Below are 72,089 nucleotides of genomic sequence, written 5' to 3'. Positions count from 1 at the left end.
CAACAGGGCAGACATACTTCCGCTTTAGTAGCTAAACAAGTCAAATCACTAAAACATCAGATTATTCTGACTATTTTAGTTTAGTTTAGTTTAGTTTAGTTCAGTTTACTTTACTTCAGTATAGTTAAGGTTATAATGAAAATAACGCAAAGAATGTATACAGACACATACATGTAGTCATTATAGCGTGCGTTTAGCGTGTCGGGCGATGCGTTGCACTAATGTCTGAGTGCTTACTTTGCGGTATTTTCGTGATAATTATTACTATACATCTCCTTTTTTATCAAGAATGTATGCACCCGTCATTTCCGATGCATTATTCCAGACACTTTAGAGGAATATATTCTGCATCGTGGCTTTCTTAACTGCGAGCGGGTTAAGGGTAAGCGCCATCTTTGTTTACACCGCGCGCTCATCCAACATTCGATGTACGAGCCGAGCAGCGATGTCGTGCCATATTGTACAGTGCCGTCTTGGTGAACACCTTCGTTATTACCTCATAATATTTTTCACCTTCAAACAGTCGTTATACATTTACCTCCGTTTCTTTTACCAGGAGTTATTTTCAAAGTACAGTATGGAGTTTCGCTCACAACATGGAGGTGCCTGCTGGTGACAGACGTCGCGCTAGGGGTTTCCTCCATGTTAGCCATTCAATGACGCAATGTTTATCATCAAATATGAAAGTAAAGGGGTTATCGCATGCCCGTTACGTGCCCGTTTTTACGGAAGCTCGATTCTATTGTTTGCGAAGGCAGATGTATAATAATTTATTTTATGTTATTATATTTTATTTTATCTGAGTATCTACCTGTTGATTGCTGGTTGTCTGCAATACATCAGAAACAACGTCGTTATCATCTATTTAATAAATCAACTGAGTGTGTATACCAATGATTCTCTCAAATATATGATAATAAACCAGTCGAAATCTAGTGGTTACCTGCCTCAGATGATCAGTTAATAAAAATATTGATTGACAGCTATCTAAAACTAAGTCTTTCTAATTTGAAATGGAAGTCAGGGAGCGATCAATTTTTGTACTTAGTTAACGAGTAAACCCACACTTTGTAATACCATTCCAAAGTCAATAAAATATCTGTTAATGCTTTAAAACTGGGGAAAGTTTTTAAAATTATTACAAAATGCGTTGACTGTTATTACAAAGTGCGAATTATTACAAAATGCTGATACCCTTGTTACATTTTGCGTAGACAATTTTTTATTACAAAATGCTGATATCCTTGTTACAAAACGCGTAGACTGGTTTATTACAAAATACTGCAGATGTTATTACAAAATGCGTCAGTTATTACAAAATGCTGACACCCCCTATTACATTTTGCGTAAGTTATTACAAAACACGTCAGTATTACAAAATGCCGCAGCACAGAGAGAGAGAGAGAGAGAGAGAGAGAGAGAGAGAGAGAGAGAGAGAGAGAGAGAGAGAGAGAGAGAGAGATATGCCTTGGCTTCATGTCATAGTTTTCCCAACTAAAACATTAAGTCTTCGATAAGCCAAACAAGTCACGAAAGAGACACGTTTCATGGTTTGCAGTAATTGGACTTGACATTGTCATTAACGTTCCTAGAAGATCGAGATACAAATTGCGTTGTTGGGCTGTGAATGTTGACAAGCTATCAATTTAAATGATTAGTGGAGTGGGCGGGAAAAAAACACAGAGGTTTGAGTTGGCTAGTCGTCATTTTGCTAAATTAGTAAAATTGAAACAGGACAGAATGAATGTAGGCGGTACATGGAGTTTTGAAATCCACCCCTTCCTCCCCTCCCATCTCCCCGAGCAAATGAAATATCTAAACCAAGCTCCAGTTCTGGGGCAACACCCAGAAGTTTGCGCATCGCTCAATCAGTGACATTACTGGTTTCTTACAATGCATGTATCGTCAACCGACGATACAGAATTGAAAAAAAATTCCCTCTTCGATTATCATAACCAAATCGAAAACCAAATTGATCACCTGACAGTTCGTTCAATGCATCTTTGCTAGTTTCACCCAACACTTGCTGTAGATGAGGGAATACAATTTAACGATAACATTTCCGAGATGTGCTGACGTAGGGTTAGTTGGCCAGGTTTCAAGCTGTCATCCACTTTATGACAAATCATGAGAAAATAAGGTAACTGCCCGTAATAATTCAAAGACTATACCTGTTGCGTCTAAATAAGGGCTTGTGGAATTTTACTCGAGTGTCATTGCCAGTCCATTCTGTAAAAAAAGTCTTTCAAGATCGCAGAAATGTGCATTTTCATAACTATCGCAAACAACACGTACAGTCATGACGCCATTAATCATTTAAATGAGTCATGTGCTATTGCAAAGCTTATATAGTAAAGAATATCGTTCTTGTTGGTCGCCATATTGTTTTACATTCTAGCTCCTGCGCATGCCTTCCTTCGGCTACAATTTCAAAATTTCTCCCGATGGAGTCGTCTCCTGCTGTTTTTTCCACTTTGGGTCGCCTTGAAACTGTCCAAAGGGCACTCGGAGGGGTTTTGCTTTTATGTGCAGACGACAATGCTCTTTGCGTACGATATAGAAGCAGCGACACTACACTGCTGACAGAAACGCCCACGCGAAAAACTCAGAATTAAACGCGATTTTATGTGGTAATCGCCGTCCATCATTTTCTGTCGGGTGTCTGGTGTGCAGGTGTCTGAAATGCAGCTACAAGTGAGAGGCATATTTATCGAAGACATACAGACATACAGGAGACATACTTGTAATTTGAATGTCCGTTCCTTCATCCTCAGGGTAGCCCATTCGATTGAGGAAAAGGTATCGAATTGGCTTAGATACGCTAAATATGCCGTTGCCACGTCAATGTTTTGTGAGTGACGCGTCTCTAGGTTAACCCCAACAACAAAAACCTCCCTCCCCATGTCCATGTGTCCTCGTATCTACGCATGTAACTGAGAAAAAAGTTGTGCACAGGATGTAATGGTGATAGTTTAAGACAAGATGCTTTCTAGGATATCGGCGAATTTTCACGTGAAGTGTGACATGTTTTCCGTAATACTAACATTCAGAAATGATCTGTAATCTTTCCTTACGCGCGTAGACTACTAGCATTTGAACACCAGCTCTGGTACAGACATGCGCGAGATAACGGCGATTTGAGCGGGAAAATAACACGCAGACGGCGAACTCCTGCCTATTAAGTGACACATGATGGCGCCATACCTGATTCCATATTCATTGATCTGAATCAAAAAAAGAAGGCAAGGTGAATTTTCAAACCAGCCTTCGACAAATCGCGCCAGCGCGTTGAATTTGTAAAGATCGTGATCGAAATAACTGAAGTACACATGAAGGGAAGAAATTACAATTAAAACAGTTAAATCTTCACCATACAATGTTATTATTGTGACCTTTATCATGATGTCAGAGCAATGTGTCAAATTTCAAGGTGATGCAATACAAGTTCCAAGGGGGAGTTCAGTTATTATGACCGGGATGGGTTGACAATTCGCAAATTCTTCTCGTCCCTCTGCCGAAATGAGTAAACTTTGCGGCCACTCAAAGAACTTCTTGACTTCTCTTAGAAGCTGTCAGAAATTAATGTCCCCCGCGCCATTTTAAGAGTGAATTTTTTTATGACTTGGACGGCGTTCTCTGTTTTCTGTGCTAATTATAGTCACGTTCTCGATGGGGCGTTCCTATCGTTCAACCATTTCTACAGTCACTCGGTCAGTCACCCGCCACTATTTCCAGGCGGTCTTTTTATTATTCCCTTCTTTTATATCTTCAAGATATAATGGCGCCATGGCAACATGGGTACTCGCCGGCAGAACATATGTTTAATTTGTTCTTTTTATCATTCACAGATATGGTTTCATTTCCCGACCTGTCAAGCGGAAATACGACTGGTGCGGTCTCACTGGAAAGCCAATATTCATTGAACAATATGTCCAACGCAACTGAGGCGATGAGCACTGTTACCATGGCAACCACGCTGCCTTCCATCTCTCTGATGATGGCCGTGGAAAAAGAGACCACGGAGATGTCCGTCAATTACAAACTCATTGTTGTGGCTTCCATCGTTGGGGGCGGGCTACTCATTATTCTCATCGCCTTCGTGGTGACAGAGATGAGGCGTGTGTACCGGCGAAAGAAAGGTCTCATACAGACATCATTTCCGAGGACGAAAAATAGCAAAGGTTAGCAATATGCTAGCTAGATATTGGATATTTATTTTTGCTTTATTGCTACGTATCTCTTCAATTTTTGTCGAAACTCAACGAACCTTGTAGGAGGAGGATGTGTATCTTACTTGACACTGAACATCTTCAGTTGTCGGCCTTGTACTAAGGTTTCAGCCGGTTTCTTGATACCGTGTACACTCCGTGAAGCAGGTCGAAACGAAGGACACACACACCACTTCCAGATAAAAATGGGGGTTTCTTCTGTTGTAAGTTACAATATGTCAGAAGTGAGATGAAATTCAGCAAAATATGTGGAAACATATGCTATAGAACGTCCAATTTAACCCTTTGAGTGCTATATTTTTCCCACCGAACTGTAAGTGCAACATTTTACCAATTTTTATGAACTTTTCCTTAATTTTTCTGATAATTTTGGACCACATGAGCACAATATTTCATCAGCCATAGTTTTTTATCAAAATTTTGGCAAAAACCTGACAAAAATTGGCTGATGTATATTTTGTAGGGGTAACAAAAATTGATTTGGTTTCCATGAACTCAATACACAGTACTACTAAGGGGCAACATCAAAAGTTCAATATAATAAATCTAACTTAATTGCTTAAGTTTGGCCTCAGACCCCCCCCCCCCCCCCTTCTAAATTGAAAAACATTGCGGACTCATACCCTGTACTAATTCTTTCAAACGATGTACCAATGTACCATTGAATTAAATAAAAATTGAAAACCATTATAAAGTAACAAAAATACGGGTGACTGGATCGGTTTTAGCGTCCAAAAGACAGCCTTGAAATCGTAAAAATTGCCAAAAAGACGTTAAATCGTTTTTGACTGCACAGAAATTAATTTGGCCAACCCCCCACCCCCACCCCCAAACTTAAGCAATTAAGTTTTTTCAAACATCGATCTTTTGACGTCGCCCCTAAGGTACACAGACGTGACGGAGAGTTGAAACGTGTGCGCCCTAAAAATAGCTATCTTCCACGTCACGTCCTGAAGTGACTCATGTTTATGTCTGGCATGCAGTGCGATTCGACATTTTGAAGGCGCGTTATCGCAGCCTGAGTCGATGATGAGCGCGAAAACGAAGCCAGAATTTTAATGAGTTGTTCTCGGCGTTGTATCGTTCTACATAACCCTCAAAATGTCACTTTATTTCTCTTTTGTTACGTCACCTCGGAGATAACCCGTCTATTGTACTATTACTGAATTTGATTGACAGTGCTAGCGAATTCCGAAAATACATTCGAACATATGGTAAAATAATATGAGAACGCGATTTTTAAATGTCATCAGAGCGCCTGCGTATTTAACGCTTAAAATGAGCTAAATGTTGCTTAGCAACTTCCTTGGATATGAAAAGATGTGAACAATATCCTGCCCTCTGTTGTCAACTCAGATATCTATGATGTATCCTTTCATTGTTTCAGGGATGGGAGTGAATTTTGCGGACAAACGCCGAACGGCAAAAGAGCGGGCGAAAACGCAACAAGCGGAAAATGAAACCGAAGACGCCAACGAGAGCACTCCCATGCTGGGAGACAATGTCGATGGCCGGGACATCAGCGTCATCATATGGGAACCAATCAAACAGAACAAGGAGCTGGAAGCGATGAGGCTGGAAGAGCTGACGACGTCAAACAAAGAAGAGCGAGTGACCTGTGTGTAGCCAAACTGCCTCGGAAGCGCGCCCTCTTGAGGCAGACATTCACATCAGGTGCTCTCAGAGATGAGAAGTGGAGAAAGAGTGATAAATACTCGATACGAACAGACTCTCGATTTTATGGACAAGTCACCATCGCCCAAGTACTTTTACTGAACTGTCATTAATATTTACCAGTCATCTGTCGAGGTGATGCGAATTCCTATCACAGAGAACGGATTTATGTATTTTTTCGGTAACCATGCCGATATATAATCACCAAGGAGATACAACTTTGTGAGTTTCTGATATTCAAGGGAAGATATTGCAAACATTTGTAAAAAAGACAGATTTCTGGACCTTTACGGAACGAATTGCCGGCCGATAATGATATTATTTTTACTGTACGGATGATGAGCGCAAGACGAAAAAGTGTTGCCTGACATCAGTTTCATACTCTACCTACGTGTGGATTTTGTATTCGCCATGGATTAAAGGCCTTCACCCGTGTTGCCTGGGAATATAATGTTTACGAAAGACAGGCGTATAGATCTGCATTGTCAACTCAACCAAAATTATTCCCACCTTTGAATACGGCTGAACGTGTCTAAGCAGCCTGGAATAATATGCTGTTCGTTTCCAGAGCGACTACACGAATGATATAGTGCGCAGCAAGGCGACGCAACGCCAAGGTGTTGGGTCTGTAACTCAGATTTTGCAATGTATATATAGACAAAACATTTCAGCTCGTAAGACGGGCCAATCTACGGGGACCCAAGGATTAGGTTTTTGTCAATTTATGTGCAGGGTAAAAAATGAAAACGTTAGAAATATAGGAAACTGACCACTAAACGATTGGCGGGAAGAACTTGATATTTAGTAGCTTCCAGAGTAGGGGGATGATTTAGATGAGTATTCACTTTGTGAACAGTTTAAATGATGATTCGAAGCCGGCTGTGGTTATTTTTCAATTCAGATAAACAATGCATCATAATAATTTCTATGCAATAATCGGAAATAAATATTTTTATACAAAACCGTAGGCTCTTGTTTCTACGGACGCGACGAGACCCGTGCCAAAGCGGTATTGTTGCGCCCTGTATGTTTAATGTTTGCTCATGGATTCGTACATTGTATGAGAGAGAGAGAGAGAGAGAGAGAGAGAGAGAGAGAGAGAGAGAGAGAGAGAGAGAGAGTGTGTGGAGGGTGTTCGTGACCGACACACGTTTATTCAAGAAAATGAGATTACCAAGGCCTCAGTCCAAATCAGGTGAGATGCTGTTGGGCACTTTTGAACAATCAAATTTTTAGAATGCTTTTCGAAGTGTAAGAATAATTTTGAAGAAATCTCCCCCTAAACTTTAAAAAGGATTCAGCGGTCATTTTGAATCTAGAACGTCAGTAAATTTTGGACAATTTGCTGCTTTACACGGTGACCCCTGATATTTTTATTTTAATCATGAAAGACAGTGAAATGGCTTACAGATTATATGATGAAAGTTTCTGAAAAAATCGTAATCGTTTTGTATCTACGCAATTTTCTACGTCCAAATTTCTTTCTCAACGTGAACGAAAACCTCAAATATGGAACTGTTATCAGTTTATCGTGCATGAGATGTGTTGTTCGATAAGTGTGCAAAAATAGCCGTCAGCTCAATTGTGTAATAAGTGGAGAGGATATGAAACTCTTATGTTTAAAGTTCGTTGTCAACTACAAACTCAGCAAGTTTCAATATTCTGACTACATCTAAAGTCATACAGAACTGTCATGCGCAAAGACAGCGATGTTGTCTCTTTAACCCGAGCCACTTTTGAGCACAGTGACTTTCTGGATCTGAACTTTTGACGGCGCTATTTCACCGTGACAGAGGCGCAATACAATTTATCGAAGACAATTTACATCTTTGCCCTGTTGCCTGTTAATGTGTAAGAAATTAATGCTGTAGAGGGGTAGCTTCGATAGCCGGACAAGGAGTGGGAGATAGATGTAGGTTGCTTAGTTACCTGTGGATGCAGGTTGCTTAGTTACCTGTGGATGCAGGTTGCTTAGTTACCTGTGGATGCAGGTTGCTCAGTGAACTCTTGCAGCGAAAGTGAAAGACTTAAACGTTTGCTCAAACTTTCCTCAATGAAAATTTCAACCATTCTCTTAACCAAATCAAGAATAAAAATCTGGGGTCACCGTGAAAAATATGGTACATGAAAAATTAATGAACATTTGCCGATATTTGAAATGGCCGCCACCCCTGTGTAAACTCTGTTGGGACAATAAGATTTGCGGTTTTTTTAGATTTAAGACGGTAAAAATCTTTCTTATTCCAAGAGCTTGAAAATGAGCCCCCAAAAGTGGTAGATCAGAAAAGAATTGTTAAAAAATTGAAAGTCCGAATATCTGTCCCTTACGCACATTACGCGCTGTATATTTACCCTTAAGAGTGAAACAAAATCATTTTTCATGGGAAAATATTATAAAATTCTAAATTTTCGTAAAACTAAGACAGTGATAATTTGTCTCACCCTGGCTTTATAGTGCGCCCCACAGGTGGTAGATCAGAAATGAATTGTAAAACTGTGTGAGAGTCCGAATATCTGTCCCTAGGGCGCAGTCTTTCTTAAAGCCCCACTACCTTTAACTCTCGAAATTTGTTGATACCAAAATATCTTCCCATTCTCTCCTGGTTTTCTCTGAATTCTACCCTCTGAAGGGATATGGGCTTTTACTGCATTAGGAAACCATTCCTTTGTGAAACATTTGACAAGTAAATTCAAATTTTCACAGTCATTTTGATTTCCCGCCATTTTCAAAAGTTGGTAATATTACAAAGGAAACGGAACATACAATGTCACAGTTAAAAACATTCACCCCTATGCCTTACGCTGGACTACTCTATGCAGTTTAAGTGAAAATTTCAGTGCAGATATGCACAGTATCCACGGTTTTTTGCTTTTACGCATGGGGCTGCGATTTAATGTTTGGGCAAACATTTAATCGCAGTGTAATCTTTGTGTCTTGTTCAAAACTGCACATACAGTCCCAGCGGGTAGTTAATAATAAGTGTGTACACACATCTAAATAAGTACAGACACACACAAACTTATTTTAGTTTGAAACTAAAATCATAAAAATAATGCTAAAAGTACATGAGGGGTTTTAAATACGTGCCTGGACGTTCGTCGCATAGTGAGTGTTGACAACAAAGTCCGGTTAGCGTCGAATCACCAAGGTAACGATCATGGCAACTGCGCCCTCTGGAGGACTACTAGTGCACCTGCGATGAGAAATCTCACTGACCAGTAAAACAGTAAATTTTCCGGAGTTTGTGTACAATAAATGTACAAGTGCTCTTTACGGTTAGTTTGTGTACAATAAATGTACAAGTGCTCTTTACGGTTAGTTTCAAAATTGCCAGATACATATTACAATGGAGAAATGGCGTTTTCAATCATTCATCAGCGGTATTCAGCATACTGAACGTCAAGAGGGGAGCGGTCGAATGTAAAATTTGATCTCATATTTCTTTCGGTTGTCATATTGGAGCTTGTATGAGTCGTCTGTCGACAAGAGTTCGTCTTCAGCAGTCACTCGTTATCGATCAGCATTTAAGTGTTTATCATATATTTCACTGAGACAAATTCGAGTGTGTACCGTTAAGCTATCCGGGAATAACAAGACAACGCAAAAAGCAAGAAATACTTTTTGATTATAATGGCATGAGTAGCGGCGACAAGTAATTGCTACAGCTAAACATAGTTTACACTTAAATTTTTTTCTCGGTTACATTCGGGAAATCTTCGGCGTCTTCTTAGGAACAGAAAATGCGTCAATCAGACTTATTTCCCTAGGAAACGTCAACGACTCCAGCTCTCCTGGTCGGGTTCACAATAGGTTAGAGGGTTTTCTGTCTCAGTACTTCAAACGACTGTAAGAGGTGAAATGATGTTTTCTCCTCCAACTTATTTTGTTTTTATATTATTCACTACACACCGACTTATTCACTTACTCATATCTGAAAGCAAGTAGCTGTAACTTTGATGATTATTTTCACCGTTTCTTTAATGTCAACAACAGTTTCTTGTTATACTCCAAACGGCATGTTGAGATACATAGTATTCAGTTTGTCAACTCATAAGTAAAATGCAGGTTGCTTAGTTACCTGTGGATGCGCTGAGCGTCAACTCGGACTAAAATTCAAAACCACCTGTAGGCGCTGTGCTGACAAAATAAAATTCGATGTTTCAACGTGCTCTTGAAAGTAAAACGAACTGGCAGTTGTCATTCAAAACAAAATAGTGAAAAAATCATCATAAGTTACAGCAACTGGTCCTTTAATTGTTTATCTATTTGTTTGTTTGTTTATTTGTTTATTCGGGAGAGACATCGAGAAAATGTCATATCCGAGAAGAGCATCTGTTTTACATTTAAGGCAAAGACCGAGCAGTTTCTGCAAGAAATCGGGATTTAGACCCTGAGACGCTATAGTATGTTTTTCACCGATGGGGGCGCTCGGCATTCTCCAAACCTAAAGACATCACAGGTCTCTCGGCCATTTAGACATGTGTCGTGAAATCGAATGAATTAATGGAATATTGAGTTGCTAGGTGACTGATTGCTATGCAAATGATTGTTTGCTTTCATGGTTTTATCGATACCTGTTACCGCAGGGCATCTTGTAATTGTAGACGGCTTGAGTTAAATTCATCATAAACACACGTTTTCATGACTTAATAATGGACGAATTACCGAATCGAAAACTAGATCAGTAGTTTTCCGGGGGGGGGGGGTGGGTGGAGAAATAGGAAAGTTTGAAATTTTAAAGTATATCAGAACTAGTAATTTTGCATAATATATTAAGATGGTTGGAAAGTGCAAAAAGTGTGATTTTTTGCATAAAACGTGCATGCTCTGCCCATCCCTCAAAGAGATAAACATGCATATCCTTAATTGGACCAATTCTTTCAAGATATTGATGTTCGTCCTTCACATTTAAAAGTCAGACTATGCAAATTGGATAATAGAGTTGACTGCCTATACTTGTGTCAAACAGTATAAAAGTTGAAAACTTATTTTTAATACTTTGCTGACGAAAACTATTTGTTCCATTCAAAGAAATTTACATGACCACCTTACCTCAAAGTTCCTTACATTTGATGTTCAAAATGGCTACCATTCCGTCGGTAAACCGATTTGAAAAACTGAAATTTTCGATTTTCACATGCAGGAGAAAGGGAATACCCGCTGTTCTTTACAAGTTTCATGAACAAGTCCACGAAAGATGTTGACCAGGTCAGAAGTGCGTGAACTTCTCGAAGGACGTCACTCTACCTAAGGTTGAACACATTGAATGATAATTTAAAGGTCAACATTTGTGACGTGATTGTTGACAGAAAGTGTAGCACCGATGTGTGCATGTGTACGCCAAATTTATAACTCAGGCAATTTGAGGTCTATTACGTCAAAAGGCCAGTGAATAGTTAATGTATTTTAATCAGTGCACAATACAGGTCATAGAGGCAATTTTAAGGCCGCCAAAAATTGTCAAAACTAGCCAAGAGCAGATTAATCAGTTCATCAGTATCAGATAATACTAGGGTGAATTAGTAGTACGGTTCACAGGACAAATGTACATGGCATTATGGCGCACAGTCCCTCCACCTGGGTGGAGGGACTGTGGATGGCGGTAGCCACTTAGTAGCACGGTGTATTCATTCGTCATTTAGCAATCCAGCGTGTCTTACGCAATTTTAGACGAGGCGATATTGATATGATGATAGATAAATATCTGCCATCTTTCATGAAAACTTACTGATCTATATCCAAAGCAAACAAACAAAACATGATAGAGCATGCTGGTTTTATGGTCTTGAACTTGAAAAATGCTCAGCAAAGGGCAATTAATAATAGTAGATAATAATATGCAGTTGATTCTCTGTAATCCAAGTTTTTCGCGTCAATCAAATATTATAGCAAAGAATTTATCATCATAAACAATATATGAACGAGAGAGGGTACAGAGAGGAGGAAGGGGAGAGCGGAGGAGGGAGAGAGGCAGACAAACAGACTGACAGACAAACAGGCAGACAGACAGACAGACAAAGAATATTAAGTAACACACTACCCTTGTAACAAAAAACGATTTTAAAAAACAAAGAAATCAGGTCATTCCCTACGGCACCACTTTTGTCAGCCCCAAATTTAAAACAAAGAAACCTTATAAGCATTGATTTTGGATGGATTGCGGCAAACATAGATATTTGCTGTGATACGAATACGAGGAAGAGTGACGGAAGTGTATCTATGGCTGTGATTTCTAAAGCTACTCTCTGGAACCAGTGAACAATTTGTATGATGACATGTTTAAAATCTGTAATTGATAAGTATCTTGGCGCTGAAAACTTGGAGGAAAATAAAAGACTGACCCCAATACATTTGCTCATTTCTGTGGCATGTTTTTCTTTCCTATTAAGACAGGGTGCGCCGCGAAAATGAAAGATTTTTACGCTCTGGGGACAGATATTCGGACCCTCAAACTTTAACAATTCTTTTCTGATTCTAGTGGGGGTCAATTTTTTTATTTTTTTCCCATAGAGTTAACACATGGGTGGCGGCCATTTTGAATTTCAACTATCGATAAATCTAAGGTAATTTTTTTATCTCTAGTACCAAAATTTGCACGGTGACCCACCGATTTTTACTCTTAACTTTGAAAGAAAATGATTTAAATAATCTTTGAGAAAATTTTTAGCAAAAGTATAAATCTTTTACTGTCGAGGCGCATATTAAGTAATGATAACAAAGCTTTCGTGAAAAGATGGCGACGTCTCCTTTTTGAAATCTACACATAATCGAACCGTATAATGGTGCTGAGGTCGGAAACATTGTGTGGGATGGTTAATCTGTACGTCATCCGAGCAAGATGGCAATATATTCCCGATTGGAATAGTTCACTTGTGTATTTCCTCTTGCAAATCAAACAAAATGTTATTAAAGCTGCAACTAAATTACATTTTTGCTAAAGAGAATTCTCGGTCACGTGCGTTCACTGTAGCAAATCAGTAAGCTCAATCAGAAACCACACGAAGGGGTTTACCGCATGAGAATAGACAAACAGTATGGCGCAACTGCTGCCAAATTGCTGTAAATACTGCCGACATGCAAAACTTGCCATATTTTAATATGCAATTTTTTAAATTTAGGTCGCTGGAAATTAAAGCTATTTTAAAGCGGAAGACGTGCGTTTCCTTCCTTGCGCTAAATGATTGAAACAGTGAACTTGAACTTGGACGACGTCTGCCTTACTGTCGCACAGTTATTCCGTTGACATGCCATGACCGTAGAAATTTTGTAATTTCGTACAGTTAGGATTAAAATTCAGGATCATAGTAATTAATTTGAATCTATTTACATAATCACATATTGGGATGCGCTTTAAAATATACGGTTTGGTACTAGCGTGTGCGAACTCATGAGCTTTAATTTAATCTCATCTTCCGTCAGCTGCATATCGGGCACGCGTCTGGGACCAAAAACACATTATCACTTGGGTCTATCTTAAACACAGATCTGATCAAAGCAGAGACCACCCGCGCGCTTCAAAATCTGGGTCACAGTTCTTCCCTGACGGTAAGAGCCCAGTTCATATCATAGATAGTTTATAATAACATTAATTTTCGATTTGAAATATTGTAAATGCTTTCTAAATCAAGCATTTCGGTCAGTTTTAATTATTTCCTACCGCCCACTCATAACTTGTCTTGCTTCACCATTTTGGACAGTGACTCTAAATCAGACAATATTTTCAGTTTATTGTAATCCTAACCAAAGGAAGTTCGGATGCGTTAAAATTCATCTTTGCATTCGTCGAAAACAATTAGTTTGACATACACTGAATCCAAATTTGCACAAAATTGACATGTCCAATGCCGTACAACAGAGATATCGATATGGATTTATTTTGCGATACGATCAAATATGGCCGCCAAAAGTTACATAACTCCAATGTCTGAATTCATTACCCAGACATATTTGACCGATATCGTAATTATTGTGGAAAGCAAAAGTAAAAAAAAAATATCACTTTAAGGAACGTGCACTTACATCCTAACTATTTACTGATCAATATTAAAGAACTTTATGATAATATTACATAGATGTAGATGGTGACGAGTTCCACTTTCATTAGTCTGGCTAATTTACATAATCATAATCCGGTAAAAGATGACGCTCGCTCCAGAGACACCCTACGCAGAGATATTATGTAAGCTATGTAACTCCATGAAAATAATGTCACACTATGACTTACGTGTCTGAAATATTGGCGCGCACATACCTACAGATTATAATACACTCAACTAACTCGGCTGTATTGTGACACAAATCAACAAGTCTGAATAGTGGCAACACGATTTGGCATCAAGAATATGTGAAGATATTTTTTCTTGACTTGCATATCAGGCTGTAAGTCGGACTCTATTCACTCTGTTTGCTGATTGGTGGAAAGATTATAAGAACTGACCTACTTCTCAAATAATTTCTTTCACTTTGTTCTACAACAAGATGAAAAAATAAGATTGTCTGCCGTAAGACACTTCCAGGCTGGCTAGGAATGAGCAATATTATCTATCAAGACTTAAGGCCCTTCATTTTTTTTAATTTTCTTATTTCTTATGTAACAAATCTACAATTCAGGAAGCCCTGAAAATAATGCTAGATTTTGTAATGAACCCGTCATGGAGAGGAAATTCGAAACTTGTTCTGCAAGCGAAAGTAGAGGGCGTTGATCTCTGTGTTTGAATCTGTTCCAACCTGGATAAGTGAACGACCTTTTTTCCGATTTCGAATTAGTAACAACGGAGCACGACGCTTAAATATTGCTGTTGTCAAACATGTGGGATTTTTAAAACCTTAAGAATAAGTTACGATACGTTCAACATGAATTGAGTTAGAAAATTAAAATATTAATCAGAAGTACTGATTAGCATTTTATATCGTTATTATATCGTTTCGAATAATGTTGACATTATCGCAATCGGCTTGTTTCAGTATGTCATGCGTCTGGAAAAACCATACCATGTGCTCGCAAATTTAGGAACTACAGGTGGCGCGGCCGAACTTCGCGTGTACCGTTTTATAAATGATCAAGTTGTGCAAAAAGGATTGGAACAAGGCTGATATGGTCCGCTGTTACTCACGAGGTGTGGCAATACATCAGGGCAGGGGTTCTTTGCAATGCAAAGAAGTCAGACCGACTGTCGCGGAAAATGAAATAGAAACAAACTGAACTTCGTGTTGGCTCTTCCTCTTGTTAATAATACTGCTAATATCGGACGATGAGATTTCTAAGGTCAAGGTCTTCATTTTAAAGTTGTCAACCTCTCCAAATACCCCACTGATGCATCACTATATATGTGCCCTTACCGTCGCGTGGTAGACACTGTTAGGGATTGTTTGAGGTCGCCGTAGGGATAACACACGCGTTCTTATGGATAGGACTTATTCAGAAAGTTCGTTTAACCAGTGCCAAAATTTGCTCGGTGACCCCCGATTTTTATTCTTGATTTTTAAAGAGAATGGTTGAATGATTCCTTAAGGAAAATTTGAGCAAAAGTGTAAGTCTTTTACTTTCGAGGTGCATACTACCTTAATTAGAGAGATGGATTTTTCGTCCCAGGATTCAAAGAGTCTTGTCACCCGTCGTAATGCTCTGCGTAATGCTCTGTGTGGACATTGTCACGTTACGAATATCTTAAGTGTGCGCATTTAAACATCTGCAGATGACAATACACACTAATAGCATTTCAAAACACATTTGATAATATTTTCTTCTCAGCTAGTACATCGCCGCAGAAAGTTACAAGACTTTATTATCCATTCTGGTTGCTGATTGGTACAAAGATTCAAAAGGACTGACCTATTTCTCTGACAGTATTACTTTCTTTTCACTGTCCTGCTCATTTCTAAATGTAGAACACTTCGACTGTCTGAAGAAAAGTAACTCAATATAATCTATCAAGACTTAGGTTCTTCATTTTTAATTTTGATATTCCCTATGTAAAAATCTACATTTCAGGAAGCCCTGGAAAGAAGGCTAGATTTCGTAAGTGAAAGCGTTGTGGGAGGGGAATTCGAAACATGGTCTGCAAAGGGGAACTGACGGGCGTTGATCTCTGTGTTTGAGTCTGTTCCAACCTTGATAGCAAAAAAACCTGTTGCGATTTCGAATAGGTGATTATAGGGCGCTAAACTTTGCTGTTATCGAACAGAAAGGGGAATTTTTTTCTATCATGATTTGAAGTACTGCCCTGATCAACATTTGTTATGTCGTTCAGAATAATATGTTCACAAGGTACGCGATATGTTATTTCAGAAAGTCATGCATCTTGAAAAATCCACAATGCCTCAAAGTGCTCGAAACTTCTCCTATGTGATATTTGAGGGCACCCTTTTGACAGACGGGCTGTGCAGGATAGGTGTGGAACTACTCAACGGATGTAGCAATGTATCTCGAGAGGGGTCGAAAAAAAAATTCAGATCAGCTGTCACGGAAGAAAAGCAATTAAAAACAAAAATCTAACTTTATGTCACTGAAAAATTGACTCCAGTTTTTGCCTTTAAGAATGTGTTTCCTCTTCTTTCTTGACATTTGTGTTAAGGTAGTATGTGCCTCAAAAGTGAAAGACAAACTTTTGCTCAAACTTTCCTCAATGAAACTTTCAACCATTTTTTTACCAAATCAACAATAAAAATGGGGGTGGTCACCACGCAAAGTTTGCAACTAGCGAAACGAATCGCCCAACAATTTTCGATATTTGAAATTCAAAATGGCCGCTATTCCTGTGTTATCTCTATGGGGAAAATCAAATTTTAGATTTTGGAAAAACTGAGACGGTGAAAGTTATTCTTTCTCCGAGAGCTTAAAAGCCTCCACAAGTGGTAGATCAGAAAAGAATTGTAGAAATTTGCGAAGCTGACAGTCTCAGTGTCCCCGAGGCGCGTTCTATCTTAAGGTAGTATGCACCTCGAAAGTGAAAGACTTACACTTTTGCTCAAAATGTCCTTAAGGAATATTTCAGCTATTCTCTTTCAAAATCAAGAATAAAATCGCGTAATAGAGTAACAAATAACCCAAGATTTAATGATATGTAAAATTCAAAATGGCCAACATCCCCGAGTTAACTTTATGGAGAAAAATAAAATTTTCGAATTTCGAAAAACTAAGCCGGTAAAAAGTTTTTTTTAAATCAAGAGCTTTAAAATGAACCCTACAAGTGGTAGATCAGAAAAGAACTGTAAAAGTTTGAGAGTCCGAATATCTGTCCCCGGGGCACGTTCTACATTAATGGGGCCTCTCCAAATGCTGTGAGATCAAGCTGTTGTCGTCGCCTCATATAGGTCCACGCAAAGGGAGCTGTTTGAGGGCGCTGTAAGGGCAGAACTTGACTCGGACATGCGCTCTTCCTCAGGACTCGTCGACGGTGATTCAGAATTTTTTGACTTGTCGTTTTTACAAAACCCAGCTGATGACATGAGAATGGATTTCCATCTCTTTCCGTCTCTTGCGATCACATTGAAACTTAAAAGAGCGTTAGGATAAAAAAAAAAGTAACTCCCTTCTAACACTCTCGTCGTCAAATATTAGTACAAAGTTAAACAGGTAGTTTTGGTAAGGTGAGATTGGACATTTAAAACAGGAAACGGAAATGAATTATGAGGAGGTATGCATGTTTACTGAGAGATTGGTGTTCCTCCGCGGATTGGATAGAGAAGTTTTGTCAAGAACACTGTCGTTGAACGACAAATCGATGTAGATCTACACGCTGTTAATCGTCCCGTCGCCGTGGGGCGTACATGGCTTTAGTAATGTTGTCCTAAGTCTCCCCAACCCTACCGCATCCATATGTGGGGAAAGCCGTGAGGCTTATCACAGCCGCCAGATTAAACACACATAGCACTTATCCAAGTGTATTTGGATGACGTTAAATTAGAGCCTTCAAGAAGTAGAATTGAATAGGATGTAGAAGATATCGGCCGGCAAAAAGTTCATCACCTTGTTATTACACAACGTGTATTCAATTAGTATTATCTGATATTCAAATTCTAATACCGCCTGAGCATCATACGTGGCGTAACGTTCACGTTAAAAGCAAAACATTTTTCAAACAGATATTAACAGTGTTGTCCTTAGAAGCCGGGTGCCGGGTAAATAACCCGGCTGTTTTGCATTTATTCCCGGCTACTTTTAACGTCATTAGATTATTTTTATAGACCTGTAATTTCGGGATTGCACTGCCAGCTGTTAGACGGCACACGTACGATTAGCAGTTTCGCGACCCCTTTCCCCGCATGGAACTGCACAAACATAAAACAGTTTCTAAATACCCGTTTGTGGCTTTTTGAGCCCGATCTTTTATTTGTTAAATAGTGTGATTGGCTGATGGACGCGCCTATGATGTTGTCTTTGTTACGAGCAGTGTAATTGGTTTGATTAGTATGAAGGTCATCTTAGGTCATGATTTTTAACGATGGTGTCAAAAAGAAATGTGGCGTCGACCACTGGCACCTTGCCGATGGAATATTTTTTCCCGAAGAAAGCCCGTTCGAAAGGTATACTTAATTCCAAAAATATATTTAGTTTATGAATGAAAAACTTCAATTTCGCTGAATTTGTGAGAAAAAAGCGCCGAAAAGATGAGATTTTGATCGACGATTCGAAGTTCATGAGACTGCAGCTAGTTTTCCGCCGCCGCGCTGGCTGCCAACGTCACGGTCACTACGAGTATGATCTTCTCAACAAGTCAAGTTATTATCAGAGCAATACCGACGCATTTCCTAGATAAAAAAAAATGAGCTAGAACTGATTTTTTTAGAAGCAACTGTTTATTTGAATGGGTATTTTTTTCATTGATTATTTTTACGTACTAGAATCCACGGTCACAGGCATGTGTGTTGGCGACCGTAGACTTGGTTCAAGTCGGTGAATTTTAAAAAAATAGAATCATTTATAATAGTTTCTCTTGTGTCCTCCTATTTCGTACAAACCTATCCGGAATTTGGCAGCTCACGCCAGGTTTTCCCAGCGATTGAATGCGTCACGTTTGAGTCTGCGCAGTAGTGAGTTAGTTTCTGCCGGATTGGCGACCGTTGCCGACCGGCACATCATCGTCACGGCTCACGGCTTCAACGTGGCGCTGATCCCCTGTTGACAATACGTCGTTGATTCCGGCATGGGTTCAATTTCACTGCGCCTCTCCATGTTCTCCGTGTTGGGTTGCCCGACACTGGCGACAGTGTATTTCGATGGACCCTCTGAATCATTTTTTTCACGGACTCGTGGAGCAAATTTGAAAGAAAATAGAGACTCAGTTGTTTCCTCCCGACGCCATGCTGCATATCTGCTTTGATCAAATTGGGGACAGCGAGACGCGATGATCGTGCGCGGTTTGCATTTAATTTGTTGCAACATTTCTGTCAATCACTCACTTTGTGTCATAAGTTTCAGAAACTATCGCTAGCCTGAAAATTAGCAACGTAGTAAGTTCATAGGCACAGCTGACATGGTAACGTGCCTCGGACTCGACGATGCCGATTTTTCAGACTACACTCAGAGAATCCGAAACTTTCCACACAAAATGAATGATTGACGGAAATGTTGCAACAAATTTAATGTTAAGCAGGCACTCATCTCGTCTGGTTGTCGCCTAAGCTCAGTCGCGGAGAGTGCTTTCGCAAACATTTTACTATTATCGTTTGCGTATAGAAAACTCATAACAATGAAAAAATGCGTAGAGACTCAATCCAATGCGTAATATTATTAAGCATTTGATCGACTCTACGCATTTTTTCATTGTAAAAGAGTTTTCTATATACGCATTTTTTTTTTTCGTAAATGCGAACACTGTAACAGTGAATTATCTTACCGATGTTTTTCTTAATAAAAGCGAATTTGTTTTGATTAGAATAGAATGAGTTTGAGGGTTTTGGGGAAACTACTATGTGGTAATGAAGAATGGGAAATGAGCAATGAAATGAGCAGACAGCGGGTGATTTAAGATTAAATGTTACATCTTCACGGCAAATAAAACCATATGTGTGTCATAAATAATACAAACAAAACAAAAATCATGTTTGTTTGATTTTTTGTATGTGAGCCACGTCTAAGACACACAAAAGTACTGTTTCAGTCTCAGCTAAATGTCACCTCAGATGCCACCAGAGAACACCATTTCCACTCCAAAATTTCATTTTTCGCCTTGCGAGAGGGGGGACACCCCCCTCTCGCGCGCTCTCTCCCCCCTCGTTCGCTACGCTCACTCGCCGCTCGGTCGCTTCGCTCCCTCGCAGTCCACCCGTCTACTTTCGTAATTTACCCGGCTACTTTTAAATATAAGGACAACACTTGATATATTACTCCAGAAAGGATGTCCAGTCGCCAAAGTCTCAACACCAGGGAGATGTTCGACCTGCCCATCGTGCGCAACACGATCCCCACCTCCACATCCGATCCTGGGAGACGGACTCAGAGAATGTATGTCATGGAGCATTCCATTGGCAGTGGTCAGGAGATAGCTGGGAACATATGTCATAGATATCATTCGGGCCTTCCCCGAAGAAAGAGCGAAGTGGTCTCATCTTACCGACAACTGTAAATAATAAAGGGCTCTCTTGCTGATCGTAAACTGGGTCATCGGTGCGGAATTTCACCCACTCATTTTAAATCAGATGACAAATCCCATCACTCCGCAACGCAAGACATTTCTGAAAAGGCGGAGAATATTACAAAGCAATGTTTTTTCTCGTGTTATCAAAACACTTTCTCTATCTCAAACGAATGAAGTTTTTATTATGAGAACTGACGCAACAGTCTAATCCCAGCGTAAACTCATTCTGATAAAAAAGCCAGTGAAAGGTTGCTTTCGACGGAAAGTTCTCGGCGAGAATTCATTGGCGCAAACTTTGAATTACTTGAACAGTGTTAACAGTATGCGCCACGAAAGTGCATGACTTAAACTTTTGCTCGAATTTCCTGAACGAAACTTTCAACCATTCTCATACCACATCAAGAATGAAAATTTGGGTTAACTTTGAAAATATGGTACTAGATAAACAAATTACCTAACATTCACTGATAGTCGAAATTCAAAATGGCCGCCATTCCTGAATTAACTCTGGGTGGACAAATAAATTTTTTGATTTTCGAAAAACTAAGACTGTCAAAATTTTTTTTCACACCAAGAGCTTTAAAATGAGCCCCTACAAGTGGTAGATCAGAGAAGAATTGTGAAACTTTGAGAGCCCAAATATTTGTCCCCTAGCGGCATTCAACCTTAACGCGTTACCGTACGGAAATGCCTCAACGTCAAACGTGAAGGGGCGTCAATTGCACAGACAGCCAAACCGCCAAATTTCTCCAACTTCGAACTTTTGTAAGACGTCATAACGTTCGCACTGTCGAAAATTGATTGCTGTATGATTGCTTTTCCAGAGTAATTTGACTTTCAACACGCCATGTTAAAAGCGTATGAGTGACGGTCAAGCGACATTTGTACTCGTAAACTTAATGGGAATAGCATAATTTTGTCATCCTCGGCAAATGACAAATTTATGTCCGCGGGGACATAAATAACGCGGTTTAGAGAGTCCTTATTAATCGGACACGATAGTTGTCATCATTCAAATATATGTGTGTAATCGAAACCCCTTCAGGTCACGTTAACCCCCACGGTGGGATCTATTAGCATGACAGCTCACCCTACGAAATCAATTTTCGGAAAATGGTATCGCCCACGTACGACCACTACACCAGAGCAATTTAGCTTTGGATTCGAGCCTATTCGAGGCATCGAGCGGGAAAAAAGCGAGTCTGGGCAACACATAAAATATTATTGTTGAGCATTCCGCGAGACGCACTTTGTTCTCTACCCTCTTCCCGCTACTGGTAAGTATGTCGAATGTCATCGAGGGATACACTTATTGGTGGTAGATACTCGAGCGCCAGAGGTCAAGGCATTCGCGGAAACCACGGCAAGAGAGCGCTATTATCTCTGCACTACAGCGGGCACGAATGCACAGACTGTAATTAAGCCGGGCAGCATTGACTAATCGAATAGATGGGTGGATAGGGACCGGGCCCCCTGCCAGAAAGAGACGGTTCAATTTTCTACTAATCGCTCAGCAATCATGTTCACTTCTCTGTTTGCTTTTTAACGTCGACAACGTGCTTTTCCGCCTTGATGCAGCAGGCATCTGAGGACGCTCCCAGGCGCGAGACATTACTGGTACGAGTCAACTGACACCAGGTTGTCCCGTTCGTCACTGACCTTTCTACGATACGTTGCGTTTTTTTCCAGCCTCCACTTTTCTTTCGACCCTTCACTGTTATCCGCGCGTTATTTTACCGCTGGGATCCACCTTTTCGCATGAGTTGCTGTCCGAACAACCGCGTCGACGGCGGCATGGAGGTGAATCAGAACCATCGCAACAAACATTGCACTTACGATTCGGTCGAGATGAACGGCGTCGAGACCGAGCGGCTCCAGCCAGAGATCGTCACCCCCGCCAAAGAGAGGCGGCGGCGGCCCCGTCACAGCCAGAAAAGACTGTTGCTGGTCGTGGTGTTGCTTCTGTCGATGGCCTGCATCGCCCTGGCGGCCGCCTACGTAGCCCTGATGCGCCAGGTCGAACAGAACAGAGAGCCCAAAATTTGCCTCTCCAAGGAGTGCATAGCAACATCTTCATACTTGCTTGAGAACATCAACACCTCCGTGGACCCTTGTGAGGACTTCTTCCACTACGCCTGCGGCACCTGGCTGAGCAATAACCCCATCCCGGCCGAGAAGATGTTCTGGGGGTACGACCTCATCCTCTGGAAGGAGACCCTGGAAGTGATGAAGCAGCTGATCGAGGAAGACATCGTGAGGGACACTGAGCGGTCCTCCGAGCGGAAGCTGAAGCATCTGTACCGGTCCTGCATGAACAAAGAACAGATCGAGGACGCCAAGGCAGAGCCCCTGAAACGGATAATCGATCGCTTGCAAGGGTGGTACGCATTCGGTGACTGGGACGCCGACTCATGGAACATGATGGACGCATTGATTCTCTTGCACAGCGAATACTGGAACGATCCCATGTTTACGTTTTGGGTCGATGCAGATGATATGGACTCGAGTAAAAATGTTATTCTGGTAAGACCTTATACATATAACTTTTTGGACAAACTGCAGTCACTTTTAAATCTATACTGATGGGCGTAGAGACGGAAAGCTTTTGTAAGTAGATAATAGGACTGAAATTCATGATTGGCAATTTTCACATTGGGAGTACTTGCATAAAAAAAATACTTGCATAAAATTATTCTTAAACTATCTATGGGTGATATTTGACATGCTACTTTCTATCGACATTGTGAAATATATTCGCATCGAATCATCAAACTTTCCAAATTCGCAAATTTTCTGAAGATTCGCGATTTGCATTGATGCTACGCAATGACAAGGCGGGTGTAGTAGACTACATTGTTAAGGACCGCAGCCAAGGTTAAATGACGCGGAATGTCTTTTGTGTAAAAGGCAGGATCTTTTCCGAGCCATTTGAATCAAGAAGCAGATTGTTGAAAGTTGGCACATCATCGTAGGCTTTGCTTTGATTACCTTGGACGGGTCACTGAGCCGCCGCGGCATACAAATAGCCCGCACGTGCATCGACATAGTTAAGAACATTTATCGCGGTGATGCGATTTCAAGCAGAGCGTTAACGCTGACAAATCATCCGGCGCAGCCGCGATGATTTATTCGATCATCCATGAATATTTGGTCGTAATTCGCGCCCATCCACGCTTGAACAGCGGATTTTTCGCATGCTTGGCGACGTGATTCTTCGCCCGTGATGCGAAACTGATCGCCGAGTGAATACGATCTGAACGCCCCGCAACAGAAATTATAGTTTTGGACCGAATGTCACGAGTGCAAAGTCATAACAAATGTGCGTCAACTTTGATATACGGGTGTAAGCCGTTATGCTTGCGACTTCAGCAACTGCGATAATGTATCTTTATCGTTATAAGTGAAAATGATATAATAATGTTAAGTAACCTTGCTTAGTCTCTCTGACATGACCAATATGAACATTTAAAACAAATCATAGGCGAGCTATAGGATTGTATACATCGTTGCCTTGCCACAACAGATCTGCCGATTGCTAAATGAGCTGTACGTAACCCGAACACATTATGCTCTGTAATAGTGTGTGCATAACTCACTGGACGGGCGGCAGCACTCGGAGTTGGCCTGGGCGCGGAGGCAAAAACAAACATGAAAACCGAAGTTTTTACGTTTTACAAACTCTATACTTTCATCATTAGACCTAATGTGTTAAGGCAGCCCGGGAATGTTTGAGGCTGAGCGAGTTCCACGTTAAAGACATGGTCAAGGCGTTTATGAGTATTGTACAGTGGAACTCGGAGCAGTTTCTCTGCTGTCTGTGATTACACACTGAAAATGCTTATAATACATTACACTGCATACATTATATGTGAATTACATCTCAAACTTTGCACCACACAACAAAATGGCTTTATCATCCTACGTTCTTTTGTTTTTATACGTTCTGTAAGAGATTTTAGCCGAAACTGTTTTTGATTTCCATTTTTGCACCATTACTGCTCTCCTTTGCGAAGTAAAAGATAATTTTTGTCCAAATGTATAGCTTTCGTACGTGTAAGCGTACAAAAATGCTTTCCACTGGTGCTGTTCAGGTCAACCAATGCCACGACTTGTACAGAACGCAAAACTTCGCCATCTCCGCATACATAATCAGGCCCTGGGGTCTGGTGAGTGAACATGCTGGAAAAGATAAAAAAAAAACATTTCCTTTTACATAGTGTGGAATGAAATATCGAAAGTTGGCATCGATCAAATATTGTTTACGCTTTTTGTTACTGAGTTACTCTACTTGGACCCCGAAGGGAAAAACGTGTGTGATAAAAGTTCACAAGACGCGTTCTGAACCAATGTTGTTCTGGAGTGCAGTGTTGTACGCTGACGTCACATCCAAGCGATGCGCAGGACTGATACACCGTGGTTGTCATGCGCGAAACGTCGAGATACAGTAACGGCTACACTTACAGCGGTACCGTCGGGCAAACATTACGGACACGGTGGCTGCAATTTTTTTCCCAGGGCGGGAAAATTGCAGCGAACGGCCATTAACGCATTATCGCGGACTATCGTTTTAATTGATCTAATCTCGGTGATTCTTTAACATTTCAACACCTTTTGCAGAGCCGCCTGTCGCTGAGCCGGAACATGCGTAACACTACTTATCGATTTTCCGAAGGGAACTAATTGCTTCGTAACGAATAACATCAACGTTCACAAAACAATTAATGCATACCCACTGTGCTCGTTATCAATTTATGTTATAAAAAGAACTCATTGTAAATGTCACCGGATATAGATATTTTCACTGTAAAGTACTTTTAGTAAACTTTAAAAGGTTATAAAAGGCTATGAAAGGTGAAGAATGCTCCATGGTGTTGATATGATGTGAAACTGCTGTTAGCTGTTCTCAGTTTACCGCGTCTAAGCTAAAAAGCGCCTCGGTGACAGACATTTGAACTCTTAATTTTTTGCAATTCGTTTTTGATCTACCGCCTTGGAGGGGGGGGGGGCTCATTTTAAAGTCCTTGGTGTAACAAAAATTTTCACCGTATTAGTTTTTCGAAAATCGAAAATGTTACTTTTCCCCGTAGTGTTAACACAGGGGTGGCGGCCATTTTGAATTTCAAATATTGGTAAATGTAAGGTAGTTTGTTTCTGTAGCACAAAACTTTGCACAGTGACCCCGAATTTTATTTTTGATTTGGGAAGAGAATGGTTGAAAGCTTCATTGAGAAAAGTTTGACGAAAGGCTTTAACCATTACCTCTCGAAAACAAGAACAAACTTCACAGGTCACCGTGCAAAGTTTAGTACTAGAGAACATGTACAAATTACAATATAAGCTTACGGACACTTGAAATGAAATTGCCAACCATGTGTTAATTGAACATGGAGGAAACATCAATTTTCCATTTTCAAGAGAATAAACCATTGAACTTGAAAACTTGATTTACTGCACAGGCTTTAAATGAGTCCCTACAAGTGGTAGATCGAAAAAAGTATTGTGAACAGTTTGAGAGTCCGAATTTCTGTCCCCGAGGCGCATTCTACCTTGTAGTGATACAACTTAACTCATTCTCTAACTGACATGAGAACCTGGCAAGTGAAAGACTGTAGATTTGCTTGTGTAGAGTTCGAGCAAAAGTATTAAAGTCTTTAGATGTCGAGTCCTTTACTACCTTAATGAGAAATTGACCTCTTCATACCAATTTTTTTTTTTTTGAGAGAGAGAGAGAGGAGAGAGAGAGAGAGAGAGAGAGAGAGAGAGAGAGAGAGAGAGAGAGAGATCATATTTGATAGTCTCTTCGTTTTTTATTCACTCCCGAAGAGTTGCAATGTAACTGTATGCCTGGCACTGGTTTTAATGTGTTACCGTATTTACAGCTAAAGCCTCGGCCTCAGATTCGAATTCAACATTACAACGGATTCTTCTGGGACCACGGCCTTCGGTAATACGCCTGGCGGTATCTCAGGGCGATCTGTGAAAGCCATCAGAACCGGCGGATACTATTACACGGTAGACTTGTCCCGGTGTCAGCGGGGGCTTCCTCCCTTGCACATAGCAAAATCGATTCTCAATTCCGCATGAAACCATAGACCTGTCGAAGCTGTAACCCTTGAGACGGCCTCCGAGTAGACGAAACAGAGACGTTACAGAAGAAAAGACAGATGAACGCAGATAGGTCTTCATCTGAGCCGTAGATATGTTTTCGAGTAAACGGGACAGTCAAAAAAGCTATCCGCGAGAAATGGTTCTCGAGTGCGCAGACGATTTCTTAACGGGTGAGAGGGCAATTTGTATCAGTGGGTAGGGAAGCGAAATCACCGCACTGGCAAATGCTATTTTGTTTGCTCTGTGGATAACTCTGGCGAACGATCTAACAGGTGGGGAGGGAGTAAGAATGAAATGGTTTCTTGGGTTAGGGGAGAACCATTTGATTTCTGGGGGGGGTATGGAGGAAGAGGGTATGGGAGCAAATTTTTTTTTCCTGTCAGAGTGACAGCAATTTTTTTTTTTCTACTGTCAGACCTGCATCAATTTTTTTTTTCCAAATGGAGTAACAGTGCAATTTTTTTTTATTGGTCATCAAGTTTGTAATGTCGTTGTATATAAGGGAGCCGTCATTATTGACGGCCTGAAACTCCGAAATTTCGAGTGACCCTCCCCCTTCACCAACCATGATGAATTTGAGTAACCTCCCTCTCTAACTCTGAAATTTGACCGTTCCCCACTTAGAAAAGTTAAATACCAATACATGTAATTACAGCAACAGTAAAGACTTTCAAATCTTGATGTACCCTGCTAGACTATCATCAGTTATCACATGATGGTTCAAAAAAGGTGAACACATCAAAATGAAATTCAAAGTCACAATAAAATAAAAATATAAAAGATCACGCAGTATCTAACCATATAGTATATTGTTTAATTTGGATGGATATTATGACAGGGTTTTCACTAGGATATCTGACGGGGCAGAATTTGAAAGTACAGGGGGAGAACATGAGAGAGGCTTAGGGGGAAGTGTCACAGGGGCTTTCCCCTATCTTACATGGAATTTTTAAGATACTGATGTGTGCAATGGTGCAGTCTGGTGCAATCTGAGGAGTTTTTTTAATTTGTTTACTAAGTGAAACTATTAGAATACCCCAAGGGGGAGAGCACGAGAGGGGGGTTCCCCCTCTCGTATTGGAAATTTTGAGAAATTGATGTTTTAATGGTGCAATCTGAGAGGAGTTTCAGTTTATTTTGCACTCGGTAAAACTGTTTGAAAATGACATTGAACACTGATATTTTTTACATTTTTTGCATGATCAGTTTTTGAGTCACAATATTCAACAACCAAACAATGACAATACAATTTGTGAAAAACAGTTCTGTTTGCCAGAGACTGAAGACAAATGAATATACAGGAACGGAAAATCTGTGACCTTCTTGTGTCATTTCTCCAGCTGCCAGCTTCTAATGAAAAGCCTGAATATGGTATGTTTGCGATCAGTGTTTGTGGTCAGAAAAACAAGGCTCACACATTGTATTTCATCATATTTGTTGTTCCTCAATTTTTCATTGTCAAGGTACATCTTTCTAACAAATTCATATTGAGAAAATAATATTGGTTTTAACACTAGTTTATTGACTCCTGTCTTGTGTTTTAAATTTCACAATTTACAGAAGTCAAAATAGTCCCCTTATAGTGAAGTCAAATAGTCCCCTTTAGATAGTGCCTATGCCATTGAGATATGGCAACAGAAATCCTGAATATGATTTCTTGGGTCAGAAAATGGAAGGAAAACATTGAGTGTACTGAGGTGTAAAGTAGACCCATGTAGTGCATGCTTATATCATAAGTGCTGGGAAAAGAAACATAAGAATTGCTTGTGGTAAAACATTTGCGCCGCCTATGGCGGCGCGCCGGCAAAGAATACATGAGAATAAGGTTTCCAAATTTTGCTTATTTCTGGTGCATTGTGACAATTTTTTTTCTCTTCTGTCTGTTATGACAATTTTTTTTTCTCAGGCCATGACAGGATCAATTTTTTTTTTCTTCTCTCTCACCTGGTGACAAATTTTTTTTTCTCAAAATCCTCCATACCCCCCCAGAAATCAAATGGTTCTCCGGTTACATGATGGAGAGGGCAAACCATCAAGAGTGGGAACGGGGAAAACTAGTGAACTGGAATGAAATTTTCACTTCCCCTCCAAATTTTAATTGGGACAAAATATGCAAACTATATCTTCATGTAAAACATCTATGGTTACAGTTGCTCGAAATCGACGGATCAGCTTTCCCTGTTGTGACCGAGTTGTTGTTGTGAGTCAACCCGTACGACTACTCAATCCCCAGAACTCGTTGAGTCACCGGTCCCGGCACATTTCTATCCGTGCAGCATTGCAAATATACCCGGAAGCAGAGACATCCTCCATTGATTCCCCGCTGGCAAAGAGTTGTGGATCTACACGTCCCAGGCGGGGAAAGATTGAACGCTGAGCCACACACCTAGCTACCCCTTTGTCCGTTTATCGTGTGGTTTTCAAGTATTTCGCATTGGTGTTTAATTTGAAAGGAAATCGGCATTCTAAAAGTAGGTCGACGAGCCGTGACACACCTAAATGACTCTAAGATGAGTCAGGCTTGGTTCCTTATCGATATTTCTGATAACATTCCAAGCAGTCAGTCTGACATCTGACAAATGAAAGTATGTTATATATATATTACAACTGAAATTTATATAATATATACAATATATACACACACGCAGTGTGAGAGAGAGAGAGAGAGAGAGAGAGAGAGAGAGAGAGAGAGAGAGAGAGGCTGGATGGATAGATGGATTAAATAAATGGATGGAAGGATTTAAGGAAGATTGGAAAAGAGGAAGAATGGATTGGTGGGTGGATGGATGGACGAGCCCACGGAAGGATCCATTAGATGGATAGATAGATGGATGTATGTATGGATTAATTAATTAATAAATTAATTAATGTTGTATTAACTACCTAAGAATTTTAGGATGCCAAAAATGAAATTCATGTTTAATAGGTATTTTCATCCGAACATGATCAGTTTTCTATTAAACACGGAGCTACGTTTTCCCAGGGTTTTATTTTACTTGTAAAGACCACCAGTAATTGACATTTGATGACTCACCTATTCTGTCATCTCCCCTTCCTTTGCTTGACAAAAGGTGAGAAAACAATCCAAGTGGTTGCTTGGAGTTTTAATTGCATGTCGCCTGTAAAAGAGTATGTTCTCTTCCAATTATTGCACGTAGTCTTTTGTGTAACCCTAGTTTGTTTCTGTTGTTTATTTCCCCGGCGGACGTCATTAGGAGTGAACTGTACGCCGAGGGAATGCTTTAACATTCTGAATCTGCTGCTTGTATGGAACGGGGAAAATCGTTGATAACGCCCCAGTTGCGGAATTCCTTTCAATTTTTGTTTAGCTGGATATTTAAGTTAAGGTTGCCTTTCTTGTGTTTTTATTTTGTGTATTTTTTATTTTGAAATCGAGCATTATCAGGTCACATGCGCTCGAATGTAGCTAATAATGCCAATTAACCAATTTCATTGTATATATTCTTCTTTTTCTGATTTATTTACTTAACCGTTCAAAACCAAGCAGTGGCTGTGTCACATTTTACAAGTTTGCCCGAGGGGGAGAGTCACATTTTACAAACGTAACCTAGGGGATCACATTTAACATTGCTAAGTTTATGATGGATGCAAAGTCTGAATGAGTTGTGTAAAGAAATTTCACAGCAATACTACCATGTATAGTGAATCAACATTTTAAAGTGAAATCCCAACATCATATTTCTTGTAAACATATGCACTTGTAACCACCCTATTTTAATCTAGTACATTTATATCAATTATCCAACGTCTATAAATGCACATGTACTGCTACTGGTAGTTTTATATCAGAGAGAAATGGTTCAAAGTTTTCTTATAGACTCCCATGTATAGTGGATCAATCGTGCACGAATTTTTGTGAAATTCCAAAATCAAATATCTTGTACACGTATGCACTTGTTACCATCCTATTCTAATCAAGTACATTTATATCAATTATCAAATGTCTATAAATGAACAAATATTGCTACTGGTTTTATATTGGAAAACATTGTTCATAGTTTTCTCATAAATTACCATGTATAGTGAATCAACATTCAAGCCAAGTACATTTACTTAAATTGTCAAAGATATGCAAAAAATGCAGAATATAGCTAAGATTTGTGGTGGAAAATTGTTAATACTTTACCCATTAGACTCTCATGTATTATGATTTGATATGTATGAACGAAGCACTATGTAAGCGACATATTGGCTTCTAGTAGTTGCTCAAAAAATGGTGACCCTTCCCAATGTCATGCGTGAAATTTCACGACCCTTCAAAAATGTTTGCGCAAAAACTTGCGACCCTCCTTCCAAAAAAGTGGTCTTCTCCCCTAACTGTGCACAACTTTCAAAGAAGAACAAAGGACTAAAATCACATAAACAGTCAATATTAACAGCCACTGATGTGAGAACCAGGGATCGAGGATTGCCCCTTTAACTTCTGTACTCTGACATATCTACCATTTCACTAGACCAACAGACGGTTATTGACACCCGTAACACCCCTCCGTCCCTCCACGGGTTAACTTCCATAATCATATGCAGGATGGAGTACGCCCTCTGCTGACGACCCCGAAATCTCTCTACTACGGTCAATCATGGCACGTGGTTGTGAAGGAGTTTCTGGGATCACCAACAAAGGGTACATTGTATCCCCCGGGATTTTATCCTGCATAATTATTATAAGTTCTCGCCTGAGCAAAGGGAATTGTTAAGCGAAGTGATAAATATATGCAACAGAGGAAACAAAGGAAGTATGATAAGTGGCCATTTTGTTATTTTTAACATAAATTTAACATCATCCAAATAAACTAGTGTCTTTTAATATTAATATTTTATTAAAATTAATTAATATTTAATAATACAGAGACAACACATCAAGACAAGCAGGAGAAACGGAAGAGAAAGAATAAGTCTGTGTCTGGCATGAGAAAGGGTTTGAAGTACAAAATGTAGGGCATGTTCCTGGCACCCTCAGTTAGCTCTGATTCGTAATAGCTAAAAAAAAAAAATAATGTTAATTTGGCATTTTTAATCACTGTTTTTTACGGTAATGAGGGTTTCTGCCATTGCCACTAATTAGAAAAGAAATAAATTTGTTGACTATCCTGAATAAAACTGAAATCAAACAACGTTGTAATATTCAATTTTTTTCATTGAAAACACGAAGTTCGTTCGTGACGGAGTTAGAGTAACAAGCAACGATAGCTTAGAGTGAAATAACAAGGTAGTACATGTTTTTTAAACTTGCTGATCGCATAAAGGCCCATGAAGACCATTCTAGACTACGAGCAGTATGACTTCAAAGCAAGCCCACTTATCATGAACTTTATTCCAACGCCGGTCTGTCACGTTCCAGCAGTGAAACCAATCAAATATCACGCACATAGTACTAACACCGACAGAACGGCAAATTTGCGACAGAGAACCCACCCCAGGGTAGAAATGCCCAGGTAACTCTAATATCAATCGTTCGCACATAGACCAAATCATCCCTGTGCTGGACTCTGCAAATGATTCGTTATCCAGTACACAATTATTCACACTCTCTCTCTCTCTCTCTCTCTCTCTCTCTCTCTCTCTCTCTCTCTCTCTCTCTCTCTCTCTATGAATTCCATGAATTCCATGCAAACAAATACATACATACACGCATGCTGGTATTAACATTCTCGGTTGCACATGCAACGGTACAACAAGATAACAAGAACGGGTACAAAAATGTACGTGTTGCCTTCATGCTTGATGGGTAAGCTTGGGTGGAAGTTAAATTACCATGTTCGTCTCAATGTTGCCGCCGGCCACACGTAACCCTTGTCCAGACTGACAGCACAGCATGAAAGCCGTTATTGACTGCCATTCAAACATGAAAATTAATCCCACCGTGTCACCCTGGAAGCGTTTATCTGGAACGGAACCTGTCCTTGGCATATATCTGTAGACAATCAGAATTTGCCTCTCTGAACCGTGAACAGCTTAAACACAATACAGCGATCACATCATTTTTTATCGATATGTCTTCAGAAATCTGGCAGTCAGTCATTCGACAATCTGACGGTCAGTCTATCTATATATCTACCAAGCTTGCCTCAATCTATATATTTCTACATTTTTAAAACTAGACTACAACATACACACAGACAGACAGAAAAACATGTATTTACATAGATACATACAGACAGGCGATTGTACAATTCATTTCTCAGCGAACTATTATTAAAACGCGATAAGTATCGATGATAAGAAACAGAGAAAATGGCGTTTAAAATTTTGATTTCTGTCATTCCATTATTCAGTGTCACACATCACTTGGGACTATCGATTCAATCTTGTGACCTCTTCAAACAGGGTGATATGTTGCATCTTTGGAGACTAATCGCTCATGATTCGATACATACTGTATTTACTTTTACTCCGGAGCTAATAAGGCGATTGTTTCCCCTGGGTCAGTCGATGTTGCAGTATCGTAGTAAAATATAGTTCCCGAACGGTAACAGACTTCCAAGGAAAAATTATCAGACATGGCGTGATTTGCTGACGTAAAGATTCTCACGAAATAAGTTCGACAACTAGGCTTACTTATGACAGCAATACTCTAACAGTATAGCTACATACATACATACATACATACATACATACATACATACATACATACATACATACATACATACATACATACATACATACATACATACATACATACATACATACATACAGACAGACAGACAGACAGACAGACAGACAGACAGACATACATACATACATACATACATACATACATACATACATACATACATACATACATACATACATACATACGTACGTACATACATACATACATACATACATACATACATACATACATACATACATACATACATACATACATACATACATACATACATACGTACATACATACATACTTACATAGATACATAGATACATACCTACATACATACATACATACATACATACATACATACATACATACATACATACATACATACATACATACATACATACTTACTTACATACATACATACATACATACAGACAGACAGATAGACAGACAGACAGACGACATAGAATCAACTGATAGGTAGTTTATGGTATAAATTTCGTTTACAAATAGTCACTATATCAGGAATTTAGCGTCGGTTTTGATGGAATTCATTTGTTAAGTGTTGGAGCTCGTTTTATTTTCAGTTGTAAATGTGGTAATCATAAACAAGAGTGCCTGCCAATGGTTCATTGGAAATCGCTAACATATCTGGCAAATAAAGCTGTCGCCATCGCGAGTGCCACATTAGATAAAGCCGCTATCATTCCTATGATTTCACGTCCTGATATGAACAGTAATTGGACGTCGCGTCAAAGCGGCGATGGCTTGCTATGCTACCAAAAAAAAACCCAGAGAAACACTCTTATCGCCAATGTTCACCTTCCAGGTATATGGTAGAACGAATGTATGGGTGAGGTATGAAAGTAGGCCGACTGATCGCAGTGATACTGTCAGATCAGTGTGGCGTATTCTTTGTTGAACAATGAACTAAAACACGGTCATAGTATTTACGGTCGTTCATAAAGTGAGCAACTATGAAAGTAAATGAATGCGTAATGAATGCATGTATGTATGTATGTATGTATGTATGTATGTATGTATGTATGTATGTATGTATGCATGCATGTATGTACGTACGTACGTACATGTATGTATGTATGTATGTGTGTTTATGTGTATATGTGTATACATATACGTTTAATGTTATATATTCTATCATACCGTCGATCAACCAATGTGGTTATATACATAATCCAAAGATAGACAAAGTCATTGACAATGCTGGCTGACACGTTTCATCGCGAATATTTGCTCGCCGATTCCCAGCGATTTAAAGAGGTGACGTGTAAGCGGAGATTAAAGCAAGTTTCTGCCATTCGTATATATGGTCTAGTGTTGAGAGGTTTGCTTTTGTTGGCAACATTCCCGCCTTTTTCTAGTTTAATGAGGTATTCGTGACTTACGGCTTGTGTGAGCCACGGCAGCTTCATTGGAACTCGCTATCAGGCATAGGGAGAGGATGAAACTTAACGTCCTAATATTATTTTTCACAAGGGAGATATGCATGTACTTTCTAGTGTTTACACGAATCAATAAAGCCCGCAGGCAACAACGCCCCCTTTGGTGTTTTGTTTACATTTTTATGTATGCATTTCGTGTGCTTTTCCACGTACATCGAAATGCACTGGGTGGAAAAGTTTCAACCAGGCTTATGAATTCATTCAATCTTTTGCTTTTGTGTACATGTACTTGTCAACTGATATGCAAGCGACAAATGATAGAAACAAAGTCATCGGTCAATGTTGACTTGCAACATATAAAGTGTCGAAATAGGGCAAGCTTAGGCTGATTTGCCACGATCATATCATCATCACCGTTGGCTTAAAAGAAGGAAGCAACAGCAACGCGACGACAGGATATATGTCTGAATGTAAGTGTGTATACATACATACAACATACATACATACATACAACATACATACATACATACATACATACATACATACATACATACAACATACATATATACATGCATGCATGCATACATCCATATATATATATATATATATATATATATATATATATATATATATATATATATGTGTGTGTGTGTGTGTGTGTGTGTGTGTGTGTGTGTGTATTACATATAAACATATAGATGAATAAATTGCAATATGTACTAATATATAAATATGAAAGTATACAAATGTCGAGCACTATATATTAATACGATATATTATATAGGATATATTAATCTTATTAATATTATATAGGATATATAAATTAATTTATGCAATATATATATATATATATATATATATATATATATATATATATATATATATATATATATATATATATATATATATATATATATATATATATATATATATATATATATGAATAAATCAAAATATGCGTGGCGATGGCAAATTTAAGGACACCGTCTGCATATCGCTTCCCATTGTCCACAACAGCTGACATCTGTGCTCAAACCTGAGACAAATAAGAAAAGCATATATGTATATCTTTCCAAAGCCAGTGCAGAAGTATTGAACTGACATGTGATACAGACAACTTGTTGATTCCCTGCCTTGCTATCCAACCGTCTTCAGTTTCATCAGAAAGAGATCGATTGCCATCGACTTAATTTTAAATGCGACGGACAGCGTGAATAGATTTAATGATTGAAGATGGTGTAGGTTGGTGAAAGAATGGAAGGCCTGTCTTTAAAAGACAATGAGTTCGAATGTTTGTGTGTAATTTTTGTGAATCCGTTTATAGTTCGTTATTAAATACACAGATCAGTTTATAATGGTCAAGAAATGACGGGATCCTGTTCCTTGGGAATAATTTCCTTCTCTGTGATCGTATCCATTAACCGCATTCCGGTTCGCAGCCTACCGGGTACCCTGTTATCTAGCACAGAAGTCAGCGATCAGAACCATTCATAACACCAATGTACAAATAACACGATAGGAATTAATTTGGGGGAATTGGATCCCGTCATTTCTTGACCATTATAAACTGATGTGTATATATAATAAAGAACTATAAACGGATTTACAAAAATTACACACAAACATTCGAACTCACTGTCTTTTAAAGACAGGCCTTCCATTCTTTCACCAACTTACACCATCTTCAATCATTAAATCCATTCACGCTGTCTGTCGCATTAAAAATAAGTCAATAGCAATCGATCCCTTTCGGATGTCATTTTAGAGTACAATTCTTGTCCGTGTCAGTTCTGGAATATTTCCGGATTTAACACGATAGGAATTAATTTGGGGGAATTTGACATTGTAGTATAGGAAACTTGAAAGTATGGATAAATTGTAAGATTGCAACTTTCAGCTATATGGAGAACCTAATACTTTTGATAAATTTGAACAATTAAAAGATCACACTGCCGTAAATTAATTCAAATCGTTTTAAATCCAGAAATATTCCAGAACTGACACGGACAAGAATTGTACTCTGAAATGACAATTGGATTTACGTTTTCAAAAAAAAGATTAGCCATCCTTGGCATTCGGATATTTGACAGATAATTAAAGACGACAAAATTGCATCTAATCCGCGAAACTATCCCCCAGAGCAACCGGGGTTTATTCGGGGCGATTTGGAATTAGCCGATGTACCATTGGGATTTACCGCCCTCATGCATGACAAAACGTCTTCGTCTCCGAGGCTATGGTACTTGAGCGAGCGCCCCTCGCCAACTTGGGCCGCAATGGATCAAAACTCATTACTGCGGTCGTCAAGTACGGTCCCGGCAATAAATCTGCAGACCATCTCGTAATCAGTCAATTCTCTTCAGGGAAAACATACTGGAGAAGATCGCAGATCTCAAACGGCACATCTCCACAAACACTGATCTGAACATTGGTAAAGGTCAGGGCGATTTTGGCTGTGCCACATATCTTTATTGTGCTAGCTGTAATAAAGGGGATAAGAAACACATGCCCCCGCAAATAATCCTTTCTGTATAAAATAAGTTGATATCTGTGAAGTGTAATATTTTTGGTGTACCCGCAGACTGGCTTATGATCTTTTGGTTTTTCTCGAGCGTAGTTACTGGCTGGCTTCGCGTTCACTCGAGTAGGCTACACGCAACAGTCTGCCAAAGTCAACTTCGCGATCACCCTACCAACAACGCGATATTCTCTGCTGAGGTTTACATCTTTTGATATAAATTATATGCCCACAGATTTTGGGTAAGTCTAGCGTTAACGATATTCTTATACAAACCGCTATTCTTTAGTCTAATCGTGATGCCAGACGCTGAAAGTCTTGTGCTATCAGCGGTTGACACGAAATATCAAAAAACGTGCGGGAACAGGACGTTTACGTGCGTTTGTCGTCAAAGCATGCATGTAACAACCACTACAGCTTGGTAAATCACTGAACGCTGCTTAGCAGTAAAAAGATCAACTTCTTAGAACACATAAACGAAATTACCATTTATTCATAAGACTATCATGTGAAAAGTTTCATTTTTATTTCTCTATCAGTTCGCCTTACCTCGTTCAACACGTGGTTGTCATATTTTGTCATGTCGTTTGAAATTGTTACGCATGCGCCGTGATTAAGGGTGTAGGTCGTTAATTGAGCAAGAGCAACACGTGGGCCCCAATGCAACTTTTTCATGATTATTGCACTGTGGTGTTTTAAAAAGTTAATATATGATGAAATAAATCGAAAGGTGTTTTTAGTACACTAGTTATTGACAATTTTTGATTCGCCCAGCTTCCAGAAAATTACCTACCGAGACAAAACGACAAAATAGGACACACAGACATTCTCCTTGTCTTTTCCCTCACCTCGTTTTCCCCTCATTTAGAATCTTGACTGAGGAACTGACTATAGATTTTTGATCCCCGTTTTTGATACTAGCACAACTTTTTACACAAATTCCATTACCGGAGGTGTGTCAGTTTTCGGACATAAATTTCCGTATTGTGGAAAGTTTGATTGTCAGACATTTTCATCAACAGTAAACATGGTAACTTTGGATTTTGCGAAGGTAAAAAACTTGCCATCACACCATGATAAAAATGATAAAAATTATCATTTTTGAACAGAATCATTTTGGTATGGCGCTACAGACGACAACGCTCTTTTAAAAGAGCAAGCTAGGGTTATTGTACTTTGTATTCATTCAATTCTCGTAAATTCTCGGTAGCGTTTTATGTTTGCCTGTACACTTGACTATGTCATCAAATCCCACAAGAGACTCAAATTCCTGTGACTGAGTCAAAAGTAAAGCAAAACTATAGCTTCATTATCCAGCGTCTCACCGTTTGTTATCGACGTCAGTCAGAAAAGAAATTCCCCGGCCATTAATGGTTTATGTTTGGTTTGGATGTTACTGGAAATGTTCTCAATTTTCTGGTGGGGGAAAAAGCGGGAAATGATTCCTTAATGCCGCTAACAGTGTGTCGCCTGTCGGTCCAAAGAGCTGGTGGGACACTGCGATTACTGCTGTTTGACTTTGTACACGGAGGTAGGAAGTACGTGCATATAGGGCTAATAAGGCTTACAGGTTCTTGTATCATCAATCATTGGAGTCCCTGTACTTTATCAATTCCTTGCAGCAACATAAACCCTCAGCGACTGTACCAACACCGAGACGAACGTGATTCACTGACGGGCTTCCATTTCGAATCGCAGTCTAAAATAAACTTGTTACAGAGAAAATAGTTCAACTTTATATTCCGACGACCAAATTAGTACAATCGTATAAGCTTTGTTGAACGAAATATCATTCAAAAGATAAGTAACTCTTTGCGCAATGAAGAAACAAATTACAAATAAATGTGTTGATAATTAGCTATGGACAGAAGTGACAGTCTCCCAAGAAAACAAATGAATATTAAATGAATATCTAAAGCGTGATGCTAGTTCTCGGACAACTCAATAGACGCACGTATGCATAGAAGAAACTTGTTAGAGTATTTGAAACTCTTATTTTGTTCAAGAGAACAAATAACCTCAAGTCATCAAAAGTATCATAAAAATGATGCCATCGTTGTTCTCTTTTCATTATTTCAGGTCCCAGTGCCGTGCAGGCAGCAAAGGCCTCGCTGAATCTGATTTTTGATTTTCTGCGTTAGAATTCCTATCATCAATATTTTAATTAACTGTCAAGCTGTGGCGCTCCGACATCGTCAGTAATCACCCCATTGGTCAGCTTGGCCCGAGTTTCCCGCGCGCGCCAAAAGTATACAGACAACGAAATCTATTTTGTCCGCTACAGAATTCGATACAGATCAGCTTCAGTTGTCAGGCCATGCACATGTTTTCAAGTAGTTAACGCGATACAAGTCAATCAAGACGGGCGATCCGCACTGTTGATAATCATGTGGTGTAACAATATGCGTGCAATACAAGATAAATGGACCTGCACTTGTATGTCATCGGCATGCGGTTTAAATCAAATCGTCATATTTATGGGCGTCCTTGCAGGATATGATACGGCGCGTTTCCAGCATAGCAGGACTTCGCAAGTCCTTCACATTTGATAATACAAGTGAGTTCTTGAAACTAGGGCACGCGAATTCCCAGCACACTGTGATTGTGGATATTAACTATTAGCAAGAGTCACATTTTTTGGATTCTGATCCGTGTATGTATCGGTTAAAGTTTCTTGTCGTATGCTCCGCAATGTGGCATCAAAATATGTCCAATAACCATTATCATTCGAGGTCAAATGTCAATAACAAAAGGACCATCTTCAATCACTGCCTACAGTTGTGGCTGGGATGGGTAAGCGTACCCTGCTAGTATGCTACACCCGTCAAGATTAACTAATAGTGACGCATTTTGCGTAATTTGACAAAGAGCCAACGTGTCTTTACAATGGTAACTTCCTTACAAAATTTAGTGCGAACTTAAGAGGCAACTTTGACTACCGACACAAGCATTGCGTATTACTCGACGAACGGCGCCAAAGTGTTGTCCAAATCCACCATTATGCAGAACATCAGAGAGGACCTGTTTTCAATGTCGAGGCCTTAAAATGTCCCGGATGCACGAGTGAATATCAAAAGTCAAAACTCCTGCCCATCTGAAGTCATGCGTTTTGCTGCACAAAAAATTAAATCTTTGAAAACACCAGCTTTTTTGCAAACATGAATGTGTCACCCAGTGTCTACGTATGGAGCGCACAAACGCGCTATGTTGTCAAGAGCAATACTTAGTATTTCCCTTTACTTTCATGAGAAGAAGATAATCCAATTGAAAATATCACCAGAAGATGCAGCGATTATTCTTATTTCATTTTTCACGGGAGAGATTGAGAACGTGTTAAACTCGTGTAAATTTAGCAAAAAGAGAGACTTTTTACGGTATCATCTCCTCGACTGATACTTGTCTCGGTTGCTTAGTAAACTCCACTCATTACTTCATCTTTAAGGTCGAGTCGCGATAGCTATGCAGTATCTTTTATGAGGCCCTTGAGCTATCGTCTTCACCAAGAAACAAAATACACACTTTTTTCACACGGGCGTTATCTGTCGGAGAACGTGCCTAGACCGCTGGTGACGAGAACTCTTCCGAACTTCGGAACTTGTACTGCAGCTTCATGAGTAAATTTCCCCAGTGTGATCAAGGGTTCAAAAGAGGAAACGATAAACGAAGAAATTACCACAAAAAATAATGAATGGACAGAACAAGCAACAACGGGTGTATTATGTGTGAACTTGGAAACTAGTGGAACTTGGAAACTATTTTAACGTGAAAATTATAATCATGTACAAGTTCAAAATCAGCTGAAGCAATACCTAGCAACCTCTCAGTTCTTTTCTACATAACGTGTTTTCCGGTCGGATGTCCGCTGATGATATATATATATATAATATATATATATATATATATATATATATATATATATATATATATATATTATATATATATATATATATATATATATATATATATAATATATATATATATATATATATATATCAGGGCTCGAAATTAGCGGTAGTCCCGCACCCACAGACTACCACCTTTTCTCTCGGGCTACCAAAGACCATGAAATGTTGGCCCACACGGACTACCAAAGCCTGGGACATGAAATTCAAACATTACTAGGCATGCCATATCTGGACCATCTCTTTGGGATGAGCTAAATGCTGTCACACGGAAACTATGCCTCCTCCCTAGTACAGAAAGCCCATGGTCTGTTTTTAGCCCAGCTACAGTCGTGCTGAGAGGATCGTGGTCGTTGCAATGACGGCTATCAAAATTTGCACACAACTCTGAGAATGAAACGGGTTGTCAAAACGATGATAGGTCACCAAACTTTTGAGTGTCACTGTTGTCAATTATACCAGTTTCCTTTGGGTATTAAAGGTGTGGAAGTATTCACATCAAATGACTAACACATTCGCTTCATGGGCAGAATCTTGAAAAATAGCTTTTTCTTGTCTGGTTAAACTAAAATATGCATGGGCTACCAGCCATTGTCACTGGGCTACCAACTTCAGAAAATGGTAGTCCACTTTACCAGGAAAAAAGTTAATTTCGAGCCCTGTATATATATATATATATATATATATATATATATATATATATATATATATATATATATATATATATATATATATATATATATATATATATATATATAAAACTTTATTTTCTTTCCCTTGACGGAAATTTCATATTTTATTTGCATATATTATTATCTGTCGTTTATTTTCGATGCATGAGTGACTTTTGCTATGTTGTCGTAATTGTTCCACAGCTATACGCTAGACGGTGTGTCAACTCTCCTTCTTGTCTTTTTGAGGATTTCATACCTCGAGCCATATTTTATCAGGCAACAATTATAAAGGCTATTTAGACAGTTAATGCCCTAGATAATCTACGCTGTACAACTCTTGGTTAAGATGATATGAGATTGTGCCTCAAGGTAGAATGCCTGGGGAAGAGATATTCGGACTCTGAAACTTTTTCAACTCTTTTCTGATATACCACTTGTGGGGTTCATTTTAAAGCTCTTGGTGTAAGAAAACTTTTTATTATCTTAGTTTTTCGAAAATCGAAAATTTTATTTTTCTTCATAGAGTTAAGGGATGGCGGCCATTTTGAATTTTAAATGTCGGTAAATCTTGGGTAATTTGTTTCCCTAGTACTAAAATTTGCACGGTGACCCATGGTTTTTATTCTTGATTTTGAAAAGAACGGTTTAGCGATTACTTGAGGAAAATTTAAGCAATAGTTTGTCTTTTACTTTCGAGGCGCATACTACCGTAAACTTTAAAAACCAGTGTTTTAGTGCACATGTCTCAGCAAAAACAGTACAAAGCGAAGTTGCATCACCTTGGGGCACTATTAGCATATACAATTATATAAGGCTGGAAATATTAGTTCAAGAGTACATTATTCACATTTAACTCTTTTTAGAGGCGATTTAAAAGACGCATAACAGTTTTTTGCACACGTCATTGCAGCATCGTTAGTTAGTGGTTCATAAGTAACGTAGCAAAGCAAAAACTGTACAAAGATCTTGTTTAGGTCTCCCAAGCTGTGATTATTTTGAACTTTAAAAAGTATCGAGTTTGTAATGTTTAAGTCAACTGTAAACTTCGCATTCTTGCGCAAGCGAAAAAACAAGAAACAGGCTTATCGATGACGAATCCACAGCAGATTGACGTTCTTTCATTTGTCTGTCAAGGGGTTGGACTCATTTGAAGTCATTAACATTTAGTAAATATTTTCAACACCGTGCAATACTACTCTCAGATCGCTACAGTCAAGTGTCTAAATACCTGGGGCTAGTTTCGTCAAAGACAAGTTTTGCTCGTTTGTTCGTGCTTCTACGCTGAAGTTTGTTATTCATAGCATGTCGAAGAGTTTAGTGTTCGGGGTTCGTATGCTGACCAAAAGAAACCCTAGGCATATATGTGTTCTATGAACCACAGTGACAAGTTTTGCAGAACACGTCAATTTTCAGAAAAAAGCAGTGCGCCTGTAACAATTACTATAACGATGTTTAAAGAGCCAGTAGCTGTAACTGTTGACGATTTTTTTCCCTCTTTTTTCGTTCTGAGTGTTAATTTTAGTTGTTCTTCTCCCCAAAGCATGTTGAGATACAAGTTGTTAGGCTTGTCAACTCAGCCTTACATGTGTAGACTACTCTGTCATAGTTTAAGAGTGAATTCTGCTTCAGAATTCAAATGTATACAATAACAGTGCATTTTACACCTATAGCTTAATAGTTGGGCAAGCTTAATAGTGGAATATGTCGACATGCTTTGCGGTGTGGAACAAAACCTGCCACTGACATAGAAACAAAACTAGGGGAAAAACGTCCAAAGGGTCAGCTACTTGCTCTTTGGTGAATCTTTCTTGTTATAGTCATTATGAATATGATAATTATGCTCGCCATGACCACCACCACTATCATCAACATTATCATCATCATCATCATCATCATCATCATCATCATCATCATCATCGTGATCATCATTATCATCGTAATCATCATCATTATTATTATCATCATCATAATCATGATTATCATCATCATCATCATCATCATCATCATCATCATCATCATCATCATCATCATCATCATCGTGATCATCATTATCATCGTAATCATCATCATCATCATCATCATCATCATCATTATCATCGTAATCATCATCATCATCATCATCATCATCATCATCATCATCATCAATGATTGTGACATGTAATGTTATGATGCTCGATGTTGTTTTTTCCAGATAGACCAGGGCGGCCTAAGTTGGTCGGAGAAAACATTCATCAACGAAAACACGACTAACAAGGTAGGACCGCACGTCATAAACTAGATCGAAGACATTTACAAATACATGTATCATAATTGAGATCCAGTTTTTTGAAAACTGTGGAATTCGTAAGCAAACATTACACGTGTTTCACTGAGCCTGGTAAACGTCCAATATTTTACATACATATCGTATTTTAACATCATACTTGATACAGAAGCGCTGTTGACAATATTGACAAGGTCGACATGTCCAAGCCACGAGAGCGAATAAATTTCGAACAAATGGACAAAAGTAGCCACTGCCGTGACCTCAGGGTGACCGCGGCGCACCGAAAACGGCGTCGTTAATCGTACTAATGGCCATTAATATCCCATACGAAGACTAGACTCCGATTCCCATAACCGCTCTGTCATGCAGAATGGGAAATCAAGTTATTTACAAGCCACATTTAATGGTTCGACGGAATGATCGACCCCAGTTGACCTTCTGAGTTAAGTGTGCTTGATTTTAACGGAATTCGAAACAAGCGTGTATCGTTTAGCTGTATTATCACGGTTGAATGCCGAAACTCGAATAAACATTTAATTGTAGCATTACAGTTACTTAACGACATACCAATGACGAAGAGAGAAATATCAGGCACATTAAAATGTCAGTATTTTATACATGAACTTTAAGTGTTCTCTTTCTGCTGGTGTTCTAGAATGTCTGAGCTGCGATTTTTAACCAAACTGAATTTGGAAAATGCGCAGGGCTCAGTCTTGTGCCGTACAATGGTTTGAGTCGATATCCTTTGGCTTGGTTTTCGTCAGTTTTGTGATTTTAATTGCACAGTTAGAGCAGAGCCTCGAAAGTGAAAGACTGAAACGTTTGCTCAAACTTTCCCCAATAACAGTTCAGCAATTTTCTTGCCAAATCGAGAATAAAAATCAGGGGTCACCGTGCCAATTTCAGTGCTAGAGAAACAAGTTACGTAACAAATTTACCGATATTTGAAATTCAAAATGGTCGTCATCTCTATGTTAACGCTACCAGGGAAATACAATTCGCGATTTTCGAAAAACTAAGACGGTGAAAACCCTTCTTACTCCAAGGGCGTTAAAATGAACCCCGTAAAGTGGTAGATTAGGAAAGAATTGTAAAATTTCGAGTCCGAATATCTGCCCTAGATAAAGAAACTAACATCACATAATTGTTTGGTGTCTAACTGAGATACACATGCTAATGATCCAGTGGTTGCTTTAAAATGGCTTCGTACCCTCATTCGAAAAGCATCGCAAGGTCAGATTTGATTCTGTGTATGTGGCATGTATAAATACTAGCGTTTTAATCCATGATTTCCAAACATTAGAAAAGGCGACCTTATATATTCAATGTATATACGACGAAAGCACAAATCTGCGTTCAACTAAAGGACGTTGAAATGCATTGTATTCTGGACAATAATTTATTCTGTTTAAAAGGTTATCAATAAAATTTTTATTCTAAAAAGAAATTACTTTTCCTCGTAGAGGCAGAAATTGGATATTGACAAGATGTCAATTTTTCAATAAGAAGAAAAGACATTGTCGGAATCCCTGGGCATCGCGTAGCAATGTCAAAGTGACAATGCATCTTCTTGGGTTTCAGGTTTTCAGCGCTTACATACAGTCCATGAAAACCACAGCGGACCTCCTCGGAGCTTCCCCACAGAGGATTGACCAATTCGTCGAAGATGCTATCACCTTTCAGAGGTCTTTGGCAGCCGTGAGTGTTACAAGTTTATAACTCAGTGGGTTACACAGTTGCTCGGTCACGGTCATCGTCAAGGCTAAGGCTTAGTTCTCGTTCACCTTGAAAAGCTTCAGAAGTATTGTTTAATGCAAAAGTCATGCGCAAGGGATGTCGTCTGGATGAGTGGTCGATATGATTGTGTATTACATGGTTTTTACCAACCACATGTGAACATGATATAGATACACTGTTCTCAGTTGCGCAAAATGTAAGACATGGCACAAGTCGCGTACGCAACAACAGCCGATCTTCTATACTTTCCTGTCTGTACCAGTGTTGTATTACTCTTCAGTGACGGCAGTTCTACCCCATACTGACCGGACGAGACAGCAAACGGTGTAGCGTATACCAATTGGTTTCTCGTGTTATTATCGCGTTGACACGACGCCAACGCGTGACATGCACAGTCACACACGTACACAAATACAAGGCTCACTCTTTTGCGTCACACGTCAAAGAGTGCCTACTAAAATAGGTACCTACCTAACTACCTAGCCGCTGATATACATACACGGTCACGTAATAACATACATTCACACATACATACTTACATACATACTAACATACATACATACGTACATACATACATACATACATACATACATACATACATACATACATACATACATACATACATACATACATACCTACATACATACCATACATACATACATACATACATACATACATACATACATACATACATACATACATACATACATACATACATACATACATACATACATACATACATACATACAATCTGACCGGCAGATACCATCATACAAAGAAGTTGTAAAGATAGAGACAAATTAGAAGAAAAGATATGAATAACAGTAATTTGGACAGTAATGTTTAACGCTCAGAAACGGAAAATATAAAAGCCATCTCGTAGCTAAGATCACATTCTATGATTATTTGCATTTTATCAGCAAAAGCAATGAACTTGGGTATTGCATTTGACACCTCACTGTGTGTCATTTTGTACTCTCTTGCTTCCGTACATAGCAAGACTATTGCTAGTTTCACCATCCGAGTTCAGAAATGCTAGTATGGTCACCGTGGTTATATTTCAGCTAATGACCGTCCAAATGTCCGGTTTGGTTCAAATATCTGCTTGTAGATGATATAGATAATACGTTTTTGCGGACCTATCCTGATTAAAATTCACCGAAGATCCGGATGAAACCTACTGACAAAAACAGGAATTTTAATCTGACACGGTGTTAAGGTTGCTAGTTTCGCAATCCAAACAGCTGACAATCATAAGTTTTGTTTTAGCAGTTCACTCGAACTGAGATACATTGTATCAACACACACACACACACACACACACACACACACACACACACACACACACACACACCATTACAGAGACTAGGGTTGGGAAGCAACGTCAAGATCCATTTGCAGTATAGCCATCTGACAAACATAGGTAGAGAGGCACACCGCTTTGAATGTATTTAAGACAAATTTCAGACGTCGATTCACGATGTATATATGTTTCTCTCTTTCAAGATTACTTCTGCACATGGGAAACCACCCAATATATACGACACATACAACAGGCTCAACTTAACACAGCTACAGGCGTTGGCACCAGCGGTAAGTACTCTTAATTGGCGTACTCCAAAGTCAGCAAAATTTGGGATGCACAGCGACCAAAATATATGTATGTAGTCAATGTATGTAAACGAGATATGCCTGCTTGTGCGTGAGCGAGGATTTGAATAGTTGCCATAGCAAACTTTGAACTTTCGTTCACAAATTTTCTAGCAAAGCTAAAAATTAGGGATATTTTTTTTCAAAAATGTATTCCTAACTATGGTTTTTCAATGCGGTATCGAAGATTCTACCAAAGTTACGTCACAGCTTCAATAATAGCATTGGGAATCAACACTAGGCTCTGTATACGTTTACGTAGAGTTTTTGCTGTTGCGAGAGTTAAGGAACGGTGAGAGATTTTAGGAACCTTGCAGTACTCACAACCGATATAACTTCACTATATTTTAAAATCACTCTTGTGAAATGCTTACATAATAATGTTTACATCGCCAATTTTAACGAATTTGGTCCCTTTTGGGAGACCCCCATGTTGGAACCACTAGCCGCTTATAAAAAGTGTGATGCTTTCCGTATTGGAAGTATAAATCAATCGAGCTAATAACCGGGTTAACACGATACTATACATCGTAACATGTCACGTGTTTAACAGATCAACTGGTTCCAGTTCTTCACCGAAATGTTCCCAAACATTACGTCATCCACAGAGGTTGTAGTTCGAGTTCCGAATTACATGGCGAACCTATCAAAGATTGTGCAGTCGACCCCAAAGAGGTAGGTCAATCGCGTTTCATGTCATCGCGACCGTCACTTTGAAATGGCCAAGGTCACGAAACGAACATGAACTTGATACATCGGTAAAATGTTATACGATATTCGGACTACATTGCAAATCTGTATAGTCGCCAAGCAGCCTATCATGTTTCATGAACCACCATTAGGCTAATTTGTGGCCTCACCACCAACGTCCTTACACTCTTTACATGTATCAAATGTCACCAAACGAATCTGAACTTGATACTTTAATAAGAAACTTTAAAATGACGTCGAACAGTTAAAGGTATACAGTCACCAGCAATCTAAATATGTACATATATGCCCATATATGGTCAAAGGGACGTTCTTTCGTATTCAAAATGCCCATGTGAGGACGGTGTTTTTAAAAAGCGGCCACCCGCTTAAAATCTGTGATTGGTTAGATTTTTCTCTCTCCATGTAACTGTGGCACAATTGGAACAGGTGACAGTATACCTTTAAGTGACTTCGAACAGTAAATCTGATTATAGCAACTGTCGCTCTTTCAGCTTCGTTACATGATATTTGCAACAGTGTCGTACAGCTGTCCTCACCTTGGCGCCAAAATTTGTGGCAGACAGACGTTATTTTCTGTCGGCTATCAAAAATTCTATCCGCTGTAATTTTGATTTATTTAAATTTTGTTTTCCAGTATTTTTGTTCTGTCAATAAATCGCTTCTTAAACTCCCAAAATCATGTCGAGTTCTCTTGCTGGCGGCACGCATGTGATGTCCCATGTTACCGATGGTGACTGAATTCTGGGCTGTACTTAGAATTAATCATCCACAAAGAAGAAATGCATATTTACCCCATTAAAAATAATGTAAACTTTATCGAAACTTGTAGTAATTTTCCCTTTCACAATGTTCCTTTCTCGATTCCGTCTGAAGAAATAACTGCCAGCGAACAGAAAAGTAAACATTTCGCAAAGAAGGCCTCTGAAAAATGAGTCAGCATTTTTCATTGGTCATACGGAAGACGTCCGATTGAAATTCCCGTCACAGTGTTTTAATTACGCAAGACAAACTAACGAATTTATCCCAACATTTTTTTCTCTTGTCGTTTCTCCGTAGGGTTTTGAATAATTACATGGTATGGCACGTGGCGCAGAAGTACATGAACTACATGTCCATCAGTTTCCGCAGTGTTCAGGAGAGATTCAATCAAGCCATTGCGGGCACCACGTTACGTGATGTAGCGTGGAGAGAATGTGTCAAGTTAGCAGACGACTTTTTGGGAATGGCTTTCGGCGCGCTTTTTGTCAAGAAGAAGTTTCCCGCCCAGAGTAAGAGACAGGCAAGTACTGCTCTGTTATTAATGCTACCTTTCGGGCATGCGGACTCGACTGATCGTACACCATGGCCATGAAATACTCATATATGAGCTCGGGGTACCAGAAAGGTGAACGGCTATGTGCACGAAAAAATCCCTAATGATGGGTCACTTCTATCCCACAAATCTAAATTTGGGTTACCAACTTAAGAAATGTTCTTTTATATCCTGAACCTTCGGGAAAACCTTCACATGCTCTAGAATAGCGTAACCCCCCCCCCCCCAAATGTCAAGAAAATCCCTAACAAAGGGTCATATTTTTGTATATATCCATGGGTAAATATTTTCAAATTTAGAGGCCCACCCCCGTCTGAAAATAATGGGATAGCCCCACCCCGGGATTATGAGGCATCGCACACATTCGATAATCTGTTTTAAAACAAGAAAATGGAGCGTTGGTTTAACACTGTAGGGCTCCTTTTAATTTTACTATTGCTATTTACTATTACTATTTTTAGCTCATATGATCCAACTCTACCGACATGAAAACATAAAAATAGGGACATTTACGTGCATCGGTGATTCCGACACGTAGATCACAAGATGAATTCACTGTTCACAATTTTAGCAGAGCATCTACGTGATCCCGAGTACATTTGAATTTTTGAGATAGGTGCTGCAATGCCAATCTGATTAAAATCAGATGTAGAGTACGGCGAGTAGTGAGTAGTGAGAGTCGACAGCGAGAGAATACCGCGTACGCATAAGAAGACGTCGCCGTACTCTACATCTGATTTTAATCAGATTGCTGCAATGCATATTTCCCCAGATTTTTTTTCCAAATGGGAAGGCTGAAGCGGCCACTCTCGATCGAGCTCGCGCAGATGAGAAACAAACATTTTTCTTTATTGACCTTTCGAGAAATTATAACGCTCAGATATTGCTATTTATCATATACCAAACAGGATGTGCACACTGCACACCAATCGTCACTTTGTACTATATTGAACTGTAAACGTCATGACATGGTCGTTATTACGTCATCAGTTTTGGCTATGATGTAATCACCTTCCGAGTATTGCTGGTGGCGGCGCCTTTGAGGCTCACACACCAGCGCTACGAATGCCAAAGGCGAGGTAATTTACCACATTTTCGAGAAAACGAGGGCGCGACTGTTTGATGAACAGGGCAACCGTGTTGAAAATCACAGAATCGCGCAAAAGAATGCGTTTTAAGTTTTGTACATATCATGATTTTGGAAAGAATTTTTGACCGAAATTTCCTTAAGTAACTCGAGAGCGGGAAACATTATTGTATACGTCACTTATTGTGGTTGGGTAAAGCCTTCTTGTAGCGGCACTTTTGCTAATTAAGTGTGATGACGTCATATAATTGTCGAGTCTGGCTCCTTTGACTAGCTCTGGAAAAGTAATAGTCATCTTATATCCGACCACTCTTTATCAACAGGTCGAATATTTGATCGCTGAAATCAAGGAGGCATTCAGAGAACAATTAGATGCCCAGGATTGGATGGACGAGATCACCAAAGACGCCGCGAGGGAAAAGGTGAGCGGCGCTCGAAATGCCAGCACGTGGTCCCCGTAGGCCCGCTTCAATTATACCGCCCTCACCCGGCGGCTGTATCTGTTTCTCCGATTATCAACCGTCAGCGGGTTTTGCTCTATTTTGAATGACCCACTTTTTACGTGTTCTGGTCACCGATATAATGATCGTGAATGTAACGAAATTTTAGTGTTATTCTGATTACATTTCTCGTAATGATGTGCATTTTGCGATTTCGTTCGTTTTTAATATAATATTCATATAAGTACAGGTTTGTGTGGAATGTTAGGCTCGCGAAGCCGTTTTATATACTGCGATTTTGATATGCAAGATTTCATTGGTCCCTTTCCTTGCAGGTTGATGCTATGGTCGATTTGATTGGTTATCCGGATTACATTCTGAATGACACTTTACTGGACAAAGATTATGAATTTGTGAGTTGATATCATTTATGTGGTTTTGCACGATGAAGTTGTATTTCCATATATTTCGTAGCATTTCAGCATACTCGTTGATTTTAAAGTGACACATATTAAAGGGATACAGTCGTTGGAACTGCGCTGAAAAGTCGTGTGAGACCCATACGACCAATGTAAACACTGTATCCAAGGTACGATGGTGATTGATGAAAGTTAAAACATGTCTGTCATAATCTACATCGTATAATTTAAATGTTGCAGCTATGATGATGAGGTGCGTCTTGATATCGTGCACGAAATACATTGTTTGTGAACAAGAAACTCGCACAGGCGCAGTTCCGACGACTTTCTCCCTTTAAAGGCCAAGAAGCTTTAACTGTTGATGACTGTTTCGCTATATTGGTTTTATATGTCAATTTTATTTATATATCAATTTTATAAACGCATTTGTACTAATTACTAATGAGAGTAATCGCTGCACAAATGTGCAAACTTTAGGAAAAGAAACAGGCGACGAAAAACACTTGCCACGTTGGACGCCATATTGCCCTGGGGGTGCGTATTTCTGTTTTCATCGGATGCCAACTGTTTGTAATTATCGCGGAATGCACTCAGCAAAGAAAATTAAGATAAAAGTGCATTCGTCAAAAACATCTTGAAGTTATCATGTCATGAATGGACCAAGGAGAAGCCGAAAGTCAACAGTGAGAATGAGATAGCGAGTAGTTGTAGTTGTAAATGCATTACTTGTGACAGAGACAAGTGCTCTTCAAACAACGTTACAAGTCGATCAGCTGCAACTTTTTTGCATAACTTTCAAAGTTTAATGATTTACCTTTGCGATAAACTATACTAACTGCGGAATGTGCGTACGAGAATTAAAAACAACGCACTAGCGCTGCATTTGTAAGTTAAGGGAAGGATAACATACTCAAATCGCAGTCCCTCTACTCAAATACAGCTTCCTGTACTCAAATATGTAAGAAAAACCCTGCGAACACTGTGATCGTGAGCAACTGACACCCCCAACACACACACACACACACACACACAACACGTACCCGGGAACTCATGGCACTGGCAATCTTTTTAACATGAACAGTTTTGAAGAAGACGGGCCATTTATAATGATAAGGAAACTTGAATTTAATGTCAAGTCAAGTAAAAATGTATGCCGTTGTTGTAATGCGGGTAGAATCTTACTGAATAGCAGAGAAAACTCTACGACAATTCGATGCCAGCAAAGTACAAAGACATGCACCTGAAGAGTCTGTAAGCTCGCCAACGTTCTTGATGCATGCGCGCGCAGCAAATCATTTAAATATGGCTATTTCCTCATTGGAATAGTATTCTGGGTCCCGGCTGCATTCGAGAAGGGGAGTCCTATCAGTATTACTGACGCAGAATGCAGGTCTGCGATGTTGTGCACGATATGTGTTTTCAATGCGGTTTTCTACCATTTTTTTATCAGATCGATATAAAAGAAGACGATTTCTTTCATAATGTTCTCAGTAAAGTGAACTATGAATACGAAAAAGCAAGGAAAGAGCTACATACACCAGTGACAAGACACAGGTAATACCCTATCTGATGAAATATTATGGCAGAATGGGAGAGACAGAGACAGACAGAGACAGGCAGACAGACACAGACAGACAGACAGTCAGAGACAAAGAAAGAGTGTGGTTTGGGGAGAGGGTAAGAAAGGGGTGTAAGGTATAGAGAGACATGCAGAGACAGACAGACAGACAGACAGAGACAAAGGAACAAACAAACACAAAGAATATGTATTATATTTCGTTTGAGTGAAATTTTATTTTGTATGAGATTCTCAGATGCAGATTGACACCTGTCGAATCAGTTCATATGATTGGTCAAATCTTTCGGAATGAAAGGTCATTTGTTTCTCTTGTACCAAAATTTGCACGGTGACACCCCTGGTTTTTCTTCATTATTTGGAAAGACAATGGCGGTTCCTGGAGGAAAGTTTGAGCAAATAGTTTAAATCTTTCAATTTTGAGGCGTATACTACCTTTAAAATGGCAATGCAGGTCTGATGATGAAAAAGAAACTCTTTCAGGGAGAAAGAAAAGGGGATACGTCTATTACAAGCAAACTTTGGGTGGTTAAAATATTGTCTGGTGGGCTGAGTCCAAATGATCGAGATTTATATTTGTTGTCGTTTCAGATGGGCCATGACTCCACCAGAAATCAACGCCTACTACACGGCTCACCAAAATGTAATCGGTAAGTTGTTCGCTTTCTGACATTTGGGATTGAATTTTTTTCTCTGTCTGAAGGGCTCGACGGTGGTCAAGTGACCATGAGCAAAGTGTCGTCTGCAGATTTGAAATGATTGCATGTCGTCAGAGCTACGACAAAAGGGCGGGAATTTTGCATTTCATCAGCGCAGAAATTTGAAAGAGCTCGTCTATACTCAATAGTAAAGAATGCTGAATTCGTTCTCGCATCGTTTGGTGAGGAAATTGTCAAGTCTGTCTCCGATTGTTCGTAAGTGAATTTATGACAATGTGTTGTTGTCGGTTGCCGCCACAGCTGCATTCAGCAGCAACAGCGCTAACATTAGCGTGTGGTGCGTTTAATTGAAAGATGTAGCACCAAGTTTTCATTCGCGACCTAGCGCCATCTCGTGGCCACTCATTCTACCAGAATCACTAAAAGGGAAAGTGGGTTAAAGTTAGCTTCGGAGTCAGAAAGTGTAATTAAGTGAGCGACTCTTTTTGTAGCCAATGCTTGTCATCACCTGAGATGACGTGTAGACCCGGACTTTCAAGTAATAGTGATTCCATGATTACAGCTCGAATAAGGTCGTTGCGTTTGTGAGATAAAGCTTCTCGTTCCAATCTCAAAAATAATGTCGAAAAGCCCAGTGTTCATTTTCGCAATTTGACAAAGCAGCCTGTATGTGTGCGATGCACAATGATATTGTTATCAAAGACATGGCAACACGCAACTTATCCGTTTGTTTACCTCTTTCTTTCTCCAGTGTTCCCAGCCGGAATGTTGCAGTGGCCGTATTTCGACCCCACGTTTCCAAGGTGACTAAACGCAGTGTCTTTACGACGTCAAAATCGGCCTTGTTCAGGGTCGTTGCTGCCGCTGCTATCGTTGTGCATGGTGCGGTTGTGATACTTACCGTTGTTTATAAAACAGCTTGCGGGGCCGGGCTTTCAGTAAGGGAACTTGAAAGACCACTATATTTTGGGGGGAGGTGGTCAAAACTGGAAAAAAAAATACTGATGATAGAAATTGTTCACAGGTGCTTTTTGTTGTCATGCTGGTTTTGAGAAAAGAATTATACGCGTGAAAGTCAGTTTTTTTTGTATTTGGCTTTTAGAAAAATACCGTTCAGAAAATAATTTATCACTAATTCGCACATGACAAACTACGAGTCAGAATGCTGATCATCCCTCCAAAATGCAATGGTCCATCCCGAACTCTTCGTTGGACACCGCTGTGTATAGAGTAAACAACGCCACCATCGTTCGAACGATGCAATACTTTTCACACTGTGGTCAATATGGGGATTAAAAATTCATGCACCCGACATAATCTACATATTTATGCATCCAGATCTGATAGATAGCCCGCATTATACCCTTATTTCATCTCGTTCGAGCTATCTTTCGCATTTTTAATCCACATTGCGCAAAAGAACTAACAACAAATTCATGTACTGACTTTGGTCACAACCATTTCATATCTTCCAGATCGATCAATTACGGAGGAATCGGCACCGTCATTGGTCACGAATTGCTCCATGGCTTTGATGATCAAGGTAAACATGTTTTTAAAACTGCAAAATGCTTACTTAAAATTCAAGGAAATCGAAGACACAAAATATAGGTCAATGACAATTATATGGTATTGCCCTTTTATGAGTGAAACTTGCGGCGATCAGATATCTATTCGTACTTTTCGAATTTTGAATTATCAAAGTAAAAATCGCTCATGAATAAAAGCATCGGCTATAGATGTGAAGATCTCAAAAGTGGTTAAAACGAAACAAGAAACGTAGCGTATCAAAACAACTTCTTCAGTTTGTGCATGCTTTCTCTTTCGCAGTCATCAACCCTTTTGTCTACTCTACAATTCCAAGATCTCTCATGCCACCGCCCGATGTTTGCCCAGTACTCAAACTTTCGCTCTTGAACCTAACGCCTCCCCTCCCCTCCCCTCCCCTCCCTGTTCTCTCTCTCTCTCTCTCTCTCTTCTCTCTCTCTCTCTCTCTCTCTCTCTCTCTCTCTCTCTCTCTCTCTCTCTCTCTGAAGGTAATATGCGCCTCGAAAGTGAAAGACTTAAACGTTTGCTCAATCTTTCCTCAGTGAAACTTTCGACCATTCTCTCACCAAAGCAAAAATAAAAACCAGTGGTCACCGTTCAAACTTTGGTACTAGAGAGACCTAAGATTTCCCGATATTTGAAATTCCTGTGATAACTCTATGGAAAAAACTAAATTTTCGATTTTTTGAAAACCTAAGAATTTGAAAACTTTTCTTTCATCAAGAGCTTTAAAATGAGCCCCCACAAATGGTAGATCAGAAGAAAATTGATAAAATTTGAAAGCCATAATTTCTGTCCCCGGGGAGCATTCTAATAACTTCTTTGTGTCGAAACTAGGATCACTCTACGACAAAGTGGGTAACCTCCATGACTGGTGGACCGCTGACTCATGGTTAAAGTTCCAGGAGAGATCTCAGTGTCTGGTAGATGCTTACTCTCTGTATGAGATTGATGGCTTAAAGGTATGTAAAGCATTTTATTACACACACACACACACACACACACACACACACACACACACACACACACACACACACACACATATATATATATATATATATATATATATATAATAACAAATACTTCAAGCACAAAGTACTTATATCTGTTACTTAAGTTTAATGCATCCTGCAATCTTCAGACAGCCATAACTATTACTTATATATTTTATCTGATATACTTCTTGCATATTTCAATTATATAATTCAGATATTTATAACATTTGTAATAAAAAATTAAGTTCATGTTAATGTATTGACGACGAAATTTATTTCATTGTGTTTATATATGTACACTGCCGCTGAAAAGATCTGTACACAGTCAACATACTTAATTTGAATTTGGTTACTGTCATGCAGGTGTACATCGACTTACGCAGCAGTCATTAACTCTCTCTCTCTCTCTCTCTCTCTCTCTCTCTCTCTCTCTCTCTCTCTCTCCACACATACACAGTTGAATGGCGCTACCACCCTTGGAGAAAACATCGCCGACATTGGAGGACTAACGCAATCCTACAGGGTGAGATCTGAGCGAATAATTATAAAGATTCGATGTGACATGTTTTATCGATTATGAAATATAATGATTTAACGCCGGTCATAAGCCGTCAATTGCGCATGCGCAAGATGTGAGGTCGATGCACTTTTTGGTATACTTAGGAGGTCACTGGTATCACTTCGGTTTACAAAAGTTGACAGTAAGCAGTGTTCTCCAAAGCTCGGAAAAACAGTGCATCCGTGGGGTGCAAATTTTACATAACAATGGGTAATTTGCATGAGATTTTGTTTCGCAAAAATATTCCTTTTTTATATATTTATTAACATAGGAATAAATTGCTCGAAAATCAGAGGGATGACCCATCCCAAAACTCCCTTGTGGAAAACCCTAGTAAAGATAGAAAAATCTCGAGTTGCGTTTCCTTACTCATTCGGAATGTAAATGAGGTATCCACTGTTTGGTCTAGCCAGTAGGTACAAAAAGTTTCACTTATTTTGAGTGTAAAAGACCGAGCAAGATTGTCTCGTGTCTGGTTTCGGACACAACTTCTTCAAGCTTGTTCGAGCTGACTTCTCCAACAGTCTTGTAAGCAGATAAAGCAGAGTCATAACATGAATGATTTCGCTTGTAGCCTGTCGGTAAAATAATTGTTTGCTAACAGAAGAAATATGGGCATGCGCTATTGACGACTTAAGCTTACGCCTTTTAATAACAATCAGATGAAAAGATGTGTATAGGTGTATTTCAAAACTTAGAAAAATCTAAATATATGTAAATAAAACGCGCACAAACCACATGGGGACATGAAAGCGATTACACAATGGAAACAGAGCATAAAAAGTTGAAAAGATCAAAACACAAAAGCAACACCTTGAAATCTGAATCTTTACATGTGAGCCAATGAAAGATATTTGGATGCCTCTTTGCCACTAGGCTTACAAGAAAGTGAGGGAACGGTTGGGAGACGAGCCTCCTTTGCCGGGAATCAACATGACCGAAGATCAACTATTCTTCCTGGCTTACTCGCAGGTTAGTAAAATTGCAGAAAAGCCGTGTAGGTTTATGGTTTCACGGACGGAAATTATCGAGAGATGAATATTGCAATGAGATTGCCGGTACACCAGTACTGCCAAAACCAACACGAGAACAGATCAAACACAGCAAAAACGTCCCGACTCTTTGAATGGCCTTGTACTGTGCAGGCTCTGACACAACCCTGTGATACACGGTGTGTGTGTCAGCAAAAAGACGTCACATGACTGTGACAAATCCTGTGATACACCGGGTGGTCATGAGGGCTATAGCGCCCGTCTATTACCCCGAGGGGCTGTATGTTACCAGAAACACATCACTATTCCCCGAGGCTGTAGGCCGAGAGGTATAGCAATGTGTTTGTGGTAACACACGGCCACGAGGGGTAATAGACGAGCGCTATAGCCCGAAAAACCAGGCTATAGATGTTTTATAACACACCACATGTTCATGTTGTATTGTTATATAGTTTTTAATGTGTTTTGATATTTTGCACCGCAACAATCCATTGTGACAAGTTTACGGGGCGATATGTACACAGCGGTTTCAGTTGTACGTGGTACCACTTTCTTTCAAAAAATGTTCTAAGTATACCTAGCGACATCTTTAGATGCACTTTAATCTTTTCCGTCGACCTACGCTGTTGGAATGTTGGAAAATGTTGGAAAATCTGTTTTAGAGAATGTGTGGCTACCTATCCCGGACGTACATCACGTTCTAGTCACCCGCCATTATTGCAAAGCTGCAGACGACGGTCACGTGACCGGGCAGTTTTCCAAATTTGGTCAAAACTATTTCCCTAGGGAAATAGCTTTTCAAAAAATACCCTCTGCCGTCACTTTTGTCGATCCGGTGAGGACTAGACGTATCTATTTTCTCGTCACGTGATGTATTCTGGCGAATCGCGACACGGAACGAGCATGTGGCGTGTTATAATAAATACCTATAACCTGGTCATGAGGGCTATAGCGCTCGTTTATTACCCCGAAGGACCGTGCGTTACCAGAAACACATCGCTATTCCCGGAGGCCGTAGGCCGGGGGGTATAGCGATGTGTTTCTGGTAACACACGGCCACCAGGGGTACGCTCAGGTTGTATTATGATATTTCATATACCTATGCCTGTATTGTGTCTGTACTGAGTTCAGTGACATGATTTATCATGTTGATTTGCATGTCGATAGAGTGATACGCCTTGTTGATTTGCATATGAAAGGAATGATCAGCGCGTCTTTCTTTCATTCAATTGAATATTTGCATATGAAAAAGTGATACGACCTGTTGATTTACATAACAAAGCATGATACGGCCTGTTGATTTGCATACCGGACTACTTACATGGTGGCGCCCTAATCAAAACAAACCATGGTGCCCGTCTATGATTTTGACTTTGACTACGATATCATGTCCGATCTCCAAAAGTGGCAGGGTTTTGAAGCATAGGGAAATACGGGGTAACTAAATAAAAACACATGTGTCGATTTCGGATTAACCTGCTAGTAGTGCTACTAATTTTAACAAATTAAAGAGCAGAGCATCACACCGTACGGGCACTGACAGATCGATGACAGACCAGCTGTTCCGTCCGTGCGCGTGCATAAGCACAGACGCGCAGACGACAAGCAAAAGTGCTATCGGACATGTCGGAGGACCGGCAAATTCAAAAGCACAACTTTCAAAATATCATGTATTCATGGTAAATGCGTTCTGGAAAATAATACCAAACACAACACTTGCATGTACCGTACGAATTTGGTAGATATCCTACATGTTTGATGACAGAGTTCAAGCATTTCTCTGATAGATTACGTCAGACGCTAGTATATCAATCCGCCTTAGCAAGATGACGCAAACAAATGTAGTCCATCAAGAAAAAACCACAGTGAAACGTATCATACTTTAATATACGAGATTTATTCATTCAATAACGTGGGCATAGGTATATGATAAAGAGGTTATCCCTCGATATCACCTCTTGGTAGGGTCGTATTGCTGCTCGTGCGGTTGTGGGCCGCATCACACGAGTCGTCGACTCGTGTGATGCGGCCCACAACCGCACTCGCAGCAATACGACCCCACCAAGAGGTGATATCGAGGGATAATCTCATATAGTTTTTAATGTTATTTGATATTTTGCACCGCAATAATCCATTGTGCCAAGTTTACATGGCGACATTTCCTAAGCGGTTACGGTGCCATAGTACATGGTACCACTTTCTTCCAAAAAATATTCTAAGCATACCTAGCAACATCCTTGGTTGCACTGGAATATTTTTCGTCGATGAGCTGTTGAAGTTTCTACGCTGGAACGGACAATCAATCTGTTTTAGAGAGAGGCTCGTCGCTCATCCCGGGCGTACATCACGTTATTGTCACCCGCCATTGTTTCAAAAGCTGCAGACGACACTACGGTCACGTGCAGTTTTCCAAATTTGGTCAAAACTTTCCCTAGGGAAATAGTTTTTCAAAAAATACCCTCTGACGTCACTTTTGTCGATTCAGTGGGGACTAGACGTATCTATTTTCTCGTCACGTGACGTATTCTGGCGAATCGCGACACGGAATGAGCATGTTATAAAGTCCTATACCACACTACTCTGAAATCTGTTCAACTTGTTTGGCCTTGTATCAGAGGTTATTTCTCAGGGTCTGTTACAGGTTCTTATCAGACCCTGTTTCAAGCATGTCCTAAAATCTGCCTCTGGCTTTCTCGCTGTATAATACACGGTACGTTGACACACCGGGGCACAATGTCGGTTTTAATAAGCTAATTGCATCAGTGAATCGTAATACGGATAAATTCGCACAAGAGCAAACTGAAGACCATCTTTCACATATATGTCTCCACATTTTTAAAAAAGTGTCTAATTTTCATTCCAGAATTGGTGTGTATCCCGGCGACCAGAGAATCTCCGCGCATTTATCACCGCTGAGAACCACTCGCCGGAATTGTACAGGTACGCCTTCCGGTTTCGTTGACATGAAATTTGAAAAAGAGAGCGTTCACATTCACTGTTAAAGTAATTCATTAACGTTCCATGTTCTTTGAGGTGGTATTTCACTCGAAACTTAATAGAAGGAAACATTCAACTGTTCTATTTTTTTAAATCAGATATGAAAAATTGAAGTCACCATGAAAATGTTGGTACCAGAAAAACAAACCACACTCAATTTCAATATGGATATTTGAAATTCAAAATGGCCGCCATCCCTGAGTCTACTCTATTGGAAAAACGATATTTTACACAAATAATACTGTGAAGATTTTATTTACTCCGACAGCTTCAAAATTAGCCTCCGGCGGTAGATCAGAAACGGCTTCTTTAAATTTAAGAGTCCAAATATCTTTCCGCGGGGTGTATTCTATCTTATATCTGCCTTTCGTCTAAATGAAAACTTCCCAGTCGACCCTTTCTTACGAGTCAGCGCAACAATATCGATGCATGGCGTTGTGCAGGTAGAAATTCCTAATCCAGTCTTTTTGTCACCGTCAAGAAGCAGTAAGAAACCGATACATTAGATATGACGAACGCCAAGGTAAAACCACTGCATGTAATTGAGGTTTATAGGCGACAATAAACGGCCATTTTCAATAACGGGAGTTTCTGTCAAAATCCGAGTGATACCCACAGTGCTGTCTGTACGTCTACAGAAATCCATTTCGTGAAGCGCCATCAATGACTAGCATGAACACATCCTTTTGGGTTTTTTTATTTTAAGAGACTTTTTTCTTCTTCTTGCTTATCTTTCACAGAGTGATAGGCGTACTCTCGCAAATCAAGGAATTCGCCGAAGCTTTCAACTGCCCAGTTGGATCAAGAATGAACCCCAAGGAACGATGTAGAGGCATCTGGTGGTAGATGGCGGCAATGTGTGATCACGGACCTACCAAAGGTGACCGAAAATGGTGTGCGGACTCCAAGGAGGAGTTGCTGTTTAGTATTACATAGGGTGTATCGTTTAGGCAAACTCAAGACCCTTAACTGAGGATTTAAACCACCTCTCCTCCGGAAACCCGCTCGAAATATTAAAGCATTCCATGTCTGGTCCTCAAACCCATATCTTTCCCCCGGGTCCTAAACATATAAAGTCAGGTCTTTCAAACATGAGTAAAATCATTTTACCAACAAATTGTGACCAGAGGTAGCGTAACCAAATGAATTAAGCTTTCCAAAAGGTGGAAACAGAAGGGCATCTTCAACGTTTCAAAAGATTGGTGAAGAGGGCTTGTATATCATTCTGTCACGACACATACGGACTCATGTTGATCCTTAAAGTGAAAAACAATATATACGCACAAAAGGTATATTTCCCTCAAATTAGAACCACACTTTTTGCCTTTGTTACTCTACTGTGAGCTATTGTTAGGTCTTTTCCAGTTCTATACGCTGTGAATTTCAGCATGAACCACCATGCTCGAGTGCCGATGCAGCAACAGGATAGATAATTCGAACTCAGGCACCGTTATTCATATAAGTGTCCGACGGTTTCGCGCGCAAAGCTATCGAATCATTCTTTCCTATCAAATGATGTCATATCCGGTTATGTGCGTATTCAAATTTCCAGCTGACGGGCAACGTGCGCGCACTGCGTGCACCTCACTGTGCAGACGATGATGTTGCTTTGCTTGTCACTTGGTAACGACAATATCGTTGGTCACGTGTCTAGATCACGTGATTGATATCGAAGAATCCAGAAAAGAATTGCCCTTCCCTTTTGTTTCATCATCTCTAATATGTAGACATTTTGTTTCGTAATTTCGAATATTTAGAGATATCAGGCTGAAAAATTAGTACAAAAGGGTGGGACTGGTTGCTGGTTCATAGTTTGACAAAAGCTAAGAAATTCAATTTTTTAGATTTATAAATGTTTATCCTTTCGCGAAATTTTAAAAGGGACTAAGTTTCACAATGTGTGGGTTTCCTTCTTCAGCCGTGCGCTACCAAGAGTATCATGAATACATAAAGTAGGAGTTCCATTGTATGTTTGGTGCTTTTCAACGAAGGCATTCATGCTAAACGTACTCAAGTCCAATCTTCAACAAATATAACGTTAGATTTTGACAGAAAAATGATCTCTGTTGTGAAAAGATTGTGTTCTTTTGATGTGGTATAAATGTATTATCAACATGTATATATCTTAAATATAATATATGTCAAGTCTTGGAACATTTTGATTAAATTATCATCAATATATCCGATGTTCATGAAACGCTTGTATGTTACACCCATTTAAGATAATTTTATGACGTGTATGATGAACGATATCTCTATAATTATTCAAAATATTTAGCCAGTTTGAAAAGTGATGTGTGCTTACTTTAATTTCTGTGACACGTCATCATTTTACGGCGATTGACGTTACTGAGTGTGCGCAGATTTTCGACAGTTTTGTAAGAATATTTTGACAAGTTTCCTTTTTGATGGCCAGACTTTTGTTCGAGTTTGACATTTCCGTGTGCCGAATTTCCGTGGAAAGCATTGTGTGATGTGACTTGATATTGCCAAAAACTCTTTACTTAATTTTTGTAGATCTTGAAAATTTTGTCGGTGACTCTTTCCTGTACTTCAGAGTTTTGAGTAGAAATATTTATATGCTTGTTTATCTCATGTGAGACCGTGATTCAAGTACACATGATATGATATTTTTATGGAGACTTTCCACAAAAAAACACTGTTTCGTTCTTTTTCTACGTCAAATTATTCTACTCTCTAATTATATGGAAATATGTCTATATATCAATTTTCACCCATTTAAAACGATAGATGTATTTATGGATAATGTCAGATGTATATGTTTCTTTTTTAATGACCAGCAGAAGAAATGAGATTTGTGAGTATTGTCATAGATATGTGATTATATATCAAAGTGCACTGTGAGTGGTTTTCAAACGTATATGGGTTATTTACTAATTCTAAATTGTTATCCGTGTGGCCTGTATATAGGCTCATTCTCAGACCCCCCCCCCCCCCCAAACAATTGAAATCGTGAAGTCAGCGTTGACGTGTACTTTCGCTTTGTTTCTAATATGATTACTGTGTGGTTTTGATATTTCGGCATGACTTGCCTTGTAGCTGTATGCGTTCCATTAAATTGTGTTATTCTGACATTGAACTTTTTGTCCGCGTAGTCGTTTCGCATGCTGTGTAAACCGCCTCGGACGAGCGAGTATCATTACGACAGGCTTCCGTTGTGGTGAAAAAGTTCGGGTTGAAAAATGTTCCTCACTGTTGTGTCTATGTGGTTTGAAAGAGAGGAAGGGCGAGTGTGAGAAAAAAAAGGAAAAATAACACAAGATTGTGAATGATAATAAAGATTATAATAAAACATCCTGGAACATCTAGTTGCCTCTTGGTGACGATGTCGATGGTAGAAGGTGCTTAAAGCTAACACGAGATTTCAGCGAGGAAGTTCAACGACCTCTTGTATACCGAAGACGATAGCTCACATGGTGGTACGACATTGAAGAGCCGATTTCGTGACTTGGAGATCATGATATTATTTCAGGGAACTTTTCGCGCAGTACAGACATGTTCGAACGTCATGGAAAACAAAAAGAGTTACATACAGCAAAGGTATATCTCATTCAACTAATCGAACATATTTCATTGCATTTAATGTAGTACACGCTTCGAAAGTGAACCTTCCTCAATACAACTTTCAACCATTCACTAACCAAATCAAGAATAAAAATCAGGGTCACGGCGGAAAGTTTGGTACTAGAAACAGTAGAAAAACAAATTACCTAACATTCAAACCGATATTTGACATTCAAAATGACCGCCATCCCTGTGTTAACTCTATAAAAAGATTCTTGCTTACCACAAGAGTTTTAAAATGAGCCCACGCAAGTGATAGATCACAGAAGAATTGTAAAAAATTTAGAGGCCGAATTTCTGTCTCTGAGACGCATTCTAATTTAAGGAAGTAAGCTTATGCGCCTCGAAAGTGAAAAAACTTAAACTTTTGCTCAAACTTTTCTCAATGAAACTTTCAACCAAATCAATTGCAAAAATCGAAAATCGGGGGTCACCGTGCAAAGTTTGGAACTAGCTAATTTACATATTACTCAACTTTTTGCGATATTTGAAATTCCAAATGGTCGCCATCCCTATGCTACCTCTACGGAGTAATAATAGAATTTAGGATTTTCGAAAAACTAAGAAGATGAAAGTTTTTCTTTCTCCAAAAGATTTAAAATGAGCCCCAACAAGTGGTAGATCAGAAGAGAATTGTAGAAGTTTGAGAGTCCAAATATCTGTCCCCGAGGCGCGTTCTACCTTAACGACGTATACGTGCTGTACGTTTTCCTCGAAGATTAAAACAAAATCACCGGTATTGTATTCTAAAACCAATGGCTGACACAATCAGAAAATTAATAGACTCGGTCGATGATTTTTGAAAATGTCTAGCACCAGATATCGTCTTGGTTAAAGGAGAAAGAATTTGAGAAATTCAACACGAGATCATTCTCTTGAGAAAAGATTAGGTTATTTGACCACGACTGAATACGATAGATGCAAATTTAAATTGAGGAGCTGAATGGGAAGATTTTAACATATTTTCACATATTCTCTTGGTTTATCTTACAAAAAATACCTTCCCTGACCGAATATGAGACAATATGCGGTGTTCCTAAGAGACCCTAGTTCTGTTACAAATAGTCGTCCATATGGATAGACTATATGCAGAAGATACAAGAAAGGCATGGCGATCAAGACTCTTAACCCAGTGAGTGCTTTTTTGAAGTTGACGAGTCGTAAATTGTATACACATTGATGATGATTTCAAAATGAGTTGAATATTGAAATAATCGTTTTTTTACTTAACAGACAAACCGGGCAAATTCATTTGCTGGACCGCTTCGTACTTTATGGCTTAGCAATATTCAAACGGGCATATAGGACGAATGCGACTAGAATTTTAGGCTTTCAACTGTGAATATGACAGATGAACTTATCGGCCTCTGGGTATATTAAACAGGGTTTTGTTCATTACTACCTTGTAAGACACCGACAATTCTTCCAAACTAGATGAAGTTAACGACCCCATTTTAAACTTGCAGGGAAGAATAGAAAATATTATTTGCCCAATAGTATTGATAATTGAACGTTGTACACCGCTAACGTTATGACAACCATTTAATTTTGTGCCGCCATTTTGATAGGTGGACGGCAGTATGATCTGCGTAGGTATGGTGTTTAAAAGCCTATATAGCAAATTAAAACTCTATCACTGGGCGTTGTGTATTGTCAGAACGGAACAGAGCCGAGAACATATACTGCACCACCAAAGTTTTGGAGTAAGATAATGTTCTTGTTTCCTAATATGTCTGTAAGGCAGGCTCCAATCTTTGATCGCGTGATTCTAAAAGAGTCTTTAAGTCAACAAAAGCAAGTGTTTGTCCGTGTTTTTGATTTACAGTTAAGTGTGAAATAAATCGAAAGAATGGGACAACAACTTCACAGGAGTGTCTTTTTAGCGCCTACTTGTTATCCGTCCTTTTATTCTTCACAAATATGTCCTTTGAACGACGGGAAATGTGAGGCTATTGTAAGTGTACTCACTTTGAGGGCAGGATGTTTCGAATAGCAACTGTATGGATGACAACAAGTGACGAGTTCCTGTCTTTGCACTGAAAGGAAGAAACTCAAGAGCAATATCGAAATAGAACAATGCAAGTATGCTAGTCGTCCACTCAAGTAGCTCTCTCTCTCTCTCTCTCTCTCTCAGAGAATTTACGGCGTGGATAATTCTTACCTACGTAAAGAGTCTCCAAGTCGTTGACCGCCCCACTAATATCTGCTGCAAGCAACATTTTACACCTATCTTTTGGGTGTTGTGCGTTTTGTATACTATACGTTTTTTGTCTTTGTTATATTTAATATTCGAACCAAACAATAAGATAAATAGAAAAATTGATATACCAGTTTCAATATCGATCCTCGAGTCCGTGAACACTTTCAAAACATAGACGTCGCATGCTGTGGGTTATATAAACGTCAATCGACGATTCACGATGGCTGCCTCCATGGTTGTTAGCTTTGCAGAAGCGATTGTCAAAGTTGTGGCAGATTACAAATTTTTATTGGTGTACGAAAAGTGCCGGCTCCTCTCAAAATCTACATGACCTAACTGTTCATTGAGCCAACTAGGCACGTGCAGGACTTAAGGAAGACCCTGTCCCCCCTCTACTGCCCATGGACCGAGCTAGAGATTGGTCAGGCCCATGAATCAGACTCCCTAGCTACGTTATCCATGGCGCTACGATCCCAGTGCGGAGATTGCGTGGGTGGTAGAAACGATCCGAACAAATTGGCCATTGTGAGCGTGTCGCTTCGGGCATGTAGCGCAATAGAAGCATGTGTTCATTCTGTTAACTTAGGGGTTTTATTTCGTTAATAGTGAAATATGTTAATCTGTTAATGATTATAGAACACCCCTTGTCATCCACGAGCTACCTGGATAACTGACGCTAAGCTTCAGTCTGCTCGGCTATTGAGGGTTTCCTTTTACCTCCAGGGATCGGCAGACTTTGCAAGCATTCGGGGCTGCTCGGGTGATCTCGGCGCTGCACCCGAAGAAACTTTTTTGTAGTTGTTATAACGTGAGGTCATCGAATATAATGAGTAAGGTTATTCAGAGTGATAGAACGAAAAGGGGTGAGTTTACTTTTGGAAATACTGTAGCACTACCGGACAAACTAAGTTCAGCTCTATAAAGAGTTGGTAATTCATAGCTGAGAAAACAAGAGACTCTATCAATATGAGAGGAAGTGATCAAAAAACCTGTTGATTTTGCAGAATGTTCCTCGGGGACAGGAATTTCAAGATTTTACAATTCTATTTTGGTCTACCATTTAAAGGGGCTTATTCTGAAGTTCATGGGGTAATTGGATTTTTCACGGATTTATTTTTGTGACAATCGAAATTTTGGTGAAAAAAACTTCAAGTCTATTACCTTGATACTCTATACGAATAACGACACATATTTCGTACATTATCAACTAATAAAACGGACAATATATTATAGGAATAACGGGCGACGCGCTGACCATTAACGTTTATTTATGGGCAAGGGCGAGAGGAAAGCCAAAAAGTAACGGGCGAGGCGTGCCGAGCCCGATAATTTTGGCTTTCCTCTCGCCCTTGCCCATAAATAAGCGATAATGGTCAGCGCGGAGTCTGTTATTTCCATTATATTATCAACGAACCCCCAAAACCGTCAAAATTTACGAAAATTTCCCACGCGAACGACAACGGGGCCGCAGAACTTGTCAGTGAGTAGTGCGCGCGCTGTAAAAATTTTGCAAATTCGGAGATTTTTTTTCAAAAAAGTGTCTAAACTTGGTCCACAAGTGTTCCATTTTATTTTGCGATTGATTATGATCTTTGTACAAATTACAATTTACGTTTTAGCTGAAAAGTTTCTTTGTTTACGATATCATTCATATTCACGAGCAAATAAACCATTATTCCGTATTTGTTGTCTGTCACATGGTTCAGCTCGACCAATTAAAATGCGATGGACTGGGTATGGTAATATAAAAATGAAGAGCTGTGATTTTTTTGTGGTATTTTGATTCTTTTCGTTCAATTAAACAAGTGTCTGTTCTTCTTCTGCCTGAAGAATGTTGACATACGTAGTATCGGTCTTGCAAACACAACACAGCTTGAACTAAAAGCAATGTTATTGTTTAAAATCAATATTTTGTTTAGATAGAATTTGCCTCGGGGACAGAAATCCCGACTCTCAAGTGTATATAATATTTTTCTGACCAAAGGGGTAGCTCTGAGGCCATTGGAGTAAAACAAAAACTTCATCATCTTATTTTTTGCCAAAATTGAAGATTTGTTTTTACTACCGGTAAAGTTAACACAGACATGGCGGCCATTTTGAATTTCAGATGCCGGAAAATGATTAAGTTGACAGTTGTCGCCGTGCTTTTTAAACCTTTGCATGGTGACCACTGATTTGTATTCTTCATTTTGAAAGAGGATGGTTGATAGTTGCCTTAAGGAAAGTTTGAGCAAAAGTTTGTTTTTCACTTACGAGGCACATCTTAATCTGCACTGCAATTCAGGTTTAAAAAAGGTCACTGCGCTGTAGTCGGGGAAATTATTTATTTATCTTCCTTTATTTTAACAGGATAAGTGTATTCACTTACCACAAAATGGTGTTCTATTATCTCCCATGACGTCCTGCATAAAAAACTAAATGAATATATATATATATATATATATATATATATATATATATATATATATATATATATATATATAAAAATAATAAATAATAAATAAATAATATATATATATATATATATATATATATATATATATATATATATATATATATATATATATATATATATATCCCATGGTATTTTTCTCTGTTTGACGTCATCGTATACGAGTGTTTTTCGCGGAGCCGTACAACTTCGAGCCGAAGGCGAGAAGTTGTGCGGCTCCGCGAAAAACACGAGTATACGATGACGTTAAACAGAGAAAAATACCATGGGATTATATATTTATCACATGAACAGTCTTCTTATTTTTCTTTTAACGTAGATGGATCAAAATTATCGTAACAAATTGCATGAATTTCGTCGCGATTCGTGTTTTACTTACGCGGATTACTTTCATTTAAAGAGTAAAGCGGCCCGTCACCCAGGAGATACTTTCATTCATAAATCCCATCAAGCTGAAATTTGCTACATTTAAAGGGTATCTCCACCAACCAGACGTACGGATTCGGTCACATGAACGTGTCAATCATTGTCTCGCGCTGTACCGATGCCAAGGCAAGTTGGCCATCGGCGGACATAGCTTTCACCGTGCTAGCGACGGATAACCATTGTATTCTGAGTTACGTAGAATATTTACAATTATATTTATGAAGTAAATGAGAGTCGACACGATCGAAACAGTAATTCTCATTCTCAGAGATGCCGTGGCTTTCAAAATATCACACAAGTTTACGACCTTTGCGAGCGCGAAAGATTCCGTTCGATGACACACTCATTGCATTTCTGTGCCCACAACGTTGCCGTCATGCGTCACCGGTCTCTGCCGGTGTCAACTCGTCAATCCCGATCTTGGTCATCAATGTTTTCGTCTTACGAACTTTGATGTTTGCATTGACGTCCATGGATACATCCTAATTTTGTTGACGGAAACTCTGTTTTGAATGTTGTCTGAGTCAACTTTAGAAGTACATGGGATTCCACAGCGCTGCACACAGCTCGACAGCTTATGTCTTCGCTACAGCATTAGGCCTATGCCGCGCTGCAAGTTTGATTCCGAGCGAGACTTTACGGAGTTTTTGTGTGATTAAGGAAATTGATCGTTGTTAGTCGAATGACTTTAGGCTTGTGCCTCCTATGTCGCTTTCCCGAAGATTATACTATACTCATTTATTCAGTTTGAGGTGTAGGTTTCGGTTTTATCGCCAACCGGGGTCGCCAGGTACGACGTCCACACGACTCGACTGGAGCCGAGACGTTTATATTACTGAGCCATTAAAGAACGATTGTCGGTATCTCCATTCGATTCTCGGGAAAAGCTACTGTTTTACCGACTTTAAATTTCGTTGGACAAATATGCCTTCTATGTTTCCATGTCTGGATTTATCGGGTCACCTTTTTGTAAAAATAACGTGCGAGCTAGCACGGCATCGATCACAACAAATCTGTTCGTGTCGCGACGCCTGCATGTACCATGAAAGAAAAAAGTTCCGGTTGATGACGTACAACAGGGGTAATTCGGATTTCTTATCCGTCCTGTTCTACGTCACACAGATGGAAATTCGGGCCAGTTCATGTGATAAATAATATATATATATATATATTATATATATATATATATATATATATATATATATATATATATATATATATATATATATATATATATATATATATATATATATAAAGGTGACCCGATAAATGCAGATATGGAAACATAGAAGGCATGTCCAACGAAATTTCGAGTCGCTAAGAATCGAATGAGGATACCGTCGATCGTTAATGGCTCAGTAACGTCACTGCTCCAGTCGTAAGGCTCAATGTGGACGTCGTCGTACCTGGCGATCGCCAACCCCGACGTCGTACCTGGCGATCCCGGTTGGCGATAAACCCGAAAGATACACCTCAACGAAAGTTCAACTTAAAAAAATGAGTACTGTATAATCTTCGGGAAAGCGACATAGAAGGCACAAGCATAAAGTCATTCGACGAACAACGATAAATTCCCTTCATCACACAAATTATTCCGTTGTTTCTCGATCGGAATCAAACCTGCAGCGTAAGGCTGTAGTGAAGACATAAGCTGTCGACCTGTAGCCTTAACTCTGCAGTGCAGCGCTGTAGAATCCGATGTATTTCGAAAGTTGACTCGGACAACACTCACAACAGAACAGAGTTCCCGTCAAGTAACAAAATTGGGATGTACCTACGGGCGATATATGTGTCACAGCAAACGTCGAAGTCCGTAAGAGGAAAACATTGACGACCGAGATGGCCACCGGCGGATACCGGTGACGGCAGTGCCCACTACAAGCGTACACTCTGTGTGTCATTGATCTGAATCTTTCGGGCTCGCCAAGGTCGTAAACTTGTGATATTTTAAAAGCCACAGCATATCTAAGAATGATAACTACTGTTTTGATCATGTCATTGCATTAACTTCATAAATATAATTGTAAATATTCTAAATAACTCAAAATACGATGGTTATCCGTCGCCAGCGCGGTGAAAGCTATGTCCGCCGATGGAAGACTTGCCTTGGCATCGGTCCAGCGCGAGACAATGATTGACACGCGCACGACACCGAATCCGTATGTCTGATTGGTGGAGATATCATTCGATGTATCAAAATTTAGGCTTAATCGGATTTATGAATGAAAGTGACGGGCCGCTTTACTCGTTAAATGAAAGTAATCCGCGTAAATAAAACACAAAATCGAGATAAAAACCATGCAATTTGTTACAATAATTTTGATCCATCCACATCAAAGAAAAATAAGAAGACTGTTCATGTGATAAATATATAATCCGAAGGAATTTTTCTCTGTTTGACGTCATCGTATACGAGTGTTTTTCGCGGAGCCGTAAAAGTTCTCGCCGAACCATGGGATGAATATATATATATATATATATATATATATATATATATATATATATATATATATATATATATATATATATATATATATATATATGAGTGTGTGTGGGGTGTGTGTGTAATTGACAAGTATTACATATAAAATTGACTAGTAGAACATGAAAATTGACAAATCACAAAATCACGAAAACAATACGTAAAATAAAACATATTTCTTCACCGCAGATTTATAATTACAAATGTCTTTGTAAGATTTTATATCATACCATAGCCTAGTGCCTCTACTAAGAAAAGTGTTTCTACCCTTTTCTAGACGGGAAAC

At 39.4% G+C, this 72,089-nt stretch overlaps 2 protein-coding genes across 3 annotated transcripts in view; both read left to right on the top strand.

Annotated features, from left to right (window-relative positions):
• Window positions 1–6,865, top strand: part of LOC139137206 (tumor necrosis factor receptor superfamily member 16-like) — a 53,746-nt gene extending 46,881 nt beyond the window's left edge. For both annotated transcript variants that reach the window (XM_070705192.1, XM_070705191.1), the window contains exons 6-7: window positions 3,849–4,181; window positions 5,617–6,865. In XM_070705192.1, coding sequence (XP_070561293.1) covers window positions 3,849–4,181; window positions 5,617–5,855 — 572 coding nt within the window. In that variant the 3' untranslated portion in view covers window positions 5,856–6,865. The remainder of the gene's footprint in view (window positions 1–3,848; window positions 4,182–5,616) is intronic.
• Window positions 6,866–21,890: 15,025 nt separating this feature from the next.
• LOC139137204 (endothelin-converting enzyme homolog) lies at window positions 21,891–63,756 on the top strand. Its single transcript, XM_070705190.1, has 17 exons — window positions 21,891–23,006; window positions 43,899–43,961; window positions 45,555–45,671; window positions 47,217–47,303; window positions 47,914–48,035; window positions 49,131–49,353; window positions 50,797–50,895; window positions 51,249–51,326; window positions 52,783–52,886; window positions 53,500–53,558; window positions 54,319–54,370; window positions 55,043–55,110; window positions 55,953–56,077; window positions 56,568–56,633; window positions 57,546–57,641; window positions 60,525–60,601; window positions 61,399–63,756. Exons 1-17 carry the CDS (start codon window positions 22,242–22,244, stop codon window positions 61,502–61,504), a joined length of 2,307 nt encoding a protein of 768 aa, XP_070561291.1. The 5' UTR covers window positions 21,891–22,241; the 3' UTR covers window positions 61,505–63,756.
• The last annotated feature ends 8,333 nt before the right edge of the window (window positions 63,757–72,089 follow it).

The sequence above is a fragment of the Ptychodera flava genome, chromosome 7 (assembly GCF_041260155.1).
Source record: "Ptychodera flava strain L36383 chromosome 7, AS_Pfla_20210202, whole genome shotgun sequence".
Taxonomy (NCBI): Eukaryota; Metazoa; Hemichordata; class Enteropneusta; family Ptychoderidae; genus Ptychodera; species Ptychodera flava.
The sequence above is the reverse complement of the archived record's forward strand: the minus strand, read 5'-3'. Positions and strand labels throughout refer to the sequence as shown.

Bases quoted from the DNA above. Each gene is read 5' to 3' on its own strand.
- LOC139137204 (XM_070705190.1), top strand. From the start codon at position 22,242: ATGAGTTGCTGTCCGAACAACCGCGTCGACGGCGGCATGGAGGTGAAT. The intron at 43,962-45,554 runs GTAGGACCGCAC...CTTGGGTTTCAG, and splicing joins ACGAAAACACGACTAACAAG to GTTTTCAGCGCTTACATACA. The intron at 53,559-54,318 runs GTAAGTTGTTCG...TTCTTTCTCCAG, and splicing joins GGCTCACCAAAATGTAATCG to TGTTCCCAGCCGGAATGTTG.